Raw genomic sequence first — 71,366 nt, forward strand, 5'->3', positions numbered from 1 at the left:
TTTATGAATACATAGAAAGGGGGAGCTTAGCTTACATTCTTGGAAATGAAGCAGAAGTTGTACAATTGGATAGGAAAAAACGTGTGAATGTCATCAAAGGGGTTGCCTATGCTTTATCCTACATGCATCATGATTGCGCACCGCCACTAATTCATCGGGACATATCGAGCAACAATATCTTGCTAGATGCAAATTTCGAAGCTCATGTTGCAGACTTTGGAACTTCTAGATTTCTAGATCCTGGTTCATCCAACCGCACTATACTTGCAGGTACATATGGATATATTGCTCCAGGTAAGTTACCAAATATTCATCCTTTTCCATACTTAAGATTCTAAGAAGGTTGATAATGTTTTAATGATTCAATTATTTTCATCCCAAAAGTTCATGAGTAAATTAGATATTGCCTGATTATATTAGAATTAAGTGCACATCCCCTGCATTTCTAAAAGTTTCCAATCCCATCTCTACCTTAGAAGCAACATTCCTCTTAATTTTTCTAAAGTAGAACATTGCAATTAACCACTTTTGTCAATATTTTAAAACTAATTAAGTGATGTTTATTTGATTGTAAAATCACTTGGAATATGTCCAAGTAATGTTCTCGAAATACAATTATTTAATAAATATAGAAATGAAGTTTAGTTTGAAAGCATTTTTGACCAAAAAAATAATCATTTGGGCTATTAGGAAATAGATTAGTCAAGTTGAGGTATCCACAATGGCTTATGCCTTAAAATCTTGCGTATGAGGTGAATTAGTGTTGTTCCATTGGCCTAAAATGAAGGTGTTGTCATTGTTGGCAACTTAAGTGGGCTTTGATATGGTACAGCAACACACAAAAAGGTTCCGAGAGAAAGAATCCAATTCAAATAAAGAAAACTCAAGAATCCCGTTTTTGAGGGTCTCTGTCCAGTTTTGATTATCCTCTTCATCGGATGGTCATCCAGTGTCCGAGTGAGCCGATTTTTGGAGGAGAGCTTCATGACTTTTTGATATTCAAATCCAACGGTGGGATTGTTCATTGGAGATCTCTAAGTTAGTTAGTCCGATTGGTACGTCAAAACACTCCTTGTTTAAGTCAGATAGGAACTCTGAGTTTGATTCAAACTCTGAGTCCAGTTTTGATCAACCTCTTCATCGGATGGTCATCCAGTGTCCGATTGAGCCGATTTTCGGAGGAGAGAGCTTCACGACTTCTTGATCTTCAAATCCAACGGTGGGATTGTTCATTGGAGATCTCGAAGTTAGTCCGATTTGTACGTTAAAACACTCCTTGTTTAAGTCAGATAGGAACTCTGAGTTTGATTCAAACTTTGAGTTTAATTAATCTATAAAAGGAGAGCAAACTCCAGCAGAAGAGGAGAACGTTTTGAGGAGATTGGGAAGAGCGTGGAGGCCGAACCAAAAGACGTTGGTTGGCTTTGGAGATCTGAAGCTTGGGAATAAAAGTTGCTGTTGAAGGAAGTCTTTTGTTTTGCTGAACAAGAAAGAAAGTGAAAGAGAAGGAAGAAGAAGCAGCAGAAGAAAAGAAGGGAACATGGTTGTAGTTACTTGCTTTTAAGAAAGATAAAGGGCTGTTGTTAGCCTGTCTGAAAAGTGCAACAGAAGCGTGGTGGGCCCATAACCCAAGAGAAACAAGTATTGTTACCATGCATCTCACACAAGTTGAGGTAACCCGTATTCACAAGTTATTATTTTCTAGGTTATGATGAAGAACCTAGATCATATGTAATTTGGGGAACTTGAATTATTGGTTTACATTGTGACCTAGCAAGTTGAAGCTTGTCTAGGAGGTTGGGGTTGGTGCCCTTGTTTGAATTGCATTTTAGACTATAGCAGGGATTGGTGTTCCTGGACTGTTGTAGCAGTCAAAATAATATGACCTAGCAAGTTGGAGCTTGTCTAGGGGTTGGGGTTGGTGCTCTTGTCTGAATTGCATTTTAGACTATAACAGGGATCGGTGTTCCTGGACTGTTGTAGCAGTCAAAATATCTAAGAGTGTATTGAGTAATATACGAAACCCTAGGTTGGGTATTATTCCGTGGATGTAGGCAATTTGGCCGAACCACGTAAACTCTGGTGCATTGCGTTTTTGTTTATTTTCTTTGTTGCACATATTGGAGTGCCTTGATTGCAGAGTGGTGGTACACTGTCTGGTAGACCCAGCCACATTGTGGTGAATTTTTGAAGACACTGATTCACCCCCCCCCCTCTCAGTGTCAATCTGGGCATAACAATTAGTAATATGATTGTTTCTATATGATTGTATGAAAACTCTAAATTTGTATTCCATTTTTCCTTTCCCCTTTCAGAGCTTGCTTTTACAATGGTTATAACGGAGAAGTGTGATGTTTATAGCTTTGGGGTATTGACACTGGAGACAATTATGGGAAAACATCCAAGAGAACTCATCTCTTCATTGCCGTTTCTAAACACAAAAGATATTGTACTCAAGGATGTATTAGACTCACGTCTCCCACCACCAACACAATTGGCAGCAGAAGACCTGAAAGTGTTAATGATGCTTGGAATTGCATGCTTGCACAGCAATCCAAAATCTCGTCAAACCATGCAATTTGTGTCTTTTAAACTAGCAAGTCTTACAAACTGTGATTGCAACCCTCCTACACAAGTTCAACATGGAAATTAGGCACCTTATAGTATATTCAAATCCATGGTTGTAGTTACTTGCTTTTAAGAAAGATAAAGGGCTGTTGTTAGCCTGTCTGAAAAGTGCAACAGAAGCGTGGTGGGCCCATAACCCAAGAGAAACAAGTATTGTTACCATGCATCTCACACAAGTTGAGGTAACCCGTATTCACAAGTTATTATTTTCTAGGTTATGATGAAGAACCTAGATCATATGTAATTTGGGGAACTTGAATTATTGGTTTACATTGTGACCTAGCAAGTTGGAGCTTGTCTAGGAGGTTGGGGTTGGTGCCCTTGTTTGAATTGCATTTTAGACTATAGCAGGGATTGGTGTTCCTGGACTGTTGTAGCAGTCAAAATAATATGACCTAGCAAGTTGGAGCTTGTCTAGGGGTTGGGGTTGGTGCTCTTGTCTGAATTGCATTTTAGACTATAACAGGGATCGGTGTTCCTGGACTGTTGTAGCAGTCAAAATATCTAAGAGTGTATTGAGTAATATACGAAACCCTAGGTTGGGTATTATTCCGTGGATGTAGGCAATTTGGCCGAACCACGTAAACTCTGGTGCATTGCGTTTTTGTTTATTTTTCTTTGTTGCACATATTGGAGTGCCTTGATTGCAGAGTGGTGGTACACTGTCTGGTAGACCCAACCACATTGTGGTGAATTTTTGAAGACACTGATTCACCCCCCCTCTCAGTGTCAATCTGGGCATAACAATTAGTAATATGATTGTTTCTATATGATTGTATGAAAACTCTAAATTTGTATTCCATTTTTCCTTCCCCCTTTCAGAGCTTGCTTTTACAATGGTTATAACGGAGAAGTGTGATGTTTATAGCTTTGGGGTATTGACACTGGAGACAATTATGGGAAAACATCCAAGAGAACTCATCTCTTCATTGCCGTTTCTAAACACAAAAGATATTGTACTCAAGGATGTATTAGACTCACGTCTCCCACCACCAACACAATTGGCGCAGGAAGACCTGAAAGTGTTAATGATGCTTGGAATTGCATGCTTGCACAGCAATCCAAAATCTCGTCAAACCATGCAATTTGTGTCTTTTAAACTAGCAAGTCTTACAAACTGTGATTGCAACCCTCCTACACAAGTTCAACATGGAAATTAGGCACCTTATAGTATATTCAAATCCATAAAGACTTATAGAAGTGGATTGTAGATGGCTAAGGTGTTTTCTTGTTGAATTTGAAGTATTGTTAGTTTGTTTCTTCAATTGAATTTTGTCTTTGTATTCCTATATGGGACTTTTAAAATAAAATATAATAAAAAAGAAAGAAGGAGATTGAAAGAAAGGTGCAGATGGTTGTGTTCCTATGTTAAAACTTTATGCATATTGTGTCTTGTATTGAAAAACAAAAATAAAAAAACCATGGAACTTGATTTTTGTAATGGTCAATGGTTTGCAAATTTTGAGCCTTAAGTTTCTGATTTAGAATGCAAATGACTACTTAGGAATGAGTTGGGAGTTTTACCAATTCAAGACAATTCAAGGAGAGTTGTTGAGACAGTATAGGTATGCTTAATTGGGGACTCACTAATAATAAGAAAGATTGACTGAAGATTGACATATTTTTTATATAGAACTATGATGGAAGAACAACATATAGTGACATCATGGAAACTATAGAAGAATTTGACACATAAGAATAAAACGTGTTAGTTTATTTCTTTTATTGAACTCTCGTCTTTGTGATCATATATCAAACCATTAAAGAAAAAAAAAAAAGCCTTTATGCAAATTGTATGAAAAACCATGGAATTAATTGTTTAGAACAGATAGTGGCTCATAGATTTTAAACCTTATGTTTCTATCTTGGAACTTCTTGATTTCAAAATATGGATTTATCAAACCATACCATATTTGCAGGTACATAAGAATATTTTCCTTTTGGTAGGTAGGTTTCAAAATTTTTTTCTTGGCGATCTTAAGTGGATAATGTTTGAACCATTTAATTCTTAATTTACACCAATAATTTAATTATTTACCACATGAACTTTGGAGGTTAGAAATAATTGGTTGGGTAATTTTCATCTGACCCTTGAGGTTTGGTTAGTCACTTTTAGTCCAGTTTAAGTTTTCTTTTGCATATGGCTTTCTTGTGGTTTCAATAAATGATTAAATAAAGAAAAGCTTAACAGAAACGTTAGTTTAATCATTTTTGTGACAAAAATACCCTTTTTTCAATGTATTTCTTTTAGTTTTTTTACTTTTTAATAACTTTCATTCTTTGGATAATTATTGTTGCTCTCTTGTATTTTCATTTTATTACTCATTTATTCCTTGTACTTTTAAAAATTGTTAATCCTACCTTTTAACTTTGTCTACCATTATGCATGTTACCAAATTTCCAATCAATTAGCAACTTATATTCTAATTTGTTTGTAAAAGTTCCATCATTGTGATTATAAAAAATTTAAGTGGAATGTAAGAATTTCAACAACCATAAGTATGTAGTCCCACCAAATCCAAAATTAATTCTAAAATATAAGATTTTAAGGATATAATTGACATTTAATATAGTTTCTATAATGAGAGTAATGCCATATTTTTGACTTCTTAATTTTAATGAAGGGAAAAATATATATATTTTATATTTAATGTTAACGGTCACTTAACACAATTAGAAGTGATGCGGCAATAGTAATTTTATAAAGGAGGTTTGATTAGTAATAAAACTAAAGTATAAGGGGGCAATAGTAATTATCCCTTCTTTCTTTTATTCAATCTACCAAATCAAAATTCAATTTAAAAAAAAAAAAATCTTTACCAAAATATGCAGGTTGTAGCTTCGAAGCCCCACCACCCTCTGCAACATCTCAAAACGAAGGCAAAAGGCCAACAATCTACTTCAAGAACCCCAGAGATCGAAAAGAGGAAAACTGATGGTGTTTAGGGTTTATTAATCATTAGATTTCTCTATTTGGAATCTAAAACGGTAGTGTTATTGGTATTAGCTTACAAATATAAGCTTAAGGAGAAAAGAATGAAACCCTAAAAAAAGATGAAGTAAAAGGGAGAGAGAAAGACTATACAAGATTGTTTTGCTATGACGACGATGGTGAGTTCGGCAAGTGGGCCCTTGGCGATGTTGAACAAGCCGCACCCAATGTTGAAGCTCCATGCTCTCTCGAATCTCAACACATTTGTCGATTACTTCTGGCCGGAGATTTCCACCAGCTTTCCCATCATGTATGCTCTGATTTCCCTGTCTTTCTTAATATATGCTTGAGTTTGGCTCGTTCGGATCTCCTCATGGCTGGAAAATTCGATTTCCCCCCCCCCCCCCCCCAATCTCTATTCTGTTGAAAGTATAATTGGGCATTTGTTAATTGCTCTTGTTACTTTCTCTTGGGCGTTTCAGTATTGGGGAAAATAACGAAAGGTCAAAGAATGTTAGTGATTTTGCTAGAATGGAAACAACTTCGTTGGGCTTTTTTGAGGGTTTTCCAGGAACTTACAAACTACAATTTTTTTTTTTTTTTTTTTAATTTCTGTCTAGCTAATTGAGAATTTTGCAGCATTGTTGTGCGAAATATGAAGTTTCTATTGATCTTGCTAAGAATCTGGTCTTGAAATCTCTATAATGACCTTAGCCTCAACCATTTATTAGAACATGTTTTCTTTTATGGTGATTGGAACACTTGCTGCTGCCATTGTTCTTGAGTCGAGCTTCAAAACGGAACAAAGGATTGAGGAGGAGATTCAAAACCTCCGATCAAGGATTGAAAACTAAGATGTCAATACCGAAATTAAAGAGCTAAATGAAGTAGATTGTTGGCCTTTCGTTTTGAGATGTTGCAGAGGTGGGGCTTCGAAGCTTCAACCTGCATATTCACTTTCATTTTTGAGAGGGAGTTATTTGCTAAAGTTTTTTTTTTTTTTTTTATTGTTTTTCGTTTTGGTAGATTGATTAAAAAAAGAAAGAAACTTAATAAAAGAAAAAAAATAAAACAAATAAATAAAGAAAAACAAGGGTATTTTCGTCACAAAAATTATTAAACTAACAGTTTCTATTAAGCTTGTCTTTCTTTAATCATTTCTTGAAATTAAAAGGGAGCCACATGCAAAAGAAAACTTAAACTGGACTAAAAGTGACTTGGACCAAACCTCAGGGGGCCCAAATGAAAATTACCCCGATTGATTTGATAATTGCAACCAAACCTAAGAGATGTAGGTTACGAATGACTACATTAGAAATAATAGAAAACTACACTAATTTAGGACAACTCTAGGAGAGTTGTTGAAGTGGCATAGGCATATCCGACATGACTTACTAATGTGGTAAAAAAGACAAACAAAATTCTGCTTGTTAGAAATAAAAGAAAAGGCATGCCTAATTTAACTATCTAAGAAATTGTACAAATATATATACGCTTAAGATGGGGATCAATCATAGTAAGATGATAAATATAGTTGATCCAAAGACAAAGACATGTCTTAGACTCATTCTTGGGAGATGTTACTAGGATGTTGCTTCTGTTACGGCTTTGATGTCTTTATCTGCCTATTGTTTTACCTTTATATTCTTGGCTTCGATGATTTTTTATCCAAGCTATTGGTTGATCCCAAAACATTATCGTCCACCCCTATTTAAAATAGGGTAAATATCACTTACCTCTCCTCTTAGCTAGACAAATAGCACTTAAACCCCCTCTTACTTGGATAATATCATTTACCTACCCTCTTACCTAGCAAATATATCAAACATCTCCCCTCTATTAATTTTCTTGTTTAAATTTAACTTTTACTTTTAAATATTTTTCTAAAACCCCAAATTACCCTCCTGAAAACATTTTTTAAAATTTTAATCCTAAATTACTGTAATCACCCTAACAATTAAAATACTAAATTATCCTCAATTAAAATAATTGTTAAAAACCAAAATACCATAGTTAAAACCCAAATTATCATTAATTATTAAAATTCCAATGTACCTTTTTTTTATTATTATTATTATTTTTATCAAACAGCTAGAAAAACACCCTCAATTTAAATTGAGACATCTCGGCCCAAAACACCCTGAATTAATGTTATTTTTAAGACCCAAAACACCTTTAATTAACTTCAATTTTTTAATTTAAACATTAAAAAGAGAGAGAGAGAGAGAATCGACGCTTCATGTTCTCAATTTAAATTGCATTTTAATATGTAAATGTTTTTTTAGTTGTTTGATAAAATAAAATAAAAAGGGGGTATGTTGGGGTTTTAATAATTAAAGATAATTTGGGTTTTAACTATGGTATTTTGGTTTTTAACAATTATTTTAATTGAAGAAAATTTAGTATTTAAACTACTAGGGTGATTACAGTAATTTAGAATTTAAACTAAAAAATGTTTTCAGGAGGATAGTTTGGGGTTTTAGGAATATATTTAACGGTAAAAATTAAATTTAACTGAGAAAGTTAACAGAGAGGAGGTAAGTGACATTATCCAATTAAGAGGGCGTCTAAGTGCTATTTGTTCAGTTAAGAGGAGAGGTAAGTGATAATTACCCATTAAAAAATGAAAGAAAAATAGGATTATTATGTTTCCCATCACAAAAATAGGAGATAAAAAAGGGATTTCACACTAAATTCCCCATGGTTAACTAAGGGTAGTATTGTAATTTGATAAAAAGATAAATAAAGAAAAAAGTTCAACTTTATTTTAAGATTTATAAAATATAAAACTTCAGTTAACCAACAAAGCTTAATAGCAAGAGGGCATTAATAATTGTTGACAAAGTTAAAAGTTGGATTGGTAATACCAAAAAGTACAGGGGATAAAACAGTAATTAAACTATAGTACAAGGAGACAACATCAATTATCCCAATTTTTAATTATGTTCAGAAAAATTGTATGCTTGCACACAAATCAAAATTCTCGTCCAACCATATAATACATATCTGGGGCATTAGGAAGTAGTATGATTGCAACTATTCTACACAAACTCCTAGTGGCAATTACTTAGAAATAAAATCATAATCTTAAAGCTTCATGGAACCACATATGTCATAAGATGTTTTCATAAGTTGTCATACTTGGTGCATGAGGAATTTTCCTAATTAAATACACTCTTTACAATTTGCTCAAGTTCATGAATAACTCAGTCTCTTAACTTTTTTTTCTTAATTAGTTAGTTAAATATATTTTCAAATGACATTGGGAATTTTATATTTCTTAGGGGTGGGTTTGGAAAATTTTGAGGTCCTAACTTATGGTGTTGATGGTCAAAAAGAGCCTTGGCATGATAACTCAAGACTTTAACAAGTGAAGCTTTATTGATGATTTACAATGATAAATAGAGTCTTGTGTGGGACACACCAAAATAATTGAATGAAGAAATAATACTTTTAGTGGGAGATTTTGTTGATTCCAATTACAACTTGCCTTGTGGGAAGGGCAAAAGGACTTGAGAATTTTCACTTGATATTGATTGAGATTTTAAACGCGCCAAAGAAGAATTCAAAAGGGACAGCCAAATGGGTCCCATCTTGAGTTGCAATTTTGATCGTGACACACAAGATTAACAGAGTTTAACGGCTAGTAGGCATTAGTAATTACTAAGAAAGTTAAATGTTGAATTGGTAATGCCAGAAAGTGAAGGGGATAAATCAATAATTAAGCTATAGTATAGGGGGAGAACATTAATTATCCTAATTTTCAATTAAGTTCAGAAAAATTGTATGCTTGTACACAAATCAAATTTCTCGTCCAACTATAAAATACATATCTCGGGCATTAGGAAGTACTATGATTGCAATTATTCTACACAAATTCCTAGTGGCAATGACGGAAATAAAATCATATTGTTAAAGTTTCATGGAACCATAGAATGATGAGATGTTTTTATAAAATGTCGTACTTGGTGCATGAAGAAATTTCCTAATTAAATACACCCCTCATAAAGTTCACAAATAACTCTAGCCTCTTAACTTTTTAAATTAATGTCTTAAATAAATTTTCAAATGGCCATGGGAATATTTTTTTATTTCTTAGGGGTGGGCTTGTAAATTTTTGAGGTCTTAGGACTCTTAACTTCTGGTGTTGATGGTCATAAAAAAGCCTTGACATGATGGGCTCAAGACTTTAACAAGTGAAGCTTTATTGATGATTTAGACTCTACAATGACCCGAGATAGTATTCTTTGGGACACTCCAAATTAAATGAATGAAAAAAGAATATTTTTAGTGGATGATTTTGTTGACTTCAATTACAACTTGCCCTGTGGGAAGGGCAAAGAGACCTTAAGAATTTTCATTTGATATTGACTGAGATTTTAAATGGAATTGGTATAACTAAATGATCAAGACAATAAGTGATTCGATCAAAACCAGTTTAGTTTTATTCCAAAGTTGGCCTTTTGTGTTCCATCAATCTGGATTCTAGCCCTACTTTTCTTTATGTAGAGATCAGATGAATGAAATATTATCGGATTATTGTTCTTAACTGGTTCTAAATCTAGAAATATCAATCCAATTCTGATTCTTGGAGTTTAACATCCCAATCCCAAATGTTATCACTGGTTGGTAATCAAATCTGACTTGATTAATAACAATACAAATAAACCAGAACTAAGATTTAATTTAGCAAAATCCATTCCAAATACAGCTCAAGTCCAACCAATCCTGATTGTTGAATTTTTTTTTTTTTTTTGGGTCAAAGATGATTCATGAAATCCTGCATAGTTTCTAAAATTCGAAGTCTATTTATCGTTGGAATTGCAGACAAGCGCATGAAACAAACAAGGATGAAATCATTTAAACGCGTCAAAGAAGAAATCAAAAGGGACAACCAAATGGGTCCCATCTTGGCTTGCAGTTTTAATTGTGAAACAAGAGATTTGACTCTGCTCTCAACCTCTACCAGGCCAGAAGTAAAGTTGTGATATCATGCATTCATATAAAAATTAAGAATGAGTACAGACTGATTATCAAAATCTAAATATTATTAATTGTTCTCATGCATGGCATCCTTCCTTACAATGGAAATGTTTTTTGTGTGGGTTTCTTTTACCATTGTTGTATTCCTTGCAACAATAGCAGCTCTATTGACTGAATCATCACAACCAGAAGTGAAGGCTTTACTCGATTGGAAGGCCAGTGGTTACAACTTTCCTGACTCTTGGAGTGCAAATGATACTGGCCCATGCACTAGCTGGCACGGGATAACTTGTAATGCAGGAAGAAGAGTTACAGTGCTAGACTTATCAAGTTACTTCACTGTAAGTGCAAAGCTCAATAAATTGAATTTCTCCTCTTTTCAATATCTAAAGTACCTGTATTTTAGTTTGAAAGGAATTTGGGGAACCATCCCGGGCAACATTGGTATGCTTTCCGAACTCAATGAGCTCTCCCTCTCAAGTAATAGGATCAATGGGTCAATACCTCCAGAGATGGGAAATCTCAAAAATCTCACTAAGTTAGACCTCTCACACAGTAGCATCAGTGGCCTGATACCTCAGAAGATGGGAAACCTCAAAAATCTGAGACGATTGGACCTCTCAGCCAATGAGATCAATGGAAAAATACTTCCAGAGATAGGAAACCTCAATAGTCTCGAATGGTTGGACCTCTCTGCCAATAAGATCAATGGCTCAATACCACCGGAGATAGGTAACCTCGAAAATCTCAGATGGTTGCCCCTCTCTACCAATAAGATCATTGGAAAAATACCTCCAGAGATAGGAAAACTCAAAAATCTCGAATGGTTGGACCTCTCTTCCAATAAGATTAACGGAAAAATACCTCTAGAGATAGGATACCTCAAAAATCTCAAATGTTTGGACCTCTTTGACAATAAGATCAATAGCTTGATACCTCCAGAGATTGGAAATCTCATAAATCTCAATCGGTTGGACCTCTCTGCCAATAAGATCAATGGCTCAATACCTCCAGAGATAGGAAATCTCATAAATCTCAATCGGTTGGACCTCTCTGCCAATAAGATCAATGGCTCAATACCTCCAGAGATAGGAAATCTCATAAATCTCAATCGGTTGGACCTCTCTGCCAATAAGATCAATGGATCAATACCTCAAAAGATAGGAAAACTCAAACATCTCACTCAGTTAGACCTCTCTGGAAATTGGATCGATGGCTCAATACCTCCGGAGATTGGAAACCACAAAAATCTCAAATGGTTAAACCTCTCTGGAAATTGGATCCATGGCTCAATACCACCGGAGATCGGTAACCTCAGAACTCTCAGTTGGTTGAACCTCTCTGCCAATAAGATCAATGGCTCAATACCTCAACAAATAGGAGACATCCAAAGTCTCACACAGTTGGACCTAAGAGATAACAAGCTTTCTGGTTCGATACCTATACAAATTGGAAATTTGACAAATCTAGATATTCTAGACCTAAGTAACAATAAGTTTTCTGGTTTGATCCCTATCGAAATTGGTGATTTGGCTTTGGTGCAGTTACTTAATCTCTCGTGCAACAAATTGAGTGGTCAGATACCTGAAGAAATAGTTGAAGTTGGTGTTAATTTCTATCTATCGGATACTGATATTGATTTATCCAACAATGATTTGGAGGGTCCTATTCCGGATGACATAGCTTGGAAGATTCCACCAAACTCATGGAAGAATAATAAAGGTTTGTGTAGTCACTACTGGAGTCTCCCATGTAAAACCAGTCAGAAAACGCTTGAAGTCTTTGGTCAGAGAAAAAAAGAGAAGAAACTAGTCAAGATCTCCATTATTACATCTTTTTCTGGCATCATGCTTGTTGCATTTGTAATTGTTGTCCTCCGTTTCATCATCAGCCAAAGGTCAATAATTTCCATCACTGATACAACAAGAACACAACAAAATGGAGATATATTTTCCATATGGAACTATGATGGAACAATTGCATATAGTGATATCATGGAAGCAACTGAAGAATTTGATATCAAATATTGCATTGGCACCGGAGGTTATGGGAGTGTTTACATAGCACTGCTACCTACAAAGAAAGTAGTTGCTGTGAAAAAACTACATTGCCTAGAAGCTGAAGTGAAAGCTCATGAGGAGAGCTTTGCTAATGAAATATACACATTAACAAGAATAAGGCATCGGAATATTGTGAAGCTTTATGGGTTTTGTTGTCATCCAAGGTGTAACTTTTTAGTTTATGAATACATAGAAAGGGGAAGCTTAGCTTATATTCTTGGAAATAAAGCAGAAGTTGTAGACTTGGATTGGAAAAAACGTGTGAATGTCATCAAAGGGGTTGCCTATGCTTTATCTTACATGCATCATGATTGCGCACCGCCACTAATTCATCGGGACATATCTAGCAACAATATCTTGTTGGATGCAGATTTCGAAGCTCATGTTGCAGACTTTGGAACTTCTAGATTTCTAGATCCTGGTTCATCCAACCGCACTATACTTGCAGGCACATATGGATATATTGCTCCAGGTAAGTTACCAAATATTCCTCCTTTTTCCATACTTAAGATTCTTAGAAGGTTGATAGTGTTTTAATTATTCAATAATTTTCACCCCAAAAGTTCAAGAGTAAATTAGATATTACCTTTATAATAGAATTAAGTGCACCTCCCTTGCATTTCTAAAATTACCAATCCCATCCCTACTTTAGAAGCAACATTACTCTTAACTTTTACTAAAGTAAAACATTGCAATTAACCTCTTTCGTCAATATTTTAAAACTAGTGAAGTGATGTTTATGTGATTGTAAAGTCACTTGTTATATGTCCAAGTAATGTTCTTGAAATCCAATTATTTAACAAATAAACCTACATAGAAATGAAGTTTAGTTTGATAGAATTTCTGGACAAAAAAATCATTTGGGCTATTAGGAAACAGATTTGTCAAGTTGAGGTATACACAATGGCTTATGCCTTAAAATCTTGTGTATGAGTTGAATTAATAATATGATTGTTTCTATATGATCATATGAAAATTCTAAATTTGTATTCCATTTTTCCCTCCCCCTTTCAGAGCTTGCTTTTACAATGGTTATAACGGAGAAGTGTGATGTTTATAGCTTTGGGGTATTGACATTGGAGACAATTATAGGAAAGCATCCAAGAGAACTTATCTCTTCATTGCCGTTGCTAAACACAAAAGACCTTGTACTCAAGGATGTATTAGACCCACGTCTCCCACCACCGACACAATTGGTAGCAGAAGACCTGAAGGTGTTGATGATGCTTGGAATTGCATGCTTGCACAACAATCCAAAATCTCGTCCAACCATGCAATTTGTGTCTCTTAAACTAGCAAGTCTTACAAACCGTGATTGCAACCCTCCTACACGAGTTCATCATGGAAATTAGGCACCTTGCAATATGTTCAAATCCATAAAGACTTATGGAAGTGGATTGTAGATGGCTAAGGTGTTTTCTTGGCTGAATCTAAGTATTGTTAGTTTGTTTCTTCAATTGAACTTTGTCTTTGTATTGATATATGGGACCTTAAAAAAAAAAAAAAAAAAAAAAAAAAGGAAGGAGAAAGAAAGAAAGGTGCAGATGGTTGTATTCGGTATTCTATGTTATTACTTTATGCATATTGTGTCTTGTATTGGAAAAAGAATAAAAAACACCCATGGAACTTGATTTTTAGAATGTCAATGGTTTCCTGATTTTGAGCCTTAAGTTTCTGATTTAGAGTACAAATGATTACATAGGAATGAATTGGGATTTTTACCAATTCACGACAATTCAAGGAGGGTAGTTGTTGAGACAATATAGGTATGCTTAATTGGGGACCAACTAAAAGTAAGAAAGATTGACTAAATTTAGCTTGGTGAAAGTAAAAGAAGAAGAGTGCCTAAATTGACTATTCAAGATATTATACAAAATTATATGCATTTGATGGGGCTTGATTCTATTAAAATGATAAATATAGTTTTTCCAAAATCAAGGTTCCACATTTTACAACCGTTATTGGGGATGTTGCTTTGGTTACAACTTTGACTTCCTTCTCTACCTCTTGTCCTTTCAATTTACTTTTACTCTTTTCTACTTCATTATTATTCTTTTTTTTTATTTTTCTTTTTCCCCTCCAGATCTATGTAGCCAATGCAATTTAGCTCACAATATAAACTTCACACCGATGCTCAAAAAAATTATATACTAGTACGGAAATCTTAATTCTCATCCAACTATACAATAAATGTCTAGGGAATAGGAAGTACTAGGAATGTCAATTGCAACTACTCTACACCAATTCCTTGTGGCAATTAGGGACCTCGAAATGAAGTCGTATAAATAAAGTTTCATGGAATCATAGATTGATGTGATATTTTCATAAAATATCGTACTTCGTACATGAACCCCCTTACAATTTGCCCAAGATCACAAATAACTCTTTTTTTTTTTGGGTACATGAACAGGGTCAAAAGCCCAGAAAAGAGCAAAACCAAAACAAAAACTAACATCCAATGCCCGAAATTTATGCCTGAAGCATACCTCTCTCAGTTTTTGGAGGGGATCTTGAAGATACACCAATTGTTATTGTTGCTGCACAATCCTGTTCGTCCCTTCAGCCGGTTCAACCTGCAATAATGAGCTCGACCGTGGAGGTCGAGTTTTCACCTCCGACGATCTAGTTAGGAATCCAACTAAGGAAGACAAGAAAGTAATGAACAATAAAAATTTACCAAATGAACCTACATAGATGAAGTTTAGTTTTTCTGTGTTACTGGACAAAAAAATTCCTTTTTGGACTGTTAGTAACAACTTTGTGAAGTTTAAGATACACAATGGCTTATGCCTTAAACCTTGCATATGACTTTAGTTAATAATTTGTTTATTTTTATGTAGTTATATAAAGAATTGAAATTTGTTTTTCAGTTCTCCCTCCCCCTTACAAGCTTGCTTTTACAATGGTTATAATAGAGCAGTGCAATGTTTATAGCTTTGGAGTATTGATATTGGAGATAATTATGAGAAAGCATCAAAGTGAACTCGTCTTCATTACCATTGCTAAGCACAAAAGATATTATACTAACGGATGTATTAGACCCACGTCACCCACCACCAACACAAGTGGCAATGCAAGACCTAAATATGTTAATGATGATTGGAATTATATGCTTGCACAAGGACCCAAAATCTTGTCCAACCATGCAGTTCGTATCTCTTTAACCAACAAGTATAACAAATCATATTTGCAACCCTTCTACACAAATTCATCATGAAAATTAGACACCTCAAAATAAAAGGTGTTCCCTTGCTGTGCTTGAAGTATTGTAAGTTTGTTTCTTCAATTGAACTCTCATCTTTGTAATCATATGTTCGACCATTAAAAAACAAAACTATATGCATATCATATCTTAAATTGAAAAACCATGAAACCTGTTCTTTAGAATGGACAGTGGTTAAGTGTTTAGAGAGTTGAATATAAGTCTTTTTTCTTGACCAAGAAAAGAAAAGGATGGGCAATGGCTACTTTCCGGAATTTTGAGCCTTATGTTTCTGTCTTAGGAACTTCTAAATTTCAAAATCCTGATTCATCCAACCATACCATATTTGCAGGCACATAAGCATATTTTGCTCCAGTAAGTTTCAATTTTTTTTTTTTTTTAATTCTTTTGTGATCTTAAGAAGGCTGTTAATGTTTGAACCATTTAATTATCAACTTACCCCAATAATTCAATTTCTTACCACATGAACTTAGGATGCTAGAATTAATTGGTTTGATAATTGCTACCTGAACCCAAGAGAGATAGATCATGAATGACTACATTAGACACAAATCAAAAGCCACACCAAATCAGGACAACACCGGGACAGTTTTTGAAGCATTATAGGCATATTCAACATGACCTTCTAATGCACCAATAAAAGAAGATGAGGTACGAACATATATATATATATATATATATATATATATATATATATATATATATATATATATATATATATATATATATATATATATATATATATATATATATATATGCATGTGATGCGGTTGATCCTAGTTAGACGATATATATACCACTAGGGTTGAAGAACCCATGACCTCTTCACTAAGAGTTAGTAGTCACTACCAATTAAGCCAATCCTTTGTGATATCTACATCTCCTCCAATCTTAGTTGGAAATTGGTCATTTGGGTCAGCTGGCGTTTACTTAAATCTTTCACAGAACAAACTAAGTGATACAATACCTGCACAATTAGGGAAACTTCATTTTACTTCAATAGTTTTTTAATTGTCCTAAACTGATTGGCTCCGGATGAAATAGCTAGGAAGATTCACCAGATTCATGCAAGAATAATAAAGGTTTGTGCAGTAATAATTGGTGTCTTCCATGTAAAATAAGTGAGGAAAAGCTTAAAGTCAAGATCTCATTATTATTTTTATTTATTTATTTATTTATTTTTTGCATCACGCTGGTTGATTTTATAATTATTATGGTCCGGTTTGTCTTCCTCCGAAAATGTCAAAAAAATTCTGTCGATGATACGACACAACGAAATGGGGACATATTTTCTATATCAAACTATGATGGAAGAACAACATATAATGACATCACGGAAACTATAGAAGAATTTGACACATAAGAATAAAACGTGCATGTTAGTTTGTTTCTTTCACTGAACTCTCGTCTTTGTGATCATATATCAAACCATTAAAGAAAAAAAAAACCTTTATGCATATCGTATGAAAAACCATGGAATTAATTGTTTAGAACAGATCGTGGCTCATAGATTTTAAACCTTATGTTTCTATCTTGGGAACTTCTTGATTTCAAAATATGGATTCATCAAACCATACCATATTCATAAGAATATTTTCCTTTTGGTAGGTAGGTTTCAAATTTTTTTTTCTTGGCGATCTTAAGTGGATAATGTTCGAACCATTTAATTCTTAATTTACACCAATAATTTAATTATTTACCACACGAACTTTGGAGGTTAAAAATAATTAGTTGGGTAATTTTCATTTGACCCCCTGAGATTTGGTTCAGTCACTTTTAGTTCAGTTTAAGTTTTCTTTTGCATATGGCTCTCTTGTGGTTTCAATAAATGATTAAATAAAGACAAGCTTAATAGAAACGTTAGTTTCATCATTTTTGTGACAAAAATACCCTTTTTTCAATGTATTGTTTTAGTTTTTTTTCTTTTTAATAAGTTTCATTCTTGGGATAATTATTGTTGCCCCATTGTATTTTCATTTTATTATTCATTTATTCCTTGTACTTTTTAAAATTGTTAATCCAACCTTTTAACTTTGTCTACAATTACTAATGTTCCCTACCGTTAAGCTCCGTTAGTTTACTGATGATGTGGCATCTATATATTTTTTTCAAAATCCCAAAAATAACCCTGCAATTATCTTTTTACTTATTTACTCTTTTATCAAATTATAATACTACCCTTAATTAACTATGGGGGAAAAAATAACTTTAAATTAATCTTTAAAAAAAAAAAAAAAAGGAAATCATCAAATAAATGAAATATGTGATTTTTCTTCTCTAAAAAGAAATCACCAAATAAAGGAAAGATATAATTAAATAAAACTTAAAATAGAAACTAAAATATAAAGAAATATCAAATTTAATTCAAAGTTAGAAATTAAAAATCACCTAGTTTATGCTAACCATTATGCATGTTACCAAATTTCCTATCAATTAGCATCTTATATGTTAATTTGTATGTAAAAGTTCCATCGTTGTGATTATAAAAAATTCAAGTGGAATGTGAGAATTTCAACAACCATAAGTATGTAGTCCCACCATATCCAAAATTAATTCTAAAATATAAGATTTTTGTTATAAATAATATCTATTATGGATGTCCATTACCCCAAAGAGATTGTACTTCCAATTGAAGATCTCAATTACCTCAGGATGCAATATTGGTGAAGATCACAACCATCTCATTACACAATATTGGCAGTCAATATTTCCATTCTATGCACCTTCTATCTTAGGCGGCAATCTATCTTTCCATATCAAGAATATCTTATTGTGTGCAAGAATCATATATTGTATTTCCATATCAGAGTAGATGCTCATTCTACTATAAATATGTAATGCACTCAACTGAATGAATTAGTTCTGATTGAACTCATCTTGTCTTTCTTCTTTGTATCTAATATATTTTCTCTTTATTTTATAAAACGTTATCAGCACGATTATGCTCGAAGAACGAATCAGCTCGAAGTATTGCGTTTTGAAAAGAAAGACAGCAGACTATGTATCATTATGTTTTCTATTCCAAAGTGAAAAGAATGATCGACCTCCTCGCGCGTTTTTGTAAACAACGGAGTTTACCTTGTCCATCTTGAAATGTAAGTGCATCATGATAAAAAGGTATGTATTTTATTGAATCTAAGAATCAATCAAATAATAAGATATTATGTTGCTTTAACGATTGTGGTTTTATTTATTGTATATAGTGGTTGCTAGCTTTGCACCACAAATATTGTTAAATGCACATGAAGTTGCAAGATTTGAAATTGTAAATGAATACAGTTTTACAGATGCATATGAAGTTGCAAGATTTGAAACTATAAATAAGTACAGTTCTGCAGATGCACTTGAAGTTGCAAGATTTGAAACTGTAAATAAATACAGTTCTGCAGATGCACATGAAGTTGCAAGATTTGAAACTGTAAATGAATACAGTTCTGCAGATGCACATGAAGTTGCAAGATTTGAAACTGTAAATAAATACAGTTCTGTAGTTTTTGAAATTAATTCTCTTTTGAAATTATAAGGAGAAAATATTATTCATGAAAATATCCCAAAGAAATTTTCAAGTTTCAGATTTGTTGTTACAATAGTAATATTGTAAAAGGAGTTTTAAGAAATACTCTGAATGATATCATGCCTATTTGTGGCTGAGTAAAATAATGGACTATTAATGAAAAGTCATGAAGCTCATCTTATTAGTTTTACTCCATTCCCTGAAGTGAATGCAGCAATTTATAATATGCCTGAAAGAAGGCAAAATTAAAATTATGATCATGACTGTAGAAGAGGATGAGGCAAAAGACGGAATAATTACCGTCATTATTATGGAAGTAAATAAGAGAATAATAAGGATTCTCAATATAACAATTCAAGAAATGAAGATAATATTTTTTACCGATTTGGTATGAAAGCTATTAGACATGTATCTATCATACTCCACAATATTTAATTAAGCTTTGTCAAGCCTTAATTAAAGAAATAAAAATAATGTGGAGATAAATTAGATTTTCCAAAATCATGATACTTGAGCAATTTTTGCCTACAAAAGGAATGATTTTGATGGCCTCACATGTACTACATATCTAGATGCTACAAACTTCTTTGAAGATAATAGTTGAAGATTTGATTATGTAATTCTTTTCTCTTCAAATCTCATCTCATATGTTAGTTTATCTTAAATTTAATCTTTTTCTTCTATAAATTTTTTTTTATTGACTTTCTATATATCTTTTAATATATTTTGTTTCATTTTGATGAAGAATGTGAATATTCTCTTATATACTGTGACGCATATTATACTGAGAGAAAAATATACATATTTCTCTTATTTGATGATACGGAAGCCAATGTTCATATAAAATCGGTAGTACAACATTGATTGGAAGCTCCGGAAGAGCTAATCTATTATTATCTGGGAGATAAAATTGGTTATAAATAATTCATTATTTTGTAGTAAGTCTCAAAGAAACTTATTAAGTTTCAAAGCTATTTGCCAAAATTATTATCAGATTGAGACTACAAATAATGGTATAAGTAAATATCTATACAAAATTATTAGATATTTCCCCCAATTTGTACTACACGAATATCGCATGGTTGAAACACATGCTTGGGTAAATCAAATGAACATTGATTCCAATAATTTTATTATTTGGCATGACCGGTTGGACCATACCGGATCAAGTATGATGCGAAAAATTATTGAAAATTCAATTGTCATCCATTGAAGAACTAGAAGATTATTCAATTAAGTGAATTTTCTTGTATTGTTTGTTCTCAAGAAATATTTATTATTAAATATTCACTAGCTAAAGTTGAGATTGAACATTCTACGTTTTTGAAACGTATAGAGGGTGAAATGAATGGGCCCATTCACCCATCATGTGGACCATTCAGATAATATATGATTTTAATATATGCATCTATAAAGTGGTCACATGTATGTTCATTATGAACTCGCAATTTGGTGTTTGCGAGATTGTTTGCTCAAATAATGAGATTAAGAGCATAATTTATGAATTATAAGATAAAGACAGTTTGTCTTGATAATGCTGGTGAATTTACATATCAGGCTTTAGATTATTGTATAACAACTGAGATCACAGTTGAATAGCCTGTTACTCATGTTTATATCCAAAATGGTTTGGTAAATTATTTATTAATTGTCTCCAATTAATTGCTAAACCATTGTTTATGAGAACAAAGCATCATTTGTACGCATCAGGCCAAAAGGTTGTCATAAATTCTCCCTATTACAATTGGCTTATGGTCAGAAGCCAAATATTTCTCATCTTAAATTTTTGGATGTGCGGCTTACGTTCCAATTGCTTCACCACAGCGCACAAAGATGAGTCCCAAAATAAAGTTGGGAATATATGTTGGATATAAATCTCCTTATATAATTCAATATATTGCTAAGGATAGGAGATTTATTTAATGCAATACTTGCTGAGTATTATTTTGATGAATTAGTTTTTCCAACATGAGGGGGAGAGAATAAACAGTTGGAAAAAGAGATTGATTGTATGCATTATCATTATCTCATTAGATCCTCAAGATCGAGCACCGTGAACTTGAAGTTCAAAGGATAATGCAATAAATATTATAAATCAACTGCCAGATTTGTCGACTGTGCTAAGAGTTACTAAATCTCATATTCCAGCTGTAAATGCTCCAATTAGAATTGATGTCCCAGTAGGACAATCTATCAGTGCAAATGAAATTAAACCACGTTTAAAACGTGGAAGATCAATCGGTTCCAAGGATAAAATGCTAGAAAAGGAAAGGAGCAAATGATCAAGATGGTCATAATATGGAGACAATTGATTATGAAAATCCTGAAGACATAACTTTCTATAAAACCCCAGAAGAGGTTCAGGTACCTAAAAATAATGAAGAAATCTCGATTAGTTATGTCATTGCAGGAAAAGGATGGAACCGAAAAGATAAAGTTGTCGACAACATTTTTGCATATTATGTTATTGTTGAAATAATACATCAAGACGAGGATCTTGAATATAAATTTGTTGATGAATATAAATCAAGAAATGATTGGCCAAAATGTAGAGATGCAATTCAAGCAGAATTGAATTCGCTTGAAAATTAAAGTTTTTGGACCTGTAATCCAACATCTGAAGGTATAAAGCCAGTGGGGTACAATTGAGTTTTCTGCGAAAAATGAAATGAGAAAAATAATGAAATCGTGATATATAAAGTATGAATTATGGCACAAGAATTTTCGCAGATACCTGGCATTGATTACATGGAAACATGTTCTCTTGTGGTGGATGCAATCACCTTCAGATATCTTATTAATCTGGCAGTATATGAAAATTTTGACATGCGTCTAATGGATATTATTACAGCCTATGGCTCACTCGAGTGTGAAATATATATGAAAATCCCTGAAGGATTCAAAATGACTGAAGCATATAAAAATTCCTAGGAAGTTTGTTCAATAAGGCTTCAAAGATTATCAAGGCATATATGCATGCAGTCTTCTACTAGAAGAAGGAATTTCAACAATATTATATGAAGATTATGCTGCATGCAAAGCTCAATTGAAGGGATGATACATCAAAGAAGATAGAACGAAGCATATTTCACCGAAATTCTTCTTCACTCTTGATCTTCAATGAAATGGTGAAATATATGTTCATTGAATTCTTTCAAGTGATAACTTGACAGGTTTATTTATTGAGGCGTTGCCTACTTCAAATGTTGAGAAGTTGGTATATGATAATGGAATGTACGTATTCAAAGATACTCAATGATGTTATCATCAGGGGGAGTAAAATACGTGCTGCACTCTTTTTCCCTTAACCAAGGTTTTGTCCCACTGGGTTTTCCTGGTAAGGTTTTTAATGAGGCAGCTACCAATACGTATTATTTAGATATGTATACTCTTTTTCCTTCACTAAGATTTTTTTCCCACAGGGTTTTTCTTAGTAAGGTTTTAACGAGGTACATTATCTATTGATGGACATCCAAGGGGGAGTGTTATAAATAATATTTATTATGGATGTCCATTACCCCAAAGAGATTGTACTTCCAATTGAAGATCTCAATTACCTCAGGATGCAATATTGGTGAAGATCACAACCATCTCATTACACAATATTGGCAGTCAATATTTCCATTCTATGCACCTTCTATCTTAGGCGGCAATCTATCTTTCCATATCAAGAATATCTTATTGTGTGCAAGAATCATATATTGTATTTCCATATCAGAGTAGATGCTCATTCTACTATAAATATGTAATGCACTCAACTGAATGAATTAGTTCTGATTGAACTCATCTTGTCTTTCTTCTTTGTATCTAATATATTTTCTCTTTATTTTATAACAATTTTAAGGATATAATTGACATTTAATATAGTTTCTATAATGAGAGTAATGCCATATTTTTTACTTCTTAATTTTAATGAAGGGTAAAATAGACATTCCATATTTAATGTTAACAGCCACTTAACATATTTAGAAGTGAGGGGGCAATAGTAATTTCATAAAGGAGGTTTGATTAGTAATAAAACTAAAGTATAAGGGGGCAATAGTAATTATCCCTTCTTTCTTTTATTCAATCTACCAAATCAAAATTCAATTAAAAAAAAAATATTTACCAAAATATGCAAGTTGTAGCTTTGAAGCAGAGGGTGGTGGGGCTTCTCTTATTCAACAAAAAAAAGAAGCCCCACCACACCCTCTGCAACATCTCAAAACGAAGGCAAAAGGCCAACAATCTACTTCAAGAACCTCAGAGATTGAAAAAAGAGGAAAATTGATGGTGTTTAGGGTTTATTAATCATTAGATTTCTCTATTTGGAATCTAAAATGGTAGTGTTATTGGTATTAGCTTACAAATATAAGCTTAAAGAGAAAAGAACGAAACCCTAAAAAAAGACGGTGAAGTAGAAGGGAGAGAGAAAGACTGTTCAAGATTGTTTTGCTATGACGATGATGGTGAGTTCGGCAAGTGGGCCCTTAGCGATGTTGAACTAGCCACACCCAATGTTGAAGCTCCATGCTCTCTCCAATCTCAACACATTCGTCGATTACTTATGGCCGGAGATTTCCACTAGCTTTCCCATCATGTATGCTCTGATTTCCTTGACTTTCTTAATATATGCTTGAGTTTGGCTCGTTCTAGATCTCCTCGTGGCTGGAAAATTAGGTTTTTCCCCCAATCTCAATTCTGTTGAAAGTATAATTGGGCATTGGTTAATTGCCCTTGTTACTTTCTCTCGGGCATTTCGGTATTGAGGAATAGAACGAAAGGTCAAAGAATGTTAGTGATTTTGCTAGAATGGAAACGACTTCGTTGGGCTTTTTTGAGGGTTTTTCAGGAATTTACGGACTACAATTTTATTTATTTATTTCTATCTGGCTAATTGAGAATTTTGCAATACTGTTGTTCAAAATTTGAAGTTTCTATTGATCTTGCTAGGAATCTGATCTTGAAATCTCAATAATGATCTCAACCTCAATCATTTCTTTTTCTTTTTTTTTTGGTAAACTGACTTTTAATTAGAAAAGTAACTCCTACCATTTTTTCGGATGCAAGAAGACTGGGCCTTCACTTCTCTGTTTTTAGTGCTGCTCCTCCACAAGAAATTTTTTGGTGTCCTCCTGCTGTAGGTTGGGTTAAACTAAATATTGATGGGTCTTCTTTAGGCAATCCAGGAAGGTCTGGTGGTGGAGGAGTCTTTCGAAATGAAGTTGCTACGGTGGTTTTCAATTTCAGTATTTTTTTAAATGTTAAAACCAACTTTGAGGTTGAATTGGAAACTTTCATTCACGGATTACGTTGGGCAAGGCATTTACAAATTAATAAGCTTTGGGTAGAAAGTGATTCAAAAGCTGTGGTGACTTTAATACAGCAGAAGAAAATACCTTGGTATATCTTTCATATATGGAGAGAGTTACAAGAATATTTGTTGACTATAGATTGGAAGATTTCACATTGCTATCATGAAACTAATACAGTGGCAGATTTTTTGGCAAATTCGGCAGCTAGAACAGGAATTTCTGATATTAACATTCCTTGGTCAGCTTCAATCCTTAATGAACTTGATATGGATGCCTCTAGACGTCCTAGATTTCATTTTATAAGTTAGTGGTTTCTAATCTGAGCAGGAACCAATGAGGAAGGGTGTATTGGGGGCAACAGTTGTTGCGGGTAAGGGAGGTTGGTTCTTTATACGGTATTAATTGATGTATTTTTAATATTTCTTCTTCGCTTAATATAATGATCCTTTTAGCGAAAAAAAAGAGGCATGGCAAGAAAAAAGCCAAGACATCCTGCGAACAGATTACAAGAAGCCAAGGAGCGGAATTAGGCCAAACAGTCCTACTTGCCAAGGATCGGGCCCTCCTAGCTAGACAATCGGCTACAGCATTAGCCCATCTAGAAACAAATCAAACCGACCAACCAGGTTCAATAGAGAGAAAGTGGCGAATATCCTCAACCACACATAAGACATCAAGATCGACAGGGCAGAAAGGGCCCTCAAAGAAATGGACTAAAGATTTAGAAACACTTTCAAATAGGATGTTCTTCAAGCCTTCCTCGAACGCCCACAAACATGCAGCCCTCAAAGCTCTCGCCTCTCCAGCCAGAACAGAGGAGACCGAAGCAAGAATCGAAGTCGCAAAGAGGCAATCTCCATTAGAGTCTCTCATCACAAACCCCAAGCCGGCAAGATTCTCCTCAGTAGACACAGAGAAATCAACATTAATCTTGACCGAGGAGCCAGCCGGCGGAAACCAGATCCGAGCCACTTCTTCAGGAAAAAATTCACTAGAACGAGAAACCAACCAGAATTCGTTGAAAGCTTTCCAAGCCTTATCGATGATTCTAGAAGGAATCCAGGTTACTCCATTGAAGCAAAGATCGTTTCTTGCCTTCCAACAGAACCAGCAGGTGAAGGCGAATCGGCTAAAAATCTCATCACTAACCTTCGAATCAAAGAACTTCAGGTTTCCCCAATTGTTAAGGATCTGGATCAGCGATTTATCCTCTTGCAGTTCCACAACTTCAGGGAGCCCCATACTAAACCAAACCGCTCGAGATAGGAGACAGTCAAACAACAGATGATCTAAAGACTCCGATTCAATTCCACATCTTCGGCAGGTAGGATCAATCAAGATTTGCCTTCTTTGAAAATTTTCCCCTATAGCCAGGGCCTGGTTCACAGCCTTCCAAAGAAAATTTTGGATTTTTGGATAACATTTGCTTTTCCAAATCAGATTCCATGATTGTTTTTACCTTTCTCCCTCAACAACCCCACCAAAAGAAGGGGAGGAAGAAAGCTAAGTACCCCCATCCCTATAATACCTTTTGCACACTTTTCCCCCTACCCCAACACACCACCCCCCCCCCCCCCCCCCCCCCCCCTTTTTTCCCCCCCCCCCCCCACCCCCCCCCGCCCATTTTTCCTCCCCCCCCCCCCCCCCCCCCCTCTCGTATCCGGGACGATGAGTCCTGCAAGAAAGGTTAGATGCGGACCGGCTTGTGTGCCGGGCAGCCGCCTCCGATGGCAAAGTTAGATGATGAACCGAATGAGGTCTCGTGCAAAAGCTACACAAGATTATGCTCAAAGTGTATTGGTTGCTTACCGGAGGGGTAGATCTGTGCCTTTATAGTATGGATGTTACCTTTTATGTATTTGGTAAGTCAGCCAGACAAGGGCTGATGTTTCTCCTTGGATCATGCTCCCTTGTTGTTAGTCCCGTTCAATCAGCTGTTGAGTTGACCTTCTATAACAAGGTTGATTGCCATATCTGTGGTGTACGTTACGCTTTTGGTCATGGGTGATCGGCATCCTTCCCGATCAACTGTCATGTGGAGCCCCATTCGGTCCAGGCCCGATCAGGTTTTGTCTTGTTTTAACCGGGTGGAACCCGACTAACATGACAAGGTATAATATTCGGGTTATACCCGTTTGATGCTCATCTTTCCGTATCATAAGCCCCCTATTCCGATCGTTGCTTGCGATGTTCGGGATAGCTAGATGGTTGGAGCCAGTTTGTGCTTCGGGAGATTCCAGGAGTTCCCTTTCCTCGGGAGATTCCGGGAATACCCTTTAATGGGCGCATTAAATGCCTGCGAACTAAAGTGATCAGCCGTTTTTTGTAACGGCTACCTTCCAGGACTTCACCCAACCTGGGATTGACACGTCAGGCGGCTAGGCGTAGGCTCATAATGAGAGCCTTGGGGGAGGCGAACCGTCTTCATTTTGTAACCGTCGATCATCAAGAGACGTAACCGTCTGATCAAGAAATGTAACGCCTCTTCCGGCAATATAAATAGGGGCCTTCCCCTTCATTTTCTTCCCACTGTTTTCTTTGCTCTCGACTTAGCAACGCTCCCGACTGACTTCTGAAGTTCCTCAAGTCTTCCTGCTTTTAATCAGTAAGTTTCCTTTCTTATGGCCCCGAGGAGATATAAGGCCCCGAAGAAGCCAAAAGTAAGCTTGAGAGGATTTAGGTATCAGAATAAGGTTCCCGTTCCCATCTACCGTGATAGGCGTCGTCGGGATGAGGGTTATACTAGTGAGGGTGATAGCGATCAAACAAAGAAGTATAATCTGACCGGGGATCGTCTGAAAGAACTCCACGAGCAGTCTTCTGATGAGGAGAAATCCAAATCTAACAGTTGCTCCACCCAGGACGACGATCTTCGACTCTATAATGAGATCCAGGAGATGTTCCGCAAGGACAAAGAGAAACAAGCGATGCAAGCCCTGACTACGTCCCTCGTACCCAATGAAGTAGAAGGGGAGGTAGAGGCCGGGGTAGAGGCCGAGGAAGAGGCCGAAGTTGAGGCTGAAGTAGAAGCCATTCCTAGTGTAGATTCTCGGGAGGGTCTCGATCATAGTTCAAATTCGAACCCTGCCCCTGCTTCTGATTCCGCTACTCCTTCTGCCCAGAGTGCCCTAAGACCTGAGTCTACGGCCACTTCCCGAGATCCCCCTGCTGTATCTTCCCAAGCATTCCTTCGGACGGATGTCCCGTCTACCTCCCGGGTATCTAGATCGAAAGCTCCTCCTCGTCCACCTTTTCAACGTCCTAGCGGTTTCCGGGGGGCCATTCCCCGTAAACCTGATTGTAAGAAACTCGACTCCGCAGCCTTAGAACTGCTTCGATCAGAACCCTTAACTCCCTGGCACATTAACTTCGTCCAGAACTCTTTGGGACCTGAATTCTATCTCTGCTCCCTGTTTCTCGAGGATCTGGATAGATTTTTGGGTAGTTTTGGTATTCCTGAGGGATATCAGGTTATTATCCTGACCGATAGCCAAAGAGTAAACAGTCCTCCCGAGGGATTCTATCCCTTGTATTATGATGCCTTTATCGGGGGGTTACGTCTCCCGTTGCATGATCTTTTTATAGATGTGCTTGACCATTATAAGCTCAGCCCTTCTAATTTGAGCCCGAACAGTTGGAGGATTATGATCGGGTTCGTCGGCTTCTGTAAGTCACTAGGGGTCTTCCCGACTTTCGGCTTATTCCATCATTATTACTCCCTTCATCCTCACAGCCAACGCGGTTGGTTTTTTCTATCCAAGAGAATTTTCCCTTCTCAAGGGAACTTTATCTTAAAGGACTCCCTCCCGTCTACCACCAAGAAATGGCGGGAGTTTTATCTTTTCTTTAAACCGCCTTCTCCCGAGCCCTTCCGTACTCAATTTCAAGAAGTTCCCAAGGGGAAGACCGACCGCCTGAATATTCCTGTCGCCCTACATCCCGACGAGGAAAACTATATTGACATAATAAACATGGTTGACGATGACGAGCTCGCAGTCCATGGGTACTCCATGGAGTACGAGTCAGTTCTTCAGCTATGGGGTTTCTCCCCGAGTAAGTCTCTGTTTTATTGTTTTTGTGTCATCTATGTTGTGCTGACCTGATACGTATTCTTTGTTTTTCAGTGAGCCAAAATATCTCTGAGGATGATCTTCTGGCAATGGCGCTCGGGAACATGGACGAGGCAAGGAGACGGAAACCTGTGCCTTCCAGCAAACCTCCTTCGGGAGTACTCAAAAAAGCCCCCGCACAAGTTCCTGCGGCTGCAAAGGCGATTGCCCCCTCCAACCGGCCATCTCCCGACAAGAGTCTGAAGAAGAAAGCTCCTTCCTCGGGAGCTGAGAAACGTAAAGCGGACGGCATTCCTCGCCTTCCAAAAAGGGTTCGTATCGACGAACCAGCTCGGGAGGTTGCCCCCTCTTCTTCGGCCAGTGATTTTGGTTTTAACACCGTTTTCAGTGACTCGGAGTATGCTGAACAGTGGCTAAATGAAGCTACTAACGATGCTGATGCAACGTATCTGCGCAACCTCCCGAATAGGGAGTTTTTTAATGAAGGATTCAGGTACCTGTCTTTTTCTTCCTTTTTCTCCCGAATCACTATTATCACTCTTCTTACCCGGGTAATCTTTCTTCAGATACGTTGCTGGTGCTGTACACATTTTTTCTGAGTCTCTTCGTAGGGCTCGGGACCAAGCAAAGCAGTTAGCGCTGGCCGAACAGCTCCACGGGGAGTCGAACGTTCGGGCCCGCACTGCTATCACTGAAAAGGAAGAGGCGGAGAAGAAACTGAAGGATGCCGAAGAGAAAGCGGCCAAGCTGAAGAAGGAAAGGGATGTCCTTTCCAAAAGCAAAAGTAAGTATAAAGGGAAGGTCAATGACCTGGAAGAGAGAGTCGGGAAGGTGTCTGAGGATTTGAGGGCGTCTGAAGCCCTCTTATTGGTGGAGAAGAATGAGAATGCCCAGCTGAGAGAGAAGTTGAAAGAGCTGGAGTCCTCGGGTCCTGAAGCCTCTAGACGGGGTGTGTTGGAGGAATACTTCATGACTCAAGAATTTAAAAGTCTCACTCTGGCTGTTGCTACTCCCGCCTTTAAGAGAGGTATGCGGGTTGCCTTTAAAAAGGCTCTGGAGCAAACTGATCTTCCCCGTCCCTTAGAGTTGGGGAAGCTGTTGGATCCTTTGATTTATGATGAGCTCAAACGCCCTCGTCCCGAAGGACTTCCCGAGCTTGAAGACTTCCCTTTTCCCGACGCTATGGATTATATTGATCCTCCTCCCCAACCTTCACCTGAGGATGAAGTAAGAGGAGAAGATGAAGATGAAGAAACCATAGCTCGAGAAGAGGTTAGTGAGCTGCCGGATGAGCATGATCGGGGTGAGGAGGAGGTTCAAGGTTCCCCTGCCGATACTGTAGGTATGCTGGAATCCCTTGAAGGCGCGACTGAACCAGCTACTGGAGAAGATCTTCCCGGGAGTCCTTCGGTGAAAATTGACTGAAGCTTGGTACCAAATATTGTAATCTTTTTATGAATGAATCAAGTTTTTCCTCTATTTTTGTTGCACATAAGTGACCAAACAACTTCCCCCTGTGAATTAATCGAGATAGACCCGAGTGATTTGTTAACCAAACGGGAGTGAACCCAAGTGAATGGTATCTTTAAGAAAAGATGCAAGTTCCTTTTTAAAAAGGAGTAACTAATCAAACGGGAGTGAACCCGAGTGAATGGTATCTTTCAGAAAAGATGCAAGTTCCTTTAAAAAGGAGTAATTAATCAAACGGGAGTGAACCCGAGTGAATGGTATCTTTCAGAAAAGATGCAAGTCCTTTAAAAAGGAGTAATTAATCAAACGGGAGTGAACTCGAGTGAATGGTATCTTTCAGAAAAGATGCAAGTCCTTTAAAAAGGAGTAATTAATCAAACGGGAGTGAACCCGAGTGAATGGTATCTTTCAGAAAAGATGCAAGTTCCTTTAAAAAGGAGTAATTAATCAAACGGGAGTGAACCCGAGTGAATGGTATCTTTCAGAAAAGATGCAAGTCCTTTAAAAAGGAGTAATTAATCAAACGGGAGTGAACCCGAGTGAATGGTATCTTTCAGAAAAGATGCAAGTTCCTTTTAAAAAGGAGTAATTGTAAACGGGATGGACCCGAATTTATTGTATCTTCCTTAGAAAGATTTGATCTGGTAAAAGACGGAGTCACAGACGGAACAGACCCGACCTCTATAATGATTATTGGTAGAACTTTCTCAAATTAGTGGAATGCCATGAACGATCAATCGGTTTTCCGCTTTCTACATTCTTCAGTCGGTATGATCCCGGCCTTGTTTCTTTTTCTACCAGGTAAGGTCCTTCCCACGTTGGAGCTAGCTTTCCTTGATTTCTCGGGTCTGAAGCCCCTGTACGTCTTAAAACCAGATCTCCCGATCTATATCTTCGGTTCTTAACCCGAGAGTTGTAGTGTTGTGCCGCTCTCCTTTGATACAATAGATTCTTCTGTTGTGCTTTTGTTCGGGCTTCTTGCAAAAGATCTAAATTCTCCCTTAGCCCTTGATCATTTTGTTGCTCGTTAAACGCATCATAACGCAATGATCCAGCCAATACTTCCACGGGAGCTAGGGCTTCAGTCCCATAAGCTAAACAAAAAGGGGTTTCGCCAGTTGGGGTTCGCACCGTAGTTCTGTATGACCAGAGGACACTCGGGAGTTCCTCGACCCACATTGCCCGATTATCCTCCAACCTTTTTTTGATCCCATCGAGAAGCGTCCTGTTGGTGACCTCCACTTGTCCATTGCTCGGGGGGTAGGCAACCGAAGCGAATCGATGTTCTATATGGTACCTCATACAAAAGGATTTGAACCCGGCGCCTTCAAATTGTTTGCCATTGTCCGTCACTAAGATCCGGGGTATCCCGAACCTATATATTATCTTCTCTTCAAAAAACTTTTCCATCTGTTTCTCCGTGATGGAAGATAACGGTTCAGCCTCGACCCACTTTGTGAAGTAATCTATTGCAACTACCATATATTCCCGATTCTTAGGAGCTTTCGGTAGTTTCCCGACAAGGTCCATTCCCCACATCGCAAATGGCGTCGGGTTGGAGATGGATATCATGGGGACCGCTGGTAACTTTGGGACATTAGCGTGTTTCTGGCATCGTTCGCACTTACGGACATAGTCAATCGCGTCCTTTTGTACTGTAGGCCAGAATATTCCCGACCTTAATACCTTTTGTGCCAATGTCTTCCCGCCCATGTGTGCCCCACATATGCCTTCGTGGATTTCAGCTAGGGCATAACTTGCTCGGGATGGCCCAACACATCTCAAGAGAGGATTCGTGAAGGACCTCCTATACAGCTGATCCCCGACCATGGTGAACCGAGCGGCTTGATTCCGGACTCTTTTTGCTTCCTTTGGATCAGTCGGGAGAATGTCATCCCGAATATACGCAATCAGAGGTGTGGTCCAGTCTGGTTCCTTACCGATCTCAAAGGTTTCTACTTCCTGGATACTCGGGCTGTTTAATTCTTCAATGTAAACCGCCGAGTCCAAGTTTTTGTAGCTTGCCATTGATAATCGGGAAAGTTCATCTGCATTTTCATTCTCTTTTCTTGGTATCTGTCGGTATGTTACCCGTTCAAAGAAAGTTTGAAACTGTCCAACCTTGACTAAATACTTAGCCATTCTTTCATCCTTTGCTTCATACTCTCCCTTGATTTGGTTGACAACCAATTGAGAATCGCTTCTTACCTCCAGCTCCCGAACCCTGAGGGCTCGGGCCACTCGCAAGCCTGCTATGACAGCCTCATACTCTGCTTCATTTTTTGAGGCTGGGAATTTAAACCTTATAGCATAGCTAATAGTGAAGTTTTCGGGACTACAGAGGGTCAAGCCTGCTCCCGACCCTGAGACATTGCTCGAACCATCTACATGCAGAATCCACAAGTCGGATACTCCAGCCGTTGGTATTTGGTCGTTCCTCTGTGATATAGTGCTTTCGACAACAAAGTCGGCCAGTACCTGGGCTTTTATGGCCGTCCTCGGTCTAAATTCGATCTGGTACTCGCTAAGTTCCACAGACCACCCGATGATCCTTCCTACCACATCAGGTCTTTGCAGTATTTTCTTTAATGGAAAATTAGTCGGGACTATTATCGGGTGTGATTGGAAGTAAGGCCTCAGTTTTCTTGATGCCACGAGAAGCGCCAACGCCTGTTTATCTATGTCCGGGTACCGCTTTTCAGCATCTATAAGCACATGGCTCACATAGTAGATCGGGTTCTGAATGGTGTCACCCCGAACCAAAAAGCAGCCGACCGCCATTGGCGAAATTGCCGGATAGATCGTAAGGACCTCCCCCGGACAAGGGTCGGGCCAAAAGCAGTGTTTTCCGAGATACGTTACAAGATGATCGAAGGCCTGTTGGCATTCCGGTGTCCAAGTGATTGTTCCCGCGCCTGACGTAGTCTTCAAGGCTTTGAAGAATGTGTTGCATTTTTCCCCCGCTCGGGATATGAACCGGTTCAAAGCGGCCACTCTCCCGGTTAAACACTGGATTTCTTTTATTGTAACTGGTGGTGTCATCTCGATCAGTGCTTGAATCTTTTCTGGATTAGCCTTGATTCCTCTTTGGGAAACCATGAAACCAAGGAACTTTCCCGAGGAAACCCCGAAGGCGCATTTTTCAGGGTTCAGTCGCATTTGGTACGTCCTGAGAACATCAAATGTCTCTTCCAAATCAGCCAAATGTCCTGCCCGAACCAAGCTTTTTACAAGCATGTCGTCTACATAGACCTCCATATTTCGCCCGATTTGCCTTTGAAAAATTCTATTGACAGCTCTCTGATAAGTTGCCCCTGCATTTTTCAAGCCGAACGGCATTACTCGGTAGTAATAACTCTCCCGATCAGTCATAAAGGAAGTGTGTTTCTCGTCCTCCCGACTCATCAAGATCTGGTTATATCCCGAGTATGCGTCCATGAAACTAAGGACTTCGTGACCAGCAGTGGCATCGATCAGAAGATCAATCCTCGGGAGAGGGTAGCAATCCTTAGGGAGGCTTTGTTCAAGTCAGTGTAATCGGTACACATTCTCCATTTCCCGTTTGCTTTCTTAACCATGACTACATTGGCCAGCCAGAGTCGGGCATTCGATTGGTTCTATGAAACCCGACTTCTCTAACTTATCAACCTCGACCCTGATTGCCTCGTGCTTTTCAATCGCAAAATTTCTTCGTCTTTGGATGACCGGGGTTGCATCCTTCCGTATCCAGAGCTTGTGCTCCGCTACCCCTTTGTCTATCCCGGGCATATCATTTGCCGACCATGCAAAGATATCCGCATTATCACACAAGAACCGGGTAAGTTCTTCCTTGAAATCTTCCGGTTGTTCTGAGCCAATAAACGTTCCTCGGTCTGGAAAGGATTGACTAAGTTGGATCCTTTCCAGCTTTTCCACGGGTTCCGCCCGTTGCATGCTTTCCTCATCACGATCATCCCGAACCTCGACGTTCATGGCTGTTCCCGAACTTTCTGGCTTACGCTTTTCCTTCAAGTAGTTTGTATAGCATTGTTGGGAAGCCGATTGATCTGAGCAACATTCCCCGACTCCTGATTCGGTCGGGAACTTTAACTTCATATGTCTGGGAGACACCACTGCTTCAAGTGCATTCAATGTTGGTCGTCCCAGAATGACATTATATGCTGACAGCTCCCTGACCACCATAAAGTTTACCCGAACCAGGGTATCCCGAGGTGACTTTCCAACTTTGAGATCCAGATGGATCGTTCCTTCTGCCACTGTGGATGATCCTGCGAAACCATATAGTGGTGTTGATGATGGTGTCAACAAATCATCAGCCAACTTCAATCTTCTAAAGGCATCATACGAGATGAGATCGACAGAAGATCCTGTGTCCACCAGAACTCGGTGAACCTCCCGGTTTGCTATTTTGACTTTGATGATAATCGCGTTATCATGTGGTGACGTGACACCCTCTAAGTCCGCGTCCGTAAAAGTTATTGGCTCGGGACATACCGGATTTTGCCTTTTCTTAGGTAAATGAACAGCCCCTACAAACCGAGCCTTTTGCTTTGCCTTTCTGATTGATTCCACAGTTGGTCCCCCCATAATCACGTACACAGGCGTTTCTTCCCGATCCGCCTTCTCCTTTCCCTTATCCGCTTTTTTGACAAGTTCTTTTGGACTGGGGGATCGGCCTCTCTTCTTTGGCGCGGGTGAATATGCCCGGCTCTTGCCCGACTGCCTTACATACTGACCCAACTTTCCTTGCTGAATCAATTTCTCTATTTCAAACTTCAGATTCCGACAAGCATCCGTATGGTGGCCGTAATCTTGGTGGAATCGGCAATATTTCGTCATATCCCGTTCCTCTGGAGGTGCTCATGTCTTCCCGGGCCATTTCAACTCCTTTTTATCCCGAATATTCATCAGAATTTCTAACGGCTTCGAGTTTAGAGGAGTATAGTTTACTTGTTCAAGCTTCCAGTTATTTTTTGACCTCTAATGCTTGTCACTCGGGGATGGTTTTTCCACGTCCCGATCTGATCTTCTGTCCCGATCTGCCTTGACTCGAGCATTTATCACTTCATAAACACCGGCTTGCTTTTGACACTGCGTAACAGACATTCCGTACGTTCTCGGCTTGTCCGTCAGCAAGACTTCCAGAAGCCTTTGGTGAGTAATGCCACTCCAAAGCGCACTGTATGCTACTTGATCATCAAGCTCCTCGATCTCGATGGCAACTTCGTCAAATCTTTTCAGATAATCCCGAATGGACTCATTTCGACCTTGTCGTATGCCAAAGAGACTGTCGGACGTCTTTTTACTCCCAATCGCACTGCGGAATCGGGCTATGAATTTCTGGGCCAACTCCCGGAAATTATTTATTGATGCCGGTCGTAGACTGCTAAACCATTTAATAGCCGGGCCCTTGAGTGACGCTGGAAAAGTTCTGCAGAGCAATTCATCCTCCCGACCTAGCACTGTCATTACTGATTTAAAGTAGCTGATATGCTCCTTCGGATTTGTTTTCCCTTCAAATGGGGTGAAGGTCGGCATGATGAAATTCCTTGGGAGAGGCATGTTCATGATTTCGTCTGAGAACGGCTCCCGATCTACTACGTCAAGATCCTCGTCATGATCCCGATCTTCCAGCTTTCGCTAGACCTCGGCCACTCGCCTTCGCAGCCGGTTCTGCCTTGTACCATCCTCATCGGATTCGACACGTTCCCCCTTTGAACGAGGGTTTGTAGTCTCCTTCCTTTGGGATGGTGCCCGAGAGGTCGAAATTCTCGATCTTGAAGGTTGGGGTTGGCTTTCCCCTTCTTCCTCCTTATCCACGATCTCATCGACTTCTTCCCGACGATCCCTGGGGGGCAAGGATCCTGTTTTAGGCGGCAACGAAATGCGCTCTAAAGCACTGATCCTTGTCCCATTAGGCGTGGTTTGGCGCTTGCTACGATCGGGTTGTATTTCCCTTTGTTCCCGAGTATTTTTTGTTCTCGGGATACGCCTTGGATGTCGGGCTCCTCGTACCGTCCTGAAGGCTTTCATTAGCCTTCCAGACTGGGTATTACGCCTTGGTCCTTGTTCGACCCCAATTTGATGCACTAAACCGCGTAATACCCCTTGCATTTCGAGCATACCTTTGCGTATCTCGTCCATATCTGCCATAATGGCCTGGTCTTGGGGACCTCGCGATGTTCCTTCTTCATTTGGATCGTCCAGAACCATGTTGTCTGGAAGTACCTCTTGTTCCTCGTGAACCGATGGATTAATCATTTCTTCGGGAATTACTCGATCATCCCCTGTACTTTCTTGTCGGGAACGTCCGTTAGTTCGTCGCACCATGACTTCCAAGCTTTGTCGTTCCCACAGACGGCGCCAAACTGATGCGGATCAATTATGCTTCGGATCCGACTGAGCCTCCTCTCGTATCCGGGACGATGAGTCCTGCAAGAAAGGTTAGATGCGGGCCGGCTTGTGTGCCGGGCAGCCGCCTCCGATGGCAAAGTTAGATGATGAACCGAATGAGGTCTCGTGCAAAAGCTACACAAGATTATGCTCAAAGTGTATTGGTTGCTTACCGGAGGGGTAGATCTGTGCCTTTATAGTATGGATGTTACCTTTTATGTATTTGGTAAGTCAGCCAGACAAGGGCTGATGTTTCTCCTTGGATCATGCTCCCTTGTTGTTAGTCCCGTTCAATCAGCTGTTGAGTTGACCTTCTATAACAAGGATGATTGCCATATCTGTGGCGTACGTTACGCTTTTGGTCATGGGTGATCGGCATCCTTCCCGATCAACTGTGATGTGGAGCCCCATTCGGTCCAGGCCCGATCAGGTTTTGTCCTGTTTTAACCGGGTGGAACCCGACTAACATGACAAGGTATAATTTTTTTGTTTTTCCCCCTTTTTGCTCTCCTCTTCCCATCACCACCCCTTACCTTCTTTCCCCATTTTTTCTCCCCCCCCCCTTTTAAAAAAGCAGTTTTTTTTTAGTTCTTTTTCCCTTTTTTTGAGATGGGCTCAATAAGATCGGAGACCCATATAAGTGGGCATCCACTTGGCTTAGCCGAATATATTTGAAAATTCGGAAGACCTGGGATCCACTTTGCCCCCTAGATTGGAGTGCCAACTCCATTGCCAATAAGAGAAATAAGGCCAAGCTGAAGAACCTCCTTGCCTTTGATAATACTATGCCAAGCCCAAGAGGAACTAGAGCCTTTCTGCCCTTCCAGGAAACTACAATGTGGAAAGTATATTGATTTCATGAATTTGGCCCATGGAGAATCCGGGAAAGCCCAAAGTCGCCACGCGACTTTAGCAAGTAAGGCCCTGTTATGAAGAATGGGATCCCGAAAACCAATACCACCCTTTGATTTAGCTCTGCATAGCCTGGTCCAGGACATCCAGTGTAGTCTGTGTTCATCTCCCGACTGACCCCAATAGAAGTTGGAAATAGACCTCCGAATGTCATTATGAAGCTCCGCTGGCAATAAGAAGTGAGACCCTGCATAAGACGGAATGGCAGAGGCCGTGGACTTGATAAGGACTTCTCGGCCCACTTGTGAGAGCAATTTGGCCTTCCAACCTTGAGTTCTTTTCCGGATCTTCTCCCCCACATCTTTGAAGATGACTGATTTTTTAACACCAAAATCCAAGGGCAAACCCAAGTATTTTGATGGACCTTCACCGTATTTGATTTTGAGGACTCTAGAGAACCATCTTCAAAAGCGAGTAGGAGTGTTTGGGCTGAAAGTAAATGATGATTTGCCCTCATTAATAGCTTGACCACTAGCTTGACAATACAGATCCATACATGCTTTGAGTTGACAAATCTGTTGAAGATTCACTTCAGAAAACATTAGACAATCATCGAGCAAATAAGAGATGTGATATCTTCGGGAGCCCCTGTTCTTCACCTTGATCCTTTGATTAGACCCTGAGTTTCCGCTAGGTCCATAATTGAGCTAAGAATCTGAGAACCCAAGATAAAGATAAAAGGGGAGAGGGGGTCACCTTGCCGAATACCGCGAGAGGGGCAAAAGGATCCTTTCTCCACACCATTGACCAAGAGGGTGTAAGAAACCGAGGTGGTACACTCCATGACCATATTCACCCATCTTAATGAAAACCCCAATTTAAGAAGAGAAGCTCTGATAAAAGGCCATTCAAGTCGATCATAGGCTTTCCACATATCCAATTTCATAGCTAGAAATTTCTTTTTCCCTCTTTTTCGATGTTTAACATAATGAAAAATCTCATGAGCCATAAAGATATTATCAGGGATAAGCCGATCTGGAACAAAGGCCGATTGAGAGGGGGAAATAATACCTGAGAGGGAATCCTTGAGCCTATCTACAAAAATCTTTGAGATAAGCTTGACCACCACCCCACATAAGCTGATAGGTCGAAACTGATCAGGCGTCTCCGGACTGGTGCACTTCGGAATTAAACATATATAGGACCTGTTTAATTCTTTAGGCATGATACCCGAAATAAAGAAATCTTTCACAAAGTTGCATACTTCTTCTTTCGTAACATCCCAGAACTTTTGAAAGAACATAGGGGGAAATCCATCCGGACCAGGAGAAGTTAAAGGGCCCATGGATTTGAGGGTAGCCTGGATTTCCTCCTCATTTGGAATTCTACAAAGCTGGTCATTCAAGTCATCACTCACTTTAGGTTGAACATTCTCCAAGGCTAGAGAGAGAGCCACATGAGAGATGCCCTCGGACAAAACCGAATCCCTAAAGTGCTCTAATAAAAGTTCCTCCACTTGAGTCTCATTGGAAGTCCAAGAACCATCCCTTTTCTTGAGCTTGAGAATTCTATTTTTCTTTCTCCTATGAAGAGTGGTTGCATGAAAGTAACCCGAATTCTTATCCCCAGATTTGATCCAATCAGTCCTAGCTTTTTGGTGCCACAGGATCTCTTCTCTTGCAAGTTCTTCATCCAGCAATTCTTTCAAATTCTCTTCCTCCTCCATAAAGGCCACATAATCTGGTTTTTTCTGAATAAGACCAATTTGAAATTTCAGCTCCTTAATTTTTCCTTGAACAATACCAAATTCCATTCTATTCCATTGCTTAAATTCCTTCTTGCAATTTTCAGCTTTTTGAAATACAGGATGCCTAACATTATTACTCCCATTGAGGATCCAACCCTTTTTGGCCACATCTTTACATCTGGGGTGTCTCATCCACATAGCCTCAAAACGAAATGGACGGATACCTTGTGATTTACCTCCTTCTGAATCCAATAAGATTGGGTTATGATCCGAACAAAATGCCGGACTTATAACAACAGCTGCATCTTCAAACATCGAATTCCACTCTGGCATTTGCCGTACCCGATCCAGCTTAATCCATATCAGCTCCTCTATGCCTATTATTCCAAGTGAAACAAGGCCCATTTGACCCCAAGTCCATAAGCCCACATTGAGATACCATCTCCTGAAATTGCTTGGTATCCCTAGACCCTTTGTTGTTACCACCTGTTTTTTCATGCCAATTCAAGAAGCTGTTGAAGTCACCTAGGCATATCCATGCTCCTGATCTCTGATTCCCAATGTTAATAATTTGGTCCCAAACCTTTTTCCGGAGATGTTTGATAGGATCGCCATATACACAGGATAGAAAAACTTTCTTGCCTTCTGCCACCACTTCGCAATCCAAAATGTGATCATCTGCTGCTAAACAAGACAACTGAATACCATTTTTCCATAACTGCCAGCCCACCGGCTGAGCCCATAGCATTTACACCAAAACAATCATCAAAGTTGAGTTTCCTCTTGATATCCAATATTTTACTAAACTGGCTTTTAGTTTCAGCAAGAAAGATGATATCGGGAGACTCGAAATGGAGAGATTTTTGAGGGCCCGAATTGCCCTGGTACTCCCCAGACCCTGGCAGTTCCAGCTAAGGATCCTCATATGGGCCCGTGGGACTGATAAACCCCAGTCTCCACGGGTCCAGCTTCTAAAAAATGAAGGCTCTCTTTCTCGGTCTGTCTCTCCTGCCTTTAGAGACCCCACGGGAAGGCTCAACAATGTTAAGGATTTGTCTTTTCTTTGACTTAGGCTGATCCATTGCAATTCTGGGATTTAAATGTGTCACCGAAGTAATAGAATCAGACCTGGGCTGAGCAAGATATAGAGGGTCGATGAAGTTGGGCCTAAGTTGAGGACTATGCTCCATGGGCTTGGTATTTGGGCTTGAAAAGGGAATAGTAGTGACCGGCCCATCAGTTGAAGAGGGAGAAGCTAACAAAGGAGGTTGATTTTGGGGAACTTCATGCATTAGCTGTAAAGGAAAGTGGGGCTGACACGTTGAATTAGAAGGAGCCAGGTTTAAAAGTAAAGCATCTTTCACTCTGATCTGATTCAACTTACAATTAGCTAGGTGGCTTAATAAGGATAAGACCGCAGGTGAGTGGTCCGGAGTATTACGAAGATATTCTTGGATGGGGAGAGGCAAGGCTTTAGTTTCAGACTAGAAGTTTGCAGCAGCTGGAAATGGGGCTGAGGCGGAGCTGGAGAAAAAATCAGAAGTATCTTTTTCATTTCTATCACTAGAAGGGAAAAGAAGTTGGGACGACTTACTAGCAGCACCAAGATCAGGGTCTCGGTTTCTACCATTGGCCGAAGCCACCGCCAACCTGCTCTGCATTGGTGAATCAGGTACCCTCTCTGACCTTTCAAAGTTGGACCTCGGGATCTGGTTCTCCCTGCACTCACCGGTGGCCGGACCTTCTCTTTCCGGGGAAATTTCTGAGCAAGAACCCTCGTTGTCCACCGAGTATTGCTTAGAAAAAATCATTTTGGCCGATTTGATGAGTTGTGCATCTGTTGTCATACCCCTGATTTCCTCCACACATTTAGGCTTTGGTCTGTCTTTGCACAGACTCAATTCACTGCAACCATGGCTGGTCCGATGAGCTTTCAAGTCTTCGAATTTTTTTATGCAACACCCCTCTTCGTGTCCGATTTTCCCACAAAAAACACAGTATACTGGCACACGTTCATATTTGACTTGAGCATCCAGAGGCGGGCCCTGAGAGCTGGTGACCTTAATACACACTCGCAGGGGTTTACATATATTGATAAGAACCCTCGCCCTTAGGTAGGACACCTTCGTCCCAAACGGCATCCCTTCGATCAACATAACTGAACTGGCCTCCCCAATCTTTCTAACCAGTTTCATGACGATGACCGGATCAAGAAGCTCCACTGGTATTGAATGAATTTGAATCCAAAAATCGCAGTGTTTGAACTCCCAGCTCTTCTTTTCATTTGAGGGTTCCAAGATTAGCAGATTACCAGCGACGGTCCATGGCCCTTCCTTTAAAACATTTTCCTTGTCTAGAGGGTGCTGAAACTGAAACAAAAATTTTCTATCCTCCAAGGTAGTGATTTCCACTCTGTGACAAGTATTCCAAGCTCCAAGAAGCCCTTCTGAAATTGCTTGCTTCCTAAACATTCTTCCTTCCATCACGTATCCTGCTAGGGTATTCTCCCAAGATTTGGATACTCTTAACTCATCAGCAGCATCCAAGGCGACTTCATCATCCGAATCATCTGAGTTGTATTCAGTTCTGGGGATGTTATCTTGGGGAGAAGGGTTCAGGTTGAAAGAATTTTTGGTCCCTGGGTTTTGAATCGGCACTAATGTACCAGGTGGGTTTGAGGATTGACCTGAAGTAGACATAATAGTAGGATGGGAAAAACAGAGGATTCACCAAGGTATAAGGGAAGAGAAACCACGCCGGAAGGTGGAGATTGATCAGCCAAAAAATTTCTGGGGATGAAAAACCAGGCGGAGATTGATCAGCAGCATAGCAGTTTCTAGAAGAAGAAGAAGATCCATCCTATGTGATGAGATGATTTGATCAATTTGATGTTGATTTTTTTTCCTTTTCCGTGGTAGAAAATCTATTTCTTTTTATTTTGTCAAAGACATGGGAAAGGGAAGCTTCAGCCTCAATCATTTCTTACAACATATTTTCTTTAATGGTGATTGGAACACTTGCTGCTACCATTGCTCTCAAGTCGAGCTTCAAAACAGATCAAAGGATTGAGGAGGAGATTCAAAACCTCCAATCAAGGATTGAAAACCAAGACGTCAATACCGAAATTGAAGAGCTAAATGAAATAGATTGTCGGCCTTTCGTTTTGAGATGTTGCAGAGGTGGGGCTCGTTTTGAGATGTTGCAGAGGTGGGGCTTCGAAGCTTCAACCTACATATTCACTTTCGTTTTTGAGGGGGAGTTATTTGCTAAAGTATTTTTTTTAATTGTTTTTGATTTTGGTAGATTGAATTAAAAAAAAGAAAGAAACTTAATAAAAGAAGAAGAAAAAAAAAAAAAAGGTATTTTCGTCACAAAAATGAGTAAACTAACGGTTTCTATTAAGCTTATCTTTCTTTAATCATTTCTTGAACACCCTCAATTTATGTTATTTTTAAGACCCAAAACACCCTTAATTAACTTTGATTTTTAATTTAAAAGTTAAAAAGAGAGAGATAGAGAATCGATGCTTCATCTTCTCAATTTAAATTGCATTTTAATATGTACATTTTTTTTAGTTGTTTGATAAAATAAAATAAAAAAGGGGGTACATTGGGGTTTTAATAATTAAAGATAATTTTGGTTTTAACTATGGTATTTGGTTTTTAACAATTATTTTAATTGAAAAAAATTTAGTATTTAAACAATTAGGGTGATCACGGTAATTTAGGGTTTAAACTAAAAAATGCTTTCAGGAGGATAGTTTGGGGTTTTAGGAATATATTTAACAGTAAAAGTTAAATTTAACTGAGAAAGTTAACAGAGGGGAGATAAATGACATTATCCAATTAAGAAGGGGTCTAAGTGCAATTTGTTCAGTTAAGAGGGATGATAATTGATATTTACCCATTAAAAAATAAAAGAAAAAATAGAATTATTATGTTTCCCATCACAAAAATAGGGGATAAAAAAGGGATTTCACACTAAATTTCCCATGGTTAACTAAGGGTAGTATTACCAACGGGGGTTGGTCGAAGTGGTAAGCAACTTGGTTCGCTTAAGCAAGGTTCAGGTATCGAAAACTTGTGGATGCAAATAATCCCCGCTGGGAGACTCACCCACCACAGCCAGGTGTGCGACCCGGGTCGAACACCGGATTAGTCAGGGCAAAGCCTTGGAACCGGGGTAGGCAACCAAAAAAAAAAAACTAAGGGTAGTATTGTAATTCGATAAAAAGATAAATAAATAAAGAAAAAAGTTCAAGGTTATTTTAGGATTTTTATAAAATATAAAACATCAGTTAACCAACAAAACTTAATAACAAGAGGGCATTAATAATTGCTGACAAAGTTAAAAGTTGGATTGGTAATACCAAAAAGTACAGGGGATAAAACAATAATTAAGCTATAGTACAAGGGGACAACATTAATTATAACAACATTAATTATCCCAATTTTCAATTATGTTCAGAAAAATTGTATGCTTGCACACAAATCAAAATTCTCGTCCAACCATATAATACATATCTCGGGCATTAGATTTTGATATGGTTTTTTTTTTTCTTCTTGGATCTTCACTTCTAAGACTCATTGTACGAAGACTTAGTCTATTTAGATGGAAATGATTAGTTTACTCTGTTGAAATCTCAGTTGCGAGCAGCTGCTTTCAGTGGAATTTTAACATCGAGGCTAGAAAGGTCGAAAGGTTTTTTGGCGATGGCCTTTCTTCCTCTAAACGCTAGGTAGGGCCAACTTATTCGAACTCACCTCCTCCAGTTCATTACCAATCGCTAAATTTTCAATCCCTCAAAAGCGTAGCTTGTCGCTTGAGGTGCCAGTTTTAGTATTAGATGGAAGGATTTACCCCTTGGTCAAGTTTGCTCCACCTTCACCTACAAGGGAACCATACTCTTCTTGGAGGCGTTTTTGTCTAATGACTGACTCGGCAACCAGAGACCTTCGTCGTATTCTCCATCAGGATATAAGCGATGAATGAGGATTGTGGTTCTGAACCCTATAAACGGACAAACTCTGCAACTTGTTTTGGTGTTATTTTGTACATAAAAGAGTAGCTAACTTACCTTGTATTCTAAGTCTCTGCAACTTCATTACGGCTTCCTGCTGCAAAGAAAACTGTCGATGGCTGGTTTTCTACAACAATCTCCAGATTGATGTTGGGTGAATATGGTTCTAACGGATGAAGAGGCAAGGATGCACAGAGGATCCCATCAGTGGTTTCCAATGAAGCGAATGTGAACACTGGAAGGGTTAGATCGGAGCTTGTAAATCCGAATGAGGTTTAGGATTTTGTTCTCATCGAGATGAGCAGGGATTATTTTGGTAAATTTAGAAAATATAAGGGACGAATAATTGTAATTTGTAAAACATTTTAAACATAAAAAATTATTGAAGGAATTTAAATCGCTGATTTTTTAAACGCCACGTGTCAACTTCTGATGGCTGCGCGGATGGATATCTACGCAGCCGCGAACAAAAATCCCATATCTAGGGCATTAGGAAGTAGTATGATTGCAACTATTCTACACAAACTCCTAGTGGCAATTACCTAGAAATAAAATCATAATCTTAAAGCTTCATGGAAACACAGATTGATGAGATGTTTTCATAAGATGTCATACTTGGTGCATGAGGAATTTTCCTAATTAAATACACTCTTTACAATTTGCTCAAGGTCATGAATAACTCTAGTCTCTTAACTTTTTTTTCTTAATTAGTTAGTTAAATATATTTTCAAATGACATTGGGAATTTTATATTTCTTAGGGGTGGGTTTGGAAATTTTTGAGGTCCTAACTTCTGGTGTTGATGGTCAAAAAGAGCCTTGGCAATGATAGGAGTCTTGTGTGGGACACACCAAAATAATTGAATGAAGAAATAATATTTTTAGTGGGAAATTTTGTTGATTCCAATTACAACTTGCCTTGTGGGAAGGGCAAAAGGCCTTAAGAATTTTCACTTGATATTGACTGAGATTTTAAATGAAATTGGTATAAGTGAATGATCGATCAAAACCAGTTTAGTTTTACTCCAAAGTTGGCCATTTGTGTTCCACCAATATGGATTCTAGCTCTACTTTTCTTTATGTAGAGATCAAATGAATGAAATATTATCGGATTATTGGTCTTAACTGGTTCTAAATCTGGAAATATCAATCCAATTCTGATTATTGGAATCAAACTTCCGAATCCCAAATCTTATCAATTGTTGGTAATCAAATCTGACTCGAATAATAACGATGCAAATAAACCCGAACAAGAATTTAATTCAGCAAAATCCATTCCAATTACAGTTCAAGTCGAACCAATCATGATTGTTGAATTTTTATTTTTTTGGGGTAAAAAATGATGATTCTTCAAATTTGAACCGCATAGGTTCTAAATTCGAAGTCTATTTATCATTGGAATAGCTGAAACGCGAAAAAATAAGGATGAAATCATTTGAACGCATCAAAGAAGAATTCAAAAAGGACAAGCAAATGGGTTCCATCTTGACTGACTGGCAGTTTTAATCGTGAAACACGAGATTTGACTCTGCTCTCAACCTCTACCTCTACCTCTACCTGGCAAGAAAGTAAAGTTGTGATATCATGCATTCATATATAAATTAAGAATGAAACCAAACTAATTATCAGAATCCAAATGTTATTAATTGTTCTCATGCATGGCATCCTTCCTGACAATTGTTCCAATGGAAATGGTTTTTGTGTGGACTTCTTCCACCATTGTTGTATTCCCTGCAACAATAATAGCAGCTCTATTGACTGAATCACCACCACCAGAAGTGAAGGCTCTACTCGATTGGAAGGCTAGTGGTGACAACTTTCCTCATTCTTGGACTGCAAATGATACAAGCCCAGGCACCAGCTGGTACGGGATAACTTGTAATGCGAAGGGACGAGTTACAGTGCTGCATTTACCAAGTTTCTTCTCTGTAAGTGCAAAGCTCGATAAATTGAATTTCTCCTCTTTTCAATATCTAAAGTACCTGTATTTTAGTTCGAAAGGAATTTGGGGAACCATCCCGGGCAACATTGGTATGCTTTCCGAACTCATTGAGCTCTCCCTCTCAAATAGTTGGATCAATGGGTCAATACCTCCAGAGATGGGAAATCTCAAAAATCTTACTAAGTTAGACCTCTCACACAATAGAATCAGTGGCCTGATACCTCTAGAGATGGAAAACCTCAAAACTCTCAAATGGTTGGACCTTTCTTTCAATGAGATCAATGGTAAAATACCTCAAGAGATAGGAAACCTCAAAAATCTCATTTTGTTGGATATCTCTGGCAATAGGATCAATGGCTCAATACCTCAACAAATAGGAAACCTCCAAAGTCTCTTTGAGTTGGACCTAAGCGGTAACAAGTTTTCTGGGCCGATACCTACACAAATTGGGAATCTAAAAAATCTAAGCAGGTTAGACCTAAGTTACAATGAGTTCACTGGTTTGATCCCTATGAAAATTGGTGATTTGGCTCAGCTGGAGTTACTTAATCTTTCATACAACAAACTAAGTGGTCCAATACCTACACAAATAGGGAAAGTTGGTGGTATTACACATGATACGGAATTTGATTTATCAAACAATGATTTGGAGGGTCTCGTTCCTTATGAAGTAGCTTCAAAGATTCCACCAGATTCATGCAAGAATAATAAAGGTTTATGTAGTCTTTATTGGAATCTCCCATGTAAAACCAGTGAGAAAAGGCTTAAAGTCTTTGATCAGAGCAAAAAAGAGAAAAAACTAGTCAAGATCTCCATTATTATATCTTTTTCTAGCATCATGCTTGTTGCATTTGTAATTGTTATCTTCCGTTTCATCATCAGCCAAAGGTCAATAATTTCCATCATTGATACAACAAAAACACAACAAAATGGAGATATATTTTCCATATGGAACTATGATGGAACAATTGCATATAGTGATATCATCAAAGCAACAGAGGAATTTGATATCAAATATTGTATTGGCACTGGAGGATATGGGAGTGTTTACATAGCAAAGCTACCTACAAAGAAAGTAGTTGCTGTGAAAAAACTACATCGCCTAGAAGCTGAAGTGAAAGCTCATGAGGAGAGCTTTGCTAATGAGATACACACATTAACAAGAATAAGGCATCGGAATATTGTGAAGCTTTATGGGTTTTGTTGTCATCCAAGGTGTAACTTTTTAGTTTATGAATACATAGAAAGGGGAAGCTTATCTTATATTCTTGGAAATGAAGCAGAAGTTGTACAATTGGATTGGAAAAAACGTGTGAATGTCATCAAAGGGGTTGCCTATGCTTTATCCTACATGCATCATGATTGCGCACCGCCACTAATTCATCGGGACATATCGAGCAACAATATCTTGCTAGATGCAAATTTCGAAGCTCATGTTGCAGACTTTGGAACTTCTAGATTTCTAGATCCTGGTTCATCCAACCGCACTATACTTGCAGGCACATATGGATATATTGCTCCAGGTAAGTTACCAAACATTCATCCTTTTCCATACTTAAGATTCTAAGAAGGTTGATAATGTTTTAATCATTCAATTATTTTCATCCCAAAAGTTCATGAGTAAATTAGATATTGCCTGATTATATTAGAATTAAGTGCACATCCCCTGCATTTCTAAAAATTTCCAATCCCATCCCTACCTTAGAAGCAACATTCCTCTTAATTTTACTAAAGTAGAACATTGTAATTAACCACTTTTGTCAATATTTTAAAACTAATTAAGTGATGTTTATTTGATTGTAAAATCACTTGGAATATGTCCAAGTAATGTTCTCGAAATACAATTATTTAACAAATATAGAAATGAAGTTTAGTTTGAAAGCATTTTGACCAAAAAAATAATCATTTGGGCTATTAGGAAACATATTAGTCAAGTTGAGGTATCCACAATGGCTTATGCCTTAAAATCTTGCGTATGAGGTGAATTAGTAATATGATTGTATGAAAACTCTAAATTTGTATTCCATTTTTCCTTCCCTCTTTCAGAGCTTGCTTTTACAATGGTTATAACGGAGAAGTGTGATGTTTATAGCTTTGGGGTATTGACACTGGAGACAATTATGGGAAAACATCCAAGAGAACTCATCTCTTTATTGCCGTTTCTAAACACAAAAGATATTGTACTCAAGGATGTATTAGACTCACGTCTCCCACCACCAACACAATTGGCAGCAGAAGACCTGAAAGTGTTAATGATGCTTGGAATTGCATGCTTGCACAGCAATCCAAAATCTCGTCCAACCATGCAATTTGTGTTTTTTAAACTAGCAAGTCTTACAAACTGTGATTGCAACCCTCCTACACAAGTTCAACATGGAAATTAGGCACCTTATAGTATATCAAATCTATAAAGACTTATAGAAGTGGATTGTAGATGGCTAAAGTGTTTTCTTGTTGAATTTGAAGTATTGTTAGTTTGTTTCTTGAATTGAATTTTGTCTTTGTATTCCTATATGGGACTTTTAAAATAAAATATAATAAAAAAGAAAGAAGGAGATAGAAAGAAAGGTGCAGATGGTTGTGTTCCTATGTTAAAACTTTATGCATATTGTGTCTTGTATTGAAAAACAAAAATAAAAAAACCATGGAACTTGATTTTTAGAATGGTCAATGGTTTGCAAATTTTGAGCCTTAAGTTTCTGATTTAGAGTGCAAATGACTACTTAGGAATGAGTTGGGAGTTTTACCAATTCAAGACAATTCAAGGAGAGTTGTTGAGACAGTATAGGTATGCTTAATTGGGGACTCACTCATAGTAAGAAAGATTGACTGAAGATTGACATATTTTCTATATAGAACTATGATGGAAGAACAACATATAGTGACATCATGGAAACTATAGAAGAATTTGACACATAAGAAAAAAACGTGTTAGTTTATTTCTTTCATTGAACTCTCGTCTTTGTGATCATATATCAAACCATTAAAGAAAAAAAAACCTTTATGCAAATTGTATGAAAAACCATGGAATTAATTGTTTAGAACAGATCGTGGCTCATAGATTTTAAACCTTATGTTTCTATCTTGGAACTTCTTGATTTCAAAATATGGATTTATCAAACCATACCATATTTGCAGGTACATAAGAATATTTTCCTTTTGGTAGGTAGGTTTCAAATTTTTTTTTCTTGGCGATCTTAAGTGGATAATGTTCGAACCATTTAATTCTTAATTTACACCAATAATTTAATTATTTACCACATGAACTTTGGAGGTTAGAAATAATTGGTTGGGTAATTTTCATCTGACCCCCTGAGGTTTGGTTCAGTCACTTTTAGTCCAGTTTAAGTTTTCTTTTGCATATGGCTTTCTTGTGGTTTCAATAAATGATTAAATAAAGACAAGCTTAATAGAAACGTTAGTTTAATCATTTTTGTGACAAAAATACCCTTTTTTCAATGTATTTGTTTTAGTTTTTTTACTTTTTAATAACTTTCATTCTTTGGATAATTATTGTTGCCCTCTTGTATTTTCATTTTATTACTCATTTATTCCTTGTACTTTTTAAAATTGTTAATCCAACCTTTTAACTTTGTCTACCATTATGCATGTTACCAAATTTCCTATCAATTAGCATCTTATATGCTAATTTGTTTGTAAAAGTTCCATCATTGTGATTATAAAAAATTTAAGTGGAATGTAAGAATTTCAACAACCATAAGTATGTAGTCCCACCATATCCAAAATTAATTCTAAAATATAAGATTTTAAGGATATAATTGACATTTAATATAGTTTCTATAATGAGAGTAATGCCATATTTTTGACTTCTTAATTTTAATGAAGGGAAAAATATATATTTTATATTTAATGTTAACGGCCACTTAACACAATTAGAAGTGATGCGGCAATAGTAATTTTATAAAGGAGGTTTGATTAGTAATAAAACTAAAGTATAAGGGGGCAATAGTAATTATCCCTTCATTCTTTTATTCAATCTACCAAATCAAAATTCAATTTAAAAAAAAAAAATCTTTACCAAAATATGCAGGTTGTAGCTTCGAAGCCCCACCACCCTCTGCAACATCTCAAAACGAAGGCAAAAGGCCAACAATCTACTTCAAGAACCCCAGAGATCGAAAAGAGGAAAACTGATGGTGTTTAGGGTTTATTAATCATTAGATTTCTCTATTTGGAATCTAAAACGGTAGTGTTATTGGTATTAGCTTACAAATATAAGCTTAAGGAGAAAAGAATGAAACCCTAAAAAAAGATGAAGTAAAAGGGAGAGAGAAAGACTATACAAGATTGTTTTGCTATGACGACGATGGTGAGTTCGGCAAGTGGGCCCTTGGCGATGTTGAACGAGCCGCACCCAATGTTGAAGCTCCATGCTCTCTCCAATCTCAACACATTTGTCGATTACTTCTGGCCGGAGATTTCCACCAGCTTTCCCATCATGTATGCTCTGATTTCCCTGTCTTTCTTAATATATGCTTGAGTTTGGCTCGTTTTGGATCTCCTCATGGCTGGAAAATTCGATTTCCCCCCCCCCCCCCCAATCTCTATTCTGTTGAAAGTATAATTGGGCATTTGTTAATTGCTCTTGTTACTTTCTCTTGGGCGTTTCAGTATTGGGGAAAATAACGAAAGGTCAAAGAATGTTAGTGATTTTGCTAGAATGGAAACAACTTCGTTGGGCTTTTTTGAGGGTTTTCCAGGAACTTGAAGACTACAATTTTTTTTTTTTTTTTTTTTTTTTATTTTTGTCTAGCTAATTGAGAATTTTGCAGCACTGTTGTGCGAAATATGAAGTTTCTATTGATCTTGCTAAGAATCTGGTCTTGAAATCTCAATAATGACCTTAGCCTCAACCATTTATTAGAACATGTTTTCTTTTATGGTGATTGGAACACTTGCTGCTGCCATTGTTCTTGAGTCGAGCTTCAAAACGGAACAAAGGATTGAGGAGGAGATTCAAAACCTCTGATCAAGGATTGAAAACCAAGACGTCAATACCGAAATTGAAGTGCTAAATGAAGTAGATTGTTGGCCTTTCGTTTTGAGATGTTGCAGAGGTGGGGCTTCGAAGCAACCTGCATATTCACTTTCATTTTTGAGAGGGAGTTATTTGCTAAAGTTTTTTTTTTTTTAATTGTTTTTCGTTTTGGTAGATTGATTAAAAAAAGAAAGAAACTTAATAAAAGAAAAAAAATAAACAAATAAATAAAGAAAAATAAGGGTATTTTCGTCACAAAAAATTATTAAACTAACAGTTTCTATTAAGCTTGTCTTTCTTTAATCATTTCTTGAAACTATAAGGGAGCCACATGCAAAAGAAAACTTAAACTGGACTAAAAGTGACCTGGACCAAATCTCAGGGGGCCCAAATGAAAATTACCCTGATTGGTTTGATAATTGCAACCAAACCTAAGAGATGTAGGTTACAAATGACTACATTAGAAATAATAGAAAACTACACTAATTTAGGACAACTCTAGGAGAGTTGTTGAAGTGGCATAGGCATATCCGACATGACTTACTAATGCAGTAAAAAAGACAAACAAAATTCTGCTTGTTAGAAATAAAAGAAAAGGTATGCCTAATTTAATTATCTAAGAAATTGTACAAATATATATGCTTAAGATGGGGATCAATCATAGTAAGATGATAAATATAGTTGATCCAAAGACAAAGACATGTCTTAGACTCATTCTTGGGAGATGTTACTAGGATGTTGCTTCGGTTACGGCTTTGATGTCTTTATCTGCCTATTGTTTTACCTTTATATTCTTGGCTTCGATGATTTTTTATCCAAGCTATTGGTTGATCCCAAAACATTATCGTCCACCCTTATTTAAAATAGGGTAAATATCACTTACCTCTCCTCTTAGCTGGACAAATAGCACTTAAACCCCCTCTTACTTGGATAATATCATTTACCTACCCTCTTACCTAGCAAATATATCAAACATCTCCCCTCTATTAATTTTCTTGTTTAAATTTAACTTTTACTGTTAAATATTTTTCTAAAACCCCAAATTACCCTCCTGAAAACATTTTTTAAAATTTTAATCCTAAATTACTGTAATCACCCTAACAATTAAAATACTAAATTATCCTCAATTAAAATAATTGTTAAAAACCAAAATACCATAGTTAAAACCCAAATTATCTTTAATTATTAAAATTCCAATGTACCTTTTTTTTTTTATTTTATCAAACAACTAGAAAAACACCCTCAATTTAAATTGAGACATCTCGGCCCAAAACACCCTGAATTAATGTTATTTTTAAGACCCAAAACACCTTTAATTAACTTCAATTTTTTAATTTAAACGTTAAAAAGAGAGAGAGAGAGAGAGAGAATCGACCCTTCATCTTCTCAATTTAAATTGCATTTTAATATGTAAATGTTTTTTTAGTTGTTTGATAAAATAAAATAAAAAGGGGGTATGTTGGGGTTTTAATAATTAAAGATAATTTGGGTTTTAACTATGGTATTTTGGTTTTTAACAATTATTTTAATTGAAGAAAATTTAGTATTTAAACTACTAGGGTGATTACGGTAATTTAGAATTTAAACTAATAAATGTTTTCAGGAGGATAGTTTGGGGTTTTAGGAATATATTTAACGGTAAAAATTAAATTTAACTGAGAAAGTTAACAAAGGAGAGGTAAGAGACATTATCCAATTAAGAGGACGTCTAAGTGCTATTTGGTCAGTTAAGAGGAGAGGTAAGTGATAATTACCCATTAAAAAATGAAAGAAAAATAGGATTATTATGTTTCCCATCACAAAAATAGGAGATAAAAAAGGGATTTCACACTAAATTCCCCATGGTTAACTAAGGGTAGTATTGTAATTTGATAAAAAGATAAATAAAGAAAAAAGTTCCAAGGTTATTTTAAGATTTTTATAAAATATAAAACTTCAGTTAACCAACAAAGCTTAATAGCAAGAGGGCATTAATAATTGTTGACAAAGTTAAAAGTTGGATTGGTAATACCAAAAAGTACAGGGGATAAAACAGTAATTAAACTATAGTACAAGGAGACAACATTAATTATCCTAATTTTTAATTATGTTCAGAAAAATTGTATGCTTGCACACAAATCAAAATTCTCGTCCAACCATATAATACATATCTTGGGCATTAGGAAGTAGTATGATTGCAACTATTCTACACAAACTCCTAGTGGCAATTACCTAGAAATAAAATCATAATCTTAAAGCTTCATGGAACCACAGATGTCATAAAATGTTTTCATAAGTTGTCATACTTGGTGCATGAGGAATTTTCCTAATTAAATACACTCATTACAATTTGCTCAAGTTCATGAATAACTCAGTCTCTTAACTTTTTTTTTTCTTAATTAGTTAGTTAAATATATTTTCAAATGACATTGGGAATTTTATATTTCTTAGGGGTGGGTTTGGAAAATTTTGAGGTCCTAACTTATGGTGTTGATGGTCAAAAAGAGCCTTGGCATGATAACTCAAGACTTTAACAAGTGAAGCTTTATTGATGATTTACAATGATAAATAGAGTCTTGTGTGGGACACACCAAAATAATTGAATGAAGAAATAATACTTTTAGTGGGAGATTTTGTTGATTCCAATTACAACTTGCCTTGTGGGAAGGGCTAAAGGACTTGAGAATTTTCACTTGATATTGATTGAGATTTTAAACGCGCCAAAGAAGAATTCAAAAGGGACAGCCAAATGGGTCCCATCTTGAGTTGCAATTTTGATCGTGACACACAAGATTAACGGAGTTTAACGGCTAGTAGGCATTAATAATTACTAACAAAGTTAAATGTTGAATTGGTAATGCCAAAAAGTGAAGGGGATAAATCAATAATTAAGCTTTAGTATAGGGGGAGAACATTAATTATCCTAATTTTTAATTAAGTTCAGAAAAATTGTATGCTTTTACACAAATCAAATTTCTCGTCCAACTATAAAATACATATCTCGGGCATTAGGAAGTACTATGATTGCAATTATTCTACACAAATTCCTAGTGACAATTATGGAAATAAAATCATATTGTTAAAGTGTCATGGAACCATAGAATGATGAGATGTTTTTATAAAATGCCGTACTTGGTGCATGAAGAATTTTCCTAATTAAATACAGCCCTTACAAAGTTCACAAATAACTCTAGTCTCTTTTAATTAATTCTTAAAGAAATTTTCGATGGCCATGGGAATTTTTTATTTCTTAGTGGTGGGCTTGTAAAATTTTTAGGTCCTAACTTCTGGTGTTGATGGTCATAAAAAAGCCTTGACATGATGGCTCAAGACTTTAACAAGTGAAGCTTTATTGATGATTTAGACTCTACAATGACCCGAGATAGTATTCTTTGGGACACTCCAAATTAATTGAATGAAAAAGAATATTTTTAGTGGATGATTTTGTTGACTTCAATTACAACTTGCCCTGTGGGAAGGGCAAAGAGACCTTAAGAATTTTCACTTGATATTAACTGAGATTTTAAATGGAATTGGTATAACTAAATGATCAAGACAATAAGTGATTCGATCAAAACCAGTTTAGTTTTATTCCAAAGTTGGCCTTTTGTGTTCCATCAATCTGGATTCTAGCCCTACTTTTCTTTATGTAGAGATCAGATGAATGAAATATTATCGGATTATTGTTCTTTAACTGGTTCTAAATCTAGAAATATCAATCCAATTCTGATTCTTGGAGTTTAACATCCCAATCCCAAATGTTATCACTGGTTGGTAATCAAATCTGACTTGATTAATAACAATACAAATAAACCAGAACTAAGATTTAATTTAGCAAATCCATTCCAAATACAGCTCAAGTCCAACCAATCCTGATTGTTGAATTTTTTTTTTTTTTTTTTTTTTTTGGGTCAAAGATGATTCTTGAAATTTGAACTGCATAGTTTCTAAAATTCGAAGTCTATTTATCGTTGGAATTGCAGACAAGCGCATGAAACAAACAAGGATGAAATCATTTAAACGTGTCAAAGAAGAAATCAAAAGGGACAACCAAATGGGTCCCATCTTGGCTTGTAGTTTTAATTGTGAAACAAGAGATTTGACTCTGCTCTCAACCTCTACCAGACCAGAAGTAAAGTTGTGATATCATGCATTCATATAAAAATTAAGAATGAGTACAGACTGATTATCAGAATCTAAATATTATTAATTGTTCTCATGCATGGCATCCTTCCTTACAATGGAAATGTTTTTTGTGTGGGTTTCTTTTACCATTGTTGTATTCCCTGCAACAATAATTGCAGCTCTATTATTGACTGAATCATCACAACCAAGAGCGAAGGCTTTACTCGATTGGAAGGCCAGTGGTTACAACTTTCCTGACTCTTGGAGTGCAAATGATACTGGCCCATGCACCAGCTGGCACGGGATATCTTGTAATGCAGGAGGAAGAGTTACAGTGCTAGACTTATCAAGTTACTTCACTGTAAGTGCAAAGCTCAATAAATTGAATTTCTCCTCTTTCCGATATATAGAGTACCTGGATTTTAGTTGGAATGGAATTCAGGACACCATCCCGGGCAACATTGGTTTGCTTTCCAAACTCAATCAACTCTCCCTCTCAAGTAATAGGATCAATGGGTCAATACCTCCAGAGATGGGAAATCTCAAAAATCTCACTAAGTTAGACCTCTCACACAATAGCATCAGTGGCATGATACCTCAGGAGATGGGAAACCTCAAAAATCTGAGACGGTTGGACCTCTCAGCCAATGAGATCAATGGAAAAATACTTCCAGAGATAGGAAACCTCAATAGTCTCGAATGGTTGGACCTCTCTGCCAATAAGATCAATGGCTCAATACCACCGGAGATAGGTAACCTCGAAAATCTCAGATGGTTGCGCCTCTCTACCAATAAGATCAATGGAAAAATACCTCCAGAGATAGGAAAACTCAAAAATCTCGAATGGTTGGACCTCTCTGCCAATAAGATCAACGGAAAAATACCTCTAGAGATAGGATACCTCAAAAATCTCAAATGTTTGGACCTCTTTGACAATAAGATCAATAGCTTGATACCTCCAGAGATTGGAAATCTCATAAATCTCAATCGGTTGGACCTCTCTGCCAATAAGATCAATGGCTCAATACCTCCAGAGATAGGAAATCTCATAAATCTCAATCGGTTGGACCTCTCTGCCAATAAGATCAATGGATCAATACCTCAAAAGATAGGAAAACTCAAACATCTCACTCTGTTAGACCTCTCTGGAAATTGGATCGATGGCTCAATACCTCCGGAGATTGGAAACCACAAAAATCTCAAATGGTTAAACCTCTCTGGAAATTGGATCCATGGCTCAATACCACCGGAGATCGGTAACCTCAGAACTCTCAGTTGGTTGAACCTCTCTGCCAATAAGATCAATGGCTCAATACCTCAACAAATAGGAGACATCCAAAGTCTCACACAGTTGGACCTAAGAGATAACAAGCTTTCTGGTTCGATACCTATACAAATTGGAAATTTGACAAATCTAGATATTCTAGACCTAAGTAACAATAAGTTTTCTGGTTTGATCCCTATCGAAATTGGTGATTTGGCTTTGGTGCAGTTACTTAATCTCTCGTGCAACAAATTGAGTGGTCAGATACCTGAAGAAATAGTTGAAGTTGGTGTTAATTTCTATCTATCGGATACTGATATTGATTTATCCAACAATGATTTGGAGGGTCCTATTCCGGATGACATAGCTTGGAAGATTCCACCAAACTCATGGAAGAATAATAAAGGTTTGTGTAGTCACTATTGGAGTCTCCCATGTAAAACCAGTCAGAAAACGCTTGAAGTCTTTGATCAGAGAAAAAAAGAGAAGAAACTAGTCAAGATCTCCATTATTACATCTTTTTCTGGCATCATGCTTGTTGCATTTGTAATTGTTGTCCTCCGTTTCATCATCAGCCAAAGGTCAATAATTTCCATCACTGATACAACAAGAACACAACAAAATGGAGATATATTTTCCATATGGAACTATGATGGAACAATTGCATATAGTGATATCATGGAAGCAACTGAAGAATTTGATATCAAATATTGCATTGGCACCGGAGGTTATGGGAGTGTTTACATAGCACAGCTACCTACAAAGAAAGTAGTTGCTGTGAAAAAACTACATTGCCTAGAAGCTGAAGTGAAAGCTCATGAGGAGAGCTTTTCTAATGAAATACACACATTAACAAGAATAAGGCATCGGAATATTGTGAAGCTTTATGGGTTTTGTTGTCATCCAAGGTGTAACTTTTTAGTTTATGAATACATAGAAAGGGGAAGCTTAGCTTATATTCTTGGAAATGAAGCAGAAGTTGTAGACTTGGATTGGAAAAAACGTGTGAATGTCATCAAAGGGGTTGCCTATGCTTTATCTTACATGCATCATGATTGCGCACCGCCACTCATTCATCGGGACATATCCAGCAACAATATCTTGTTGGATGCAGATTTCGAAGCTCATGTTGCAGACTTTGGAACTTCTAGATTTCTAGATCCTGGTTCATCCAACCGCACTATACTTGCAGGCACATATGGATATATTGCTCCAGGTAAGTTACCAAATATTCCTCCATTTTCCATACTCTTAGAAGGTTGATAGTGTTTTAATTATTCAATAATTTTCACCCCAAAAGTTCAAGAGTAAATTAGATATTACCTTTATAATAGAATTAAGTGCACCTCCCTTGCATTTCTAAAATTACCAATCCCATCCCTACTTTAGAAGCAACATTACTCTTAACTTTTACTAAAGTAAAACATTGCAATTAACCTCTTTCGTCAATATTTTAAAACTAGTGAAGTGATGTTTATGTGATTGTAAAGTCACTTGTTATATGTCCAAGTAATGTTCTTGAAATCCAATTATTTAACAAATAAACCTACATAGAAATGAAGTTTAGTTTGATAGAATTTCTGGACAAAAAAATCATTTGGGCTATTAGGAAACAGATTTGTCAAGTTGAGGTATACACAATGGCTTATGCCTTAAAATCTTGTGTATGAGTTGAATTAATAATATGATTGTTTCTATATGATCATATGAAAATTCTAAATTTGTATTCCATTTTTCCCTCCCCCTTTCAGAGCTTGCTTTTACAATGGTTATAACGGAGAAGTGTGATGTTTATAGCTTTGGGGTATTGACATTGGAGACAATTATAGGAAAGCATCCAAGAGAACTTATCTCTTCATTGCCGTTGCTAAACACAAAAGACATTGTACTCAAGGATGTATTAGACCCACGTCTCCCACCACCGACACAATTGGTAGCAGAAGACCTGAAGGTGTTGATGATGCTTGGAATTGCATGCTTGCACAACAATCCAAAATCTCGTCCAACCATGCAATTTGTGTCTCTTAAACTAGCAAGTCTTACAAACCGTGATTGCAACCCTCCTACACGAGTTCATCATGGAAATTAGGCACCTTGCAATATGTTCAAATCCATAAAGACTTATGGAAGTGGATTGTAGATGGCTAAGGTGTTTTTTTTGCTGAATCTAAAAAAAAAAAAAGGAAGGAGAAAGAAAGAAAGGTGCAGATGGTTGTATTCGGTATTCCTATGTTATTACTTTATGCATATTGTGTCTTGTATTGGAAAAAGAATAAAAAAACACCCATGGAACTTGATTTTTAGAATGTCAATGGTTTGCTGATTTTGAGCCTTAAGTTTCTGATTTAGAGTACAAATGATTACATAGGAATGAATTGGGATTTTTACCAATTCACGACAATTCAAGGAGGGTAGTTGTTGAGACAATATAGGTATGCTTAACTGGGGACCAACTAAAAGTAAGAAAGATTGACTAAATTTAGGTTGGTGAAAGTAAAAGAAGAAGAGTTCCTAAATTGACTATTCAAGAGATTATACAAAATTATATGCATTTGATGGGGCTTGATTCTATTAAAATGATAAATATAGTTTTTCCAAAATCAAGGTTCCACATTTTACAACCGTTTTAGGGGATGTTGCTTTGGTTACCACTTTGACTTCCTTCTCTACCTCTTGTCCTTTCAATTTACTTTTACTCTTTTCTACTTCATTATTATTCTTTTTTTAATTTTTCTTTTTCCCCTCCAGATCTATGTAGCCAATGCAATTTAGCTCACAATATAAACTTCACACCGATGCTCAAAAAAATTATATACTTGTACGGAAATCTTAATTCTCATCCAACTATACAATAAATGTCTAGGGAATAGGAAGTACTAGGAATGTCAATTGCAACTACTCTACACCAATTTCTTGTGGCAATTAGGGACCTCGAAATGAAGTCGTATAAATAAAGTTTCATGGAATCATAGATTGATGTTATATTTTCATAAAATATCGTACTTCGTACATGAACCCCCTTACAATTTGCCCAAGATCACAAATAACTCTGTTTTTGGGCGCGGGCGCCTACAACAAACAAAACTAACATCCAATCCCATTCCGCCCTCTCCTTTGGGGCTTGGCCCGTGCCCACTGCGCCCCCCGCCGTATGCCGCCGGTCCCTCCCGTCTGTTGGATCCACTGGAGCAGAGTAATGACTTTTCCAATGAACCTCTGTGTTGTTTTCTGCGGCAATTCCTTTTGGCGGCGGCAGCTTTGCCTTCCTTGCTTGCTTGTTTTTTGTTTTTTTTTGTGTTTTGTTTTTGTTTTTCGTTCTCCCCCCCTTCGCTGCTTTACTGGTTATTGGCGCTGTTTTGCTTTGGGTTTGTTTGGAGTTTTGGAGCATCGTGCTCGTCTTCATTCCATTGCTGCACGTTTTACTCGGATGTATTAGCCCCGCCCCCCCCCCGTGGCTGCGCCTTTGTTTGTGTTGTTTTGCTTGCCGGCCCTCTTGTCCACCTGCGTTCGATCTCTTCCCGTTCTCTTTTGCCCCTTCACACTTCATCTGTTGCCCTCTGGTGTTCCCTTGCGTGCTTGGTTTGTGGTTTGTTTCTTCTTGCTCTCATCTTTGTAATCATTGTTCGCCATTCCTATTGCATATCATATCTTATTGCCTGCCGTTCTTTAGATGGCGGGGTGGTTGTGTTTAGAGGTTGTTGTCTTTTTCTTGCCGAAGGGATGGGCATGGCTACTTTCCGGTTTTGGCCTAGTTTCGTCTTGGACTTCTATTTCATCCGTTCATCCACCATCCATTTGCGCCATGCTTTTTGCTCCGGTTTCTTTTTTACCACTGACTTGGTGCTAGTTTTGGTTTGTTTGCTATCGCCCGGGTAGTCTGTGCTACATTGCACATCGCCACCCCGGGCCCGGCGTTTTGAAGCATTATAGGCATATTCAACATGACCTTCTAATGCACCAATAAAAGAAGATGAGGTATGCCTAAAGTGAGTATTTGAGAGATTGTACGAATATATATATATATATATGCATGTGATGCGGTTGATCCTAGTTAGACGATATATATACCACTAGGGTTGAAGAACCCATGACCTCTTCACTAAGAGTTAGTAGTCACTACCAATTAAGCCAATCCTTTGTGATATCTACATCTCCTCCAATCTTAGTTGGAAATTGGTCATTTGGGTCAGCTGGCGTTTACTTAAATCTTTCACAGAACAAACTAAGTGATACAATACCTGCACAATTAGGGAAACTTCATTTTACTTCAATAGTTTTTTAATTGTCCTAAACTGATTGGCTCCGGATGAAATAGCTAGGAAGATTTCACCAGATTCATGCAAGAATAATAAAGGTTTGTGCAGTAATAATTGGTGTCTTCCATGTAAAATCAGTGAGGAAAAGCTTAAAGTCAAGATCTCATTATTATTTTTATTTATTTATTTATTTATTTATTTTTTGCATCACGCTGGTTGATTTTATAATTATTATGGTCCGGTTTGTCTTCCTCCGAAAATGTCAAAAAAATTCTGTCGATGATATGACACAACGAAATGGGGACATATTTTCTATATCAAACTATGATGGAAGAACAACATATAATGACATCACGGAAACTATAGAAGAATTTGACACATAAGAATAAAACGTGCATGTTAGTTTGTTTCTTTCACTGAACTCTCGTCTTTGTGATCATATATCAAACCATTAAAGAAAAAAAAAACCTTTATGCATATCGTATGAAAAACCATGGAATTAATTGTTTAGAACAGATCGTGGCTCATAGATTTTAAACCTTATGTTTCTATCTTGGGAACTTCTTGATTTCAAAATATGGATTCATCAAACCATACCATATTCATAAGAATATTTTCCTTTTGGTAGGTTGGTTTCAAAATTTTTTTTCTTGGCGATCTTAAGTGGATAATGTTCGAACCATTTAATTCTTAATTTACACCAATAATTTAATTATTTACCACACGAACTTTGGAGGTTAAAAATAATTGGTTGGGTAATTTTCATTTGACCCCCTGAGGTTTGGTTCAGTCACTTTTAGCTCAGTTTAAGTTTTCTTTTGCATATGGTTCTCCTGTGGTTTCAATAAATGATTAAATAAAGACAAGCTTAATAGAAACGTTAGTTTAATCATTTTTGTGACAAAAATACCCTTTTTTCAATGTAATAAGTTTCATTCTTGGGATAATTATTGTTGCCCCATTGTATTTTCATTTTATTATTCATTTATTCCTTGTACTTTTTAAAATTGTTAATCCAACCTTTTAACTTTGTCTACAATTACTAATGTTCCCTACCGTTAAGCTCCGTTAGTTTACTGATGATGTGGCATCTATATATTTTTTCAAAATCCCAAAAATAACCCTACAATTATCTTTTTACTTATTTACTCTTTTATCAAATTATAATACTACCCTTAATTAACTATGGGGGAAAAAATAACTTTAAATTAATCTTTAAAAAAAAAAAAAAGGAAATCATCGAATAAATGAAATATGTGATTTTTTTTCTCTAAAAAGAAATCACCAAATAAAGGAAAGATATAATTAAATAAAACTTAAAATAGAAACTAAAATATAAAGAAATATCAAATTTAATTCAAAGTTAGAAATTAAAAATCACCTAATTTATGCTAACCATTATGCATGTTACCAAATTTCCTATCAATTAGCATCTTATATGTTAATTTGTATGTAAAAGTTCCATCATTGTGATTATAAAAAATTCAAGTGGAATGTGAGAATTTCAACAACCATAAGTATGTAGTCCCACCATATCCAAAATTAATTCTAAAATATAAGATTTTAAGGATATAATTGACATTTAATATAGTTTCTATAATGAGAGTAATGTCATATTTTTTACTTCTTAATTTTAATGAAGGGTAAAATAGACATTCCATATTTAATGTTAACAGCCACTTAACATATTTAGAAGTGAGGGGGCAATAGTAATTTCATAAAGGAGGTTTGATTAATAATAAAACTAAAGTATAAGGGGGCAATAGTAATTATCCCTTCTTTCTTTTATTCAATCTACCAAATCAAAATTCAATTAAAAAAAAAAATATTTACCAAAATATGCAAGTTGTAGCTTTGAAGCAGAGGGTGGTGGGGCTTCTTTTATTCAACAAAAAAAAGAAGCCCCACCACACCCTCTGCAACATCTCAAAACGAAGGCAAAAGGCCAACAATCTACTTCAAGAACCTCATAGATCGAAAAAAGAGGAAAATTGATGGTGTTTAGGGTTTATTAATCATTAGATTTCTCTATTTGGAATCTAAAACGGTAGTGTTATTGGTATTAGCTTACAAATATAAGCTTAAGGAGAAAAGAACGAAACCCTAAAAAAAGACGGTGAAGTAGAAGGGAGAGAGAAAGACTGTTCAAGATTGTTTTGCTATGACGATGATGGTGAGTTCGGCAAGTGGGCCCTTAGCGATGTTGAACGAGCCACACCCAATGTTGAAGCTCCATGCTCTCTCCAATCTCAACACATTCGTCGATTACTTCTGGCTGGAGATTTCCACTAGCTTTCCCATCATGTATGCTCTGATTTCCTTGTCTTTCTTAATATATGCTTGAGTTTGGCTCGTTCTGGATCTCCTCGTGGCTGGAAAATTCGGTTTTTCCCCCAATCTCAATTCTGTTGAAAGTATAATTGGGCATTTGTTAATTGCCCTTGTTACTTTCTCTCGGGTGTTTCGGTATTGAGGAATAGAACGAAAGGTCAAAGAATGTTAGTGATTTTGCTAGAATGGAAACGACTTCGTTGGGCTTTTTTGAGGGTTTTTCAAGAATTTACGGACTACAATTTTATTTATTTATTTCTATCTGGCTAATTGAGAATTTTGCAATACTGTTGTTCAAAATTTGAAGTTTCTATTGATCTTGCTTGGAATCTGATCTTGAAATCTCAATAATGATCTCAGCCTCAATCATTTTTTTTTTTGGTAAACTGACTTTTAATTAGAAAAGTAACTCCTACCATTTTTTCGGATGCAAGAAGACTGGGCCTTCACTTCTCTGTTTTTAGTGTTGCTCCTCCACAAGAAATTTTTTGGTGTCCTCTTGCTGTAGGTTGGGTTAAACTAAATATTGATGGGTCTTCTTTAGGCAATCCAGGAAGGTCTGGCGGTGGAGGAGTCTTTTGAAATGAAGTTGCTGCGGTGGTTTTCAATTTCAGTATTTTTTTAAATGTTAAAACCAACTTTGAGGCTGAATTGGAAACTTTCATTCACGGATTACGTTGGGCAAGGCATTTACAAATTAATAAGCTTTGGGTAGAAAGTGATTCAAAAGCTGTGGTGACTTTAATACAGCAGAAGAAAATACCTTGGTATATCTTTCATATGTGGAGAGAGTTACAAGAATATTTGTTGACTATAGATTGGAAGATTTCACATTGCTATCATGAAACTAATACAATGGCAGATTTTTTGGCAAATTCGGCAACTAGAACAGGAATTTCTGATATTAACATTCCTTGGTCAGCTTCAATCCTTAATGAACTTGATATGGATGCCTCTAGATGTCCTAGATTTCGTTTTATAAGTTAGTGGTTTCTAATCTGAGCAGGAACCAGTGAGGAAGGGTGTATTGGGGGCAACAATTGTTGCGAGTAAGGGAGGTTGGTTCTTTATACGGTATTAATTGATGTATTTTTAATATTTCTTCTTCGCTTAATATAATGATCCTTTTAGCAAAAAAAAAGAGGCATGGCAAGAAAAAGCCAAGACATCCTGCGAACAGATTACAAGAAGCCAAGGAGCGGAATTAGGCCAAACAGTCCTACTTGCCAAGGATCGGGCCCTCCTAGCTAGACAATCGGCTACAGCATTAGCCCATCTAGAAACAAATTGAACCGACCAACCAGGTTCAATAGAGAGAAAGTGGCGAATATCCTCAACCACACATAAGACATCAAGATCAACAGGGCAGAAAGGGTCCTCAAAGAAATGGACTAAAGATTTAGAATCACTTCCAAATAGGATGTTCTTCAAGCCTTCCTCGAACGCCCACAAACACGCAGCCCTCAAAGCTCTCGCCTCTCCAGCCAGAACAGAGGAGACCGAAGCAAGAATCGAAGTCGCAAAGAGGCAATCTCCATTAGAGTCTCTCATCACAAACCCCAAGCCGGCAAGATTCTCCTCAGTAGACACAGAGAAATCAACATTAATCTTGACCGAGGAGCTAGCCGGCGGAAACCAGATCCGAGCCACTTCTTCAGGAAAAAATTCACTCGAACGAGAAACCAACCAGAATTCGTTGAAAGCTTTCCAAGCCTTATCGATGATTCTAGAAGGAGTCCAGGTTACTCCATTGAAGCAAAGATCGTTTTTTGCCTTCCAACAGAACCAGCAGGTGAAGGCGAATCGGCTAAAAATCTCATCACTAACCTTCGAATCAGAGAACTTTAGGTTTCCCCAATTGTTAAGGATCTGGATCAGCGATTTATCCTCTTGCAGTTCCACAACTTCAGAGAGCCCCATACCAAACCAAACCGCTCGAGATAGGAGACAGTCAAACAGCAGATGATCTAAAGACTCCGATTCAATTCCACATCTTCGGCAGGTAGGATCAATCAAGATTTGCCTTCTTTCAATTCCACATTTGCTTTTCCAAATTTGCTTCCAAATCAGATTCCATGACTTTGTTGAAACGTCTTCCCAGATGTGGCGACGAGAAGTTGAGGGAGAAAGCATGGTCTGGGCATCCCTGTTATTACAAAGTAGGTGGTAAGCACTTTTCACCGAGAAGAGACCATCTAAGGAGCCCACCCCCCCCCCCATCTAATTGAATCTTCACCAGGTATACAGCTTAGCTGAATCTTCAATATTTCTTCAACTTCCTGATTTGTAAATAGATGTTGTAATAAGTTCATGTTCCATGTTTTTGAGATGGGCTCAATAAGATCGGAGACCCATATAAGTGGGCATCCACTTGGCTTAGCCGAATATATTTGAAAATTCGGAAGACCTGGGATCCACTTTGCCCCCCAGATTGGAGTGCCAACTCCATTGCCAATAAGAGAAATAAGGCCAAGCTGAAGAACCTCCTTGCCTTTGATAATACTATGCCAAGCCCAAGAGGAACTAGAGCCTTTCTGCACTTCCAGGAAACTACAATGTGGAAAGTATATTGGTTTCATGAATTTGGCCCATGGAGAATCCGGGAAAGCCCAAAGTCGCCACGCGACTTTAGCAAGTAAGGCCCTGTTATGAAGAATGGGATCCCGAAAACCAATACCACCCTTTGATTTAGCTCTACATAGCCTGGTCCAGGACATCCAGTGTAGTCTGTGTTCATTTCCCGACTGACCCCAATAGAAGTTGGAAATAGACCTCCGAATGTCATTATGAAGCTCCGCTGGCAATAAGAAGTGAGACCCTGCATAAGACGGAATGGCAGAGGCCGTGGACTTGATAAGGACTTCTCGGCCCACTTGTGAGAGCAATTTGGCCTTCCAACCTTGAGTTCTTTTCCGGATCTTCTCCCCCACATCTTTGAAGATGACTGATTTTTTAACACCAAAATCCGAGGGCAAACCCAAGTATTTTGACGGACCTTCACCGTATTTGATTTTGAGGACTCTAGAGAACCATCTTCAAAAGCGAGTAGGAGTGTTTGGGCTGAAAGTAAATGATGATTTGCCCTCATTAATAGCTTGACCACTAGCTTGACAATACAGATCCATACATGCTTTGAGTTGACAAATCTGTTGAAGATTCACTTCAGAAAACATTAGACAATCATCAGCAAATAAGAGATGTGATATACTGGGAGCCCTGTTCTTCACCTTGATCCTTTGATTAGACCCTGAGTTTCCGCTAGGTCCATAATTGAGCTAAGAATCTGAGAACCCAAGATAAAGATAAAAGGGGAGAGGGGGTCACCTTGCCGAATACCGCGAGAGGGGCAAAAGGATCCTTTCTCCACACCATTGACCAAGAGGGTGTAAGAAACCGAGGTGGTACACTCCATGACCATATTCACCCATCTTAATGAAAACCCCAATTTAAGAAGAGAAGCTCTGATAAAAGGCCATTCAAGTCGATCATAGGCTTTCCACATATCCAATTTCATAGCTAGAAATTTCTTTTTCCCTCTTTTTCGATGTTTAACATAATGAAAAATCTCATGAGCCATAAAGATATTATCAGAGATAAGCCAATCTGGAACAAAGGCCGATTGAGAGGGGGAAATAATACCTGAGAGGGAATCCTTGAGCCTATCTGCAAAAATCTTTGAGATAAGCTTGACCACCACCCCACATAAGCTGATAGGTCGAAACTGATCAGGCGTCTCCGGACTGGTGCACTTCGGAATTAAACATATATAGGACCTGTTTAATTCTTTAGGCATGATACCCGAAATAAAGAAATCTTTCACAAAGTTGCATACTTCTTCTTTAGAAACATCCCAGAACTTTTGAAAGAACATAGGGGGAAATCCATCCGGACCGGGGAGAAGTTAAAGGGCCCATGGATTTGAGGGTAGCCTGGATTTCCTCCTCATTTGGAATTCTACAAAGCTGGTCATTCAAGTCATCACTCACTTTAGGTTGAACATTCTCCAAGGCTAGAGAGAGAGCCACATGAGAGATGCCCTCGGACAAAACCGAATCCCTAAAGTGCTCTAATAAAAGTTCCTCCACTTGAGTCTCATTGGAAGTCCAAGAACCATCCCTTTTCTTGAGCTTGAGAATTCTATTTTTCTTTCTCCTGTGAAGAGTGGTTGCATGAAAGTAACCCGAATTCTTATCCCCAGATTTGATCCAATCAGTCCTAGCTTTTTGGTGCCACAGGATCTCTTCTCTTGCAAGTTCTTCATCCAGCAATTCTTTCAAATTCTCTTCCTCCTCCATAAAGGCCACATAATCTGGTTTTTTCTGAATAAGACCAATTTGAAATTTCAGCTCCTTAATTTTTTCTTGAACAATACCAAATTCCATTCTATTCCATTGCTTAAATTCCTTCTTGCAATTTTCAGCTTTTTGAAATACAGGATGCCTAACATTATTACTCCCATTGAGGATCCAACCCTTTTTGGCCACATCTTTACATTTGGGGTGTCTCATCCACATAGCCTCAAAACGAAATGGACGGATACCCTGTGATTTACCTCCTTCTGAATACAATAAGATCGGGTTATGATCCGAACAAAATGCCGGACTTATAACAACAGCTGCATCTTCAAACATTGAATTCCACTCTGCATTTGCCGGTACCCGATCCAGCTTAATCCGTATCAGCTCCTCTACGCCTATTATTCCAAGTGAAACAAGGCCCATTTGACCCCAAGTCCATAAGCCCACATTGAGATATCATCTCCTGAAATTGCTTGGTATCCCTAGACCCTTTGTTGTTACCACCTGTTTTTTCATGCCAATTCAAGAAGCTGTTGAAGTCACCTAGGCATATCCATGCTCTTGATCTCTGATTCCCAATGTTAATAATTTGGTCCCAAACCTTTTGCCGGAGATGTTTGATAGGATCGCCATATACACAGGATAGAAAAAATTTCTTGCCTTCTGCCACCACTTCGCAATCCAAAATGTGATCATCTGCTGCTAAACAAGACAACTGAATACCATTTTTCCATAACACCGCCAGCCCACCGGCTGAGCCCATAGCATTTACACCAAAACAATCATCAAAGTTGAGTTTCCTCTTGATATCCAATATTTTACTAAACTGGCTTTTAGTTTCAGCAAGAAAGATGATATCAGGAGACTCAGAAATGGAGAGATTTTTTAGGGCCCGAATTGCCCCGGTACTCCCCAGACCCTGACAGTTCCAGCTAAGGATCCTCATATGGGCCCGTGGGACTGATAAACCCCAGTCTCCACGGGTCCAGCTTATAAAAAATGAAGGCTCTCTTCCAATTGATATGAAGCAGAATCAGACTTTTCCGAAATTTTCTTTCTCGGTCTGCCTCTCCTGCCTTTAGAGACCCCACGGGAAGGCTCAACAATGTTAAGGATTTGTCTTTTCTTTGACTTAGGTTGATCCATTGCAATTCTGGGATTTAAATGTGTCACCGAAGTAATAGAATCAGACCTGGGCTGAGCAAGATATAGAGGGTCGATGAAGTTGGGCCTAAGTTGAGGACTATGCTCCATGGGCTTGGTATTTGGGCTTGAAAAGGGAATAGTAGTGACCGGCCCATCAGTTGAAGAGGGAGAAGCTAACAAAGGAGGTTGATTTTGGGGAACTTCATGCATTAGCTGTAAAGGAAAGTGGGGCTGACACGTTGAATCAGAAGGAGCCAGGTTTAAAAGTAAAGCATCTTTCACTCTGATCTAATTCAACTTACAATTAGGTAGGTGGCTTAATAAGGATAAGACCGCAGGTGAGTGGTCTGGAGTATTACGAAGATATTCTTGGATGGGGAGAGGCAAGGCTTTAGTTTCAGACTGGAAGTTTGCAGCAGCTGGAAATGGGGCTGAGGCGGAGCTGGAGAAAAAATCAGAAATATCTTTTTCATTTCTATCACTAGAAGGGAAAAGAAGTTGGGACGACTTCCTAGCAGCACCAAGATCAGGGTCTCGGTTTCTACCATTGGCCGAAGCCACCGCCAACCTGCTCTGCTTTGGTGAATCAGGTACCCTCTTTGACCTTTCAAAGTTGGACCTCGGGATCTGGTTCTCCCTGCACTCACCGGTGGCCGGACCTTCTCTTTCCGGGGAAATTTCTGAGCAAGAACCCTCGTTGTCCACCGAGTATTGCTTAGAAAAAATCATTTTGGCCGATTTGATGAGTCGTGCATCTGTTGTCATACCCCTGATTTCCTCCACACATTTAGGCTTTGGTCTGTCTTTGCACAGACTCAATTCGCTGCAACCATGGCTGGTCCGATGAGCTTTCAGGTCTTCGAATTTTTTTATGCAACGCCCCTCTTCGTGTCCGATTTTCCCACAAAAAACACAGTATACTGGCAGACGTTCATATTTGACTTGAGCATCCAGAGGCGGGCCCTGAGAGCTGGTGACCTTAATACACACTCGCAGGGGTTTACATATATTGATACGAACCCTCACCCTTAGGTAGGACACCTTCGTCCCAAACTGCATACCTTCGATCAACATAACTGAGCTGGCCTCCCCAATCTTTCTAACCAGTTTCATGACGATGACCGGATCAAGAAGCTCCACTGGTATTGAATGAATTTGAATCCAAAAATCGCAGTGTTTGAACTCCCAGCTCTTCTTTTCATTCGAGGGTTCCAAGATTAGCAGATTACCAGCGACGGTCCATGGCCCTTCCTTTAAAACATTTTCCTTGTCTAGAGGGTGCTGAAACTGAAACAAAAATTTTCTATTCTCCAGGGTAGTGATTTCCACTCTGTGACAAGTATTCCAAGCTCCAAGAAGCCCTTCTAAAATTGCTTGCTTCCTAAACATTCTTCCTTCCATCACGTATCCTGCTAGGGTATTCTCCCAAGATTTGGATACTCTTAACTCATCAGCAGCATCCAAGGCGACTTCATCATCCGAATCATCTGAGCTGTATTCAGTTCTGGGGTTGTTATCTTGGGGAGAAGGGTTCAGGTTGAAAGAATTTCTGGTCCCTGGGTTTTGAATCGGCACTAATATACCAGGTGGGTTTGAGGATTGACCTGAAGTAGACATAATAGTAGGATGGGAAAAACAGAGGATTCACCAAGGTATAAGGGAAGAGAAACCACGCCGGAAGGCGGAGATATACCATGCTGGAAGGCGGAGATTGATCAGCCAAAAAAATTCTGGGGATGAAAAACCAGGTGGAGATTGATCAGCAGCATAGCAGTTTCTAGAAGAAGAAGAAGATCCATCCTATCTGATGAGATGATTTGATCAATTTGATGTTGATTTTTTTTCCTTTTCCGTGGTAGAAAATCTATTTCTTTTTATTTTGTCAAAGACATGGGAAAGGGAAGCTTCAGCCTCAATCATTTCTTAGAACATATTTTCTTTAATGGTGATTGGAACACTTGCTGCTACCATTGCTCTCAAGTCGAGCTTCAAAACAGATCAAAGGATTGAGGAGGAGATTCAAAACCTCCGATCAAGGATTGAAAACCAAGACGTCAATACCGAAATTGAAGAGCTAAATGAAATAGATTGTCGGCCTTTCGTTTTGAGATGTTGCAGAGGTGGGGCTTCGAAGCTTCAACCTACATATTTACTTTCATTTTTGAGGGGGAGTTATTTGCTAAAGTATTTTTTTTAATTGTTTTTCATTTTGGTAGATTGAATTAAAAAAAAGAAAGAAACTTAATAAAAGAAGAAAAAAAAAAAAACAAGGGTATTTTCGTCATAAAAATTAGTAAACTAACGGTTTCTATTAAGCTTATCTTTCTTTAATCATTTCTTGAACACACTCAATTTATGTTATTTTTAAGACCCAAAACACCCTTAATTAACTTTGATTTTTAATTTAAACGTTAAAAATAGAGAGATAGAGAATCGATGCTTCATCTTCTCAATTTAAATTGCATTTTAGTATGTACATTTTTTTTAGTTGTTTGATAAAATAAAATAAAAAAGGGGGTACATTGGGGTTTTAATAATTAAAGATAATTTTGGTTTTAACTATGGTATTTGGTTTTTAACAATTATTTTAATTGAAAAATATTTAGTATTTAAACAGTTAGGGTGATCACGGTAATTTAGGGTTTAAACTAAAAAATGCTTTCAGGAGGATAGTTTGGGGTTTTAGGAATATATTTAACAGTAAAAGTTAAATTTAACTGAGAAAGTTAACAGAGGGGAGATAAATGACATTATCCAATTAAGAAGGGGTCTAAGTGCAATTTGTTCAGTTAAGAGGGATGATAATTGATATTTACCCATTAAAAAATAAAAGAAAAAATAG

General features: G+C 37.6%; 7 protein-coding genes across 7 annotated transcripts in view; 4 read left to right on the plus strand and 3 right to left on the minus strand.

Moving 5' to 3' along the window:
* Nucleotides 1–2,653, plus strand: part of LOC149029068 (uncharacterized) — a 36,806-nt gene extending 34,153 nt beyond the window's left edge. Inside the window, 2 exon segments of the mRNA XM_089141938.1 lie at nucleotides 1–294; nucleotides 2,316–2,653. The exon segment at nucleotides 1–294 is cut by the window's left edge and continues 1,068 nt beyond it. Of these exon segments, the coding sequence (XP_088998064.1) occupies nucleotides 1–294; nucleotides 2,316–2,653 (632 nt within the window).
* A 7,973-nt stretch (nucleotides 2,654–10,626) lies between these two features.
* On the plus strand, nucleotides 10,627–14,084 carry LOC149029070 (uncharacterized). The gene is made up of 2 exons (XM_089149825.1): nucleotides 10,627–13,075; nucleotides 13,618–14,084. The coding sequence occupies exons 1-2, from the start codon at nucleotides 10,627–10,629 to the stop codon at nucleotides 13,953–13,955; spliced, it is 2,787 nt and encodes a 928-aa protein (XP_089005951.1). The 3' UTR covers nucleotides 13,956–14,084.
* An 11,159-nt stretch (nucleotides 14,085–25,243) lies between these two features.
* On the minus strand, nucleotides 25,244–25,876 carry LOC149029071 (uncharacterized). Its single transcript, XM_089141949.1, has one exon. It carries the CDS (start codon nucleotides 25,874–25,876, stop codon nucleotides 25,244–25,246), a length of 633 nt encoding a protein of 210 aa, XP_088998075.1.
* A 6,285-nt stretch (nucleotides 25,877–32,161) lies between these two features.
* On the minus strand, nucleotides 32,162–34,761 carry LOC149029072 (uncharacterized). The gene is made up of 3 exons (XM_089141960.1): nucleotides 33,801–34,761; nucleotides 32,383–33,488; nucleotides 32,162–32,194 (listed from the first exon to the last, which is right to left on the minus strand). The coding sequence occupies exons 1-3, from the start codon at nucleotides 34,759–34,761 to the stop codon at nucleotides 32,162–32,164; spliced, it is 2,100 nt and encodes a 699-aa protein (XP_088998086.1).
* Nucleotides 34,762–37,423: 2,662 nt separating this feature from the next.
* LOC149029073 (uncharacterized) lies at nucleotides 37,424–39,914 on the minus strand. Its single transcript, XM_089141973.1, has 3 exons — nucleotides 39,750–39,914; nucleotides 38,079–39,652; nucleotides 37,424–37,994 (listed from the first exon to the last, which is right to left on the minus strand). Exons 1-3 carry the CDS (start codon nucleotides 39,912–39,914, stop codon nucleotides 37,424–37,426), a joined length of 2,310 nt encoding a protein of 769 aa, XP_088998099.1.
* A 5,928-nt stretch (nucleotides 39,915–45,842) lies between these two features.
* Nucleotides 45,843–48,510, plus strand: LOC149029074 (MDIS1-interacting receptor like kinase 2-like). The gene is made up of 2 exons (XM_089141983.1): nucleotides 45,843–47,649; nucleotides 48,173–48,510. Exons 1-2 carry the CDS (start codon nucleotides 45,843–45,845, stop codon nucleotides 48,508–48,510), a joined length of 2,145 nt encoding a protein of 714 aa, XP_088998109.1.
* A 6,809-nt stretch (nucleotides 48,511–55,319) lies between these two features.
* LOC149029075 (uncharacterized) lies at nucleotides 55,320–58,630 on the plus strand. The gene is made up of 2 exons (XM_089149835.1): nucleotides 55,320–57,709; nucleotides 58,245–58,630. Exons 1-2 carry the CDS (start codon nucleotides 55,327–55,329, stop codon nucleotides 58,580–58,582), a joined length of 2,721 nt encoding a protein of 906 aa, XP_089005961.1. The 5' UTR covers nucleotides 55,320–55,326; the 3' UTR covers nucleotides 58,583–58,630.
* The last annotated feature ends 12,736 nt before the right edge of the window (nucleotides 58,631–71,366 follow it).

The sequence above is a fragment of the Hakea prostrata genome, chromosome 1 (assembly GCF_041222555.1).
Source record: "Hakea prostrata isolate BN-2017 chromosome 1, UWA_Hpros_2, whole genome shotgun sequence".
Lineage (NCBI taxonomy): Eukaryota > Viridiplantae > Streptophyta > Magnoliopsida > Proteales > Proteaceae > Hakea > Hakea prostrata.

What these genes read in the sequence shown, in the direction of transcription:
- LOC149029070 (XM_089149825.1), top strand. Translation starts at nt 10,627, where the DNA reads ATGGCATCCTTCCTTACAATGGAAATGTTTTTTGTGTGGGTTTCTTTT. An exon ending in ATATGGATATATTGCTCCAG is followed by an intron (nt 13,076 to 13,617) that starts GTAAGTTACCAA and finishes TCCCCCTTTCAG; the next exon opens with AGCTTGCTTTTACAATGGTT.
- LOC149029071 (XM_089141949.1), bottom strand. Translation starts at nt 25,876, where the DNA reads ATGGGGCTCCCTGAAGTTGTGGAACTGCAAGAGGATAAATCGCTGATC.
- LOC149029072 (XM_089141960.1), bottom strand. Translation starts at nt 34,761, where the DNA reads ATGGGGGGACCAACTGTGGAATCAATCAGAAAGGCAAAGCAAAAGGCT. An exon ending in TGATAAGTTAGAGAAGTCGG is followed by an intron (nt 33,489 to 33,800) that starts GTTTCATAGAAC and finishes TGAAAAATGCAG; the next exon opens with GGGCAACTTATCAGAGAGCT. An exon ending in TCAGGGTTCGGGAGCTGGAG is followed by an intron (nt 32,195 to 32,382) that starts GTAAGAAGCGAT and finishes ATCAATGGCAAG; the next exon opens with CTACAAAAACTTGGACTCGG.
- LOC149029073 (XM_089141973.1), bottom strand. Translation starts at nt 39,914, where the DNA reads ATGCTATGGGCTCAGCCGGTGGGCTGGCAGTTATGGAAAAATGGTATT. An exon ending in TCAAACATCTCCGGAAAAAG is followed by an intron (nt 39,653 to 39,749) that starts GTTTGGGACCAA and finishes ATGAAAAAACAG; the next exon opens with GTGGTAACAACAAAGGGTCT. An exon ending in GGTCTAATCAAAGGATCAAG is followed by an intron (nt 37,995 to 38,078) that starts GTGAAGAACAGG and finishes AATCTTCAACAG; the next exon opens with ATTTGTCAACTCAAAGCATG.
- LOC149029074 (XM_089141983.1), top strand. Translation starts at nt 45,843, where the DNA reads ATGGCATCCTTCCTGACAATTGTTCCAATGGAAATGGTTTTTGTGTGG. An exon ending in ATATGGATATATTGCTCCAG is followed by an intron (nt 47,650 to 48,172) that starts GTAAGTTACCAA and finishes TCCCTCTTTCAG; the next exon opens with AGCTTGCTTTTACAATGGTT.
- LOC149029075 (XM_089149835.1), top strand. Translation starts at nt 55,327, where the DNA reads ATGGCATCCTTCCTTACAATGGAAATGTTTTTTGTGTGGGTTTCTTTT. An exon ending in ATATGGATATATTGCTCCAG is followed by an intron (nt 57,710 to 58,244) that starts GTAAGTTACCAA and finishes TCCCCCTTTCAG; the next exon opens with AGCTTGCTTTTACAATGGTT.